This window comes from Rhododendron vialii, chromosome 11a (genome assembly GCF_030253575.1).
Source record: "Rhododendron vialii isolate Sample 1 chromosome 11a, ASM3025357v1".
Classification (NCBI taxonomy): Eukaryota; Viridiplantae; Streptophyta; class Magnoliopsida; order Ericales; family Ericaceae; genus Rhododendron; species Rhododendron vialii.
This window is the reverse complement of record NC_080567.1, coordinates 23245926-23306873: the sequence shown is the minus strand read 5'-3', so window position 1 is coordinate 23306873 and position 60948 is coordinate 23245926. Positions and strand designations below refer to the sequence as shown.

Genomic DNA, 60948 nt, shown 5'->3' with positions numbered 1-60948 from the left:
ATTCAATTTTCGGCTCCGTTCTATTGTCATTTTTAGAGCAGCAGTGGAATAAGCAAAACAAAAAATTGTTAAAGTTAGTAATGTTGGATCAAAAAAGTGCTCACATTGGAATAACCAAACCTAGAAACCTTTTAATAACTCATCAAATTTTGGCTCTTCAATAATCAAAACTAGCAATATTTTGTCAATAACCAAATTTTATCCCTCAATCAAATACACCAACATTACACAAAAACCTTCTCTCTTCCACTCTCTCTCTCTCTCTCTCAACAATGTTTTCAAAAAATAATTTTAAAAAACTGTAACTTTCAGATTTTTTTTTCTGTTTTTTTTCAGAAACTTTTTTTTTTCAAAAACCAATTTTTTTTAAAAACTATAATTAAATAAAGTGTGTTTTTCAAAAATCTGTTTTTGAAATTTCAAAACTCTTTTATAGGAAACTGTCTTTTACACAAAATCTGTTTTAAAAAAACGTATTTACAGTTTTTAAATTTTCAAAACTATTTGTGTAAATATAATTCTTTCAAAATTTCTCAAAATTATATTTACAGTTTTTAAGTGAATAAAGTGTGTTTTTTGGAAAACTATTTTTTTAACTGTTTCTAACATAAACTGTTTTTTTTCCCCTTCAAAAACCGTTTTTTCAAAAAATATGCGTGAAATGAAGGAAAAAAGTTTGGAAGGCCCATTGGTTTTGATTATGGATAAAAAATAATTAATGTGGAATTTGACATTGCTAACTTTAGCAACCTCTAAATAGATAATCAAAATCTGATGTGGCATGTTTTGATTATTCACATTTGCTTATTCCACTGCTGATGCTCTTAGCTCCTGTAAGACTGTTTTCTTTTGATGATTTTCATTTTTGATTATCGATGTCAATGAATTTCTTATTCCTGAAAACAAAAAGTGAAATGTACAGTGTAGCCAAAATTGATAAGTGGGAAAAAAAAAAAAAGAACTTCTAGCTCCTTGATATATATTGTTTGAATAAAATAAAATTCTAGCCCAACACCACAACCACCACTAAAATTTTCAATACCAACATGAAATTCATTTACTAAATTGTATTTTTAGCCGCATATAAAAGTAAAAAAAATGCCTTCAAGAATTAGTAACCAACATCATGTTCTTGAACTCATCAAAATCCAACAGCCCATCTGAATTCATATCATACACATTGATCATGCTCCTGCAATCCTTCCCACAATCCTCGCTCCAAAATCCTAATCTCGACAGAACGCTCTGAAGCTCATCGCATGAAATGTAGCCGTCGCCATTCAAGTCATACACTTCAAATGCCTTGGCAAGATCTCCCTCCACATCATCCTTTCCCTCATTCTCACCCTCTCCAATTTGATCATCACCATTAATGTTATGCTTTACAATGGTGTCATAGAAACATAAGAAGTCGATTAGGTCGAGCCTCGTTTTCCCTACCAGTGCTTGGAGCTCGTCGTGTGTGGAATGAGCCCCGATCCTCTCGAGAAGGGATTTGAGCTCGTCAAGGCTCACGAATCCATCGCCGTTCTGGTCTAGCTTCTCGAATATCCTGTGCAAGTCATTGGTGTTGAGAGGAGACATGGTGGTGCAAGTCATTTGTAACTTAATTAACTAGAAAACAAGAGCGACCAGAAATTTATGTTCATGGGAGATTTAAGATAATTAGCAGAGATATCGCAGTTTAAGAAATGGAACAAGCTTACGAAAGAAAATAAGGAATGGGTGTTTGAAATGTTAATTAATGTTAAGTTGCACATTCTATAGAGAGGCGGAATAAGGGTATTTATAGAGATCCAGAGAGAGAGAGAGAGAGAGAGAGAGAGAGAGAGAGAGAGAGAGAGTACCTTGTACGAAGGGAATTAAGTCAGAGCTTGACAAATTGATCAAACGTGTGTTGATTGTTTCATTTCGTTATTACGTGGAAAGACTATACGAAGTTTCCAGAAAAACACGTAGATTTTTCCTCAGAAGGTCTCTTTTTAGGAGCCTGCTCTTATTTAATTTTAATTTTTCGTGATTTGTGAGTTTTGTGTCGAATTTTTGTGGATTAGTGATTGAACTCGAGGAGAGGAATCAGAAAACCCAACATTTTTTACTTTTTTTTTTTGATCGGCAAAAGAATTTTATTAGAACTCGATAAGGGTACATCGAGAAGGATGGAGCGAGCATCATAGACAATCATATGCAAACCACCATCCAAAATTTTTTACTTTTACCCAAACAATTTTGGTAATATCCAAGATAAAGTTCTAAAAGCCGGATTCAGCCTCTCGTTGAGACGAATCAATAAACTAGAAAAGTTTGGCATAAAACTAATAAACGCGAAAAAAATTAAATAAGGACAAAACGCCAAAAAGCCCCTGAAGCCCTTAGGAGAACAAGGCCTCCATTCTTTTGCTTAGTGATTTTCGCCTCTGATGGTAAAACACAAGCGTCTTTTTATTGACAACATAATATGTTGTCAATAATAAGCTAAAGAAAGTGTCAGCCTATTTAGTGGCCTAGCTGTAGGATTGTTTTTCAGTTATCAAAAAAAAAAAGTGCCGGCCTACTGATAAAAAAAAAAAGCTAAAGAAAGCGCCACACACGCTCCAATTAATGCAGTTTTTACATTTTCTAATATACTTTCACACATTTTAATATGCTTTTCACATATTTCGATATATATATTTTTAACCTTAATGACAACTCAATGGACTGTTTTTAGCATTTTTAAGAAATTAATGATGACTTTTCCGAACGAGGAATCTAAATTTGAAGACTACTGATAATATTAAGAGAATATACAGACGGGGCAAAGGCAACTTCATGTTATTATTAGCCTATTCTTTTGCCTTTAGTAGACTTTTTAAAGTTTTTCGTCAATATAGCAAGGCTTCTGCTTTGCCAACCTCAAGGGTTTGGCTAAGTTCCGCTAAGGACTTTCGGAATTCTTGAGTTTTTTATTGTATTGTCTTTAGTCAATTTTGTTTTTTTTTGTATTTCTTAGCTTTGCGCCTAACTTTTGTGGATTATTGTATCGTCTCGCCAGACGAATTAGAAGAGTAAAAAATTATGATTTTTATCCAAATATTTTTACAAATATTCAAAATAAAGCTCAAAAAGACGGAAAAGTAGCTTGTTCCCCTAAACTCTTACGTCCGATTTACACCGTCAGTGAAAAAGCTCTTGGGTTCAATTTTTCAGGGTCTCAATATTAATCAAGGTGCTTATATACACGCGGTTATTAAGAAATACTACTCTCTTGACTTTTGGTAGAAGAAAAAAAAACCCAAGTCTATACTCATAATAGTCGGCATTCAAATTACTGAGTAAACGTGTGAAACGTGAAAGCAATTATCACCCAACTACCCAACTACTGATAGGTTCTCTCTTGCCTTTTTCCCTTTGCGTATTTAAGGCTCAACTGATAGAACCCTCTTAGACTCCGTTTGATAATGGGTTTGAAGGTTGGGATGGGACTACTAATTTTATGAGAATATTAATACTTTGTTTGATAACAAAAAAGGGTCTGGACTAGTAGTTCAATAGTCCATTGGAATGTCTAAGCCGGCCATTAGGGGTATTAGGAATACCCTTTTGGAGATGGTATTGGTAATCCCAACCCATCCTCTCCTCATTATCAACTCCTTTTCATTACCAATTTCTTCTATCAATCCAATTCCATCATCTAATCTCATCTCAAACAAGCATAATATTAATAATCTCATCCCAAACAAACATATTTATTATCAATCCCTTCTCATTACCAATCTCAATTCTAATCTCATCTCCTTACGAATCTCATTCATCTATCACTGTTATCAAACGAGGCTTTAAATTATACCTAATATCAGGCGTGAATTAGTTATAGCAATTTCGTTTGGCCAATAGAGCTGTGACAGCTACTCTTCAAGCAGAGCCATGTGGCGCTCCACAGGCCTTTTCCACCGCACATTTGTGTGTGAGCCACACATTCAGTGGTGGAGAGGCCCCTAGAGGCTGGAGCACCATGTGACGGTGCTCTAATAACAAGTAGTCATTTTCCCTATAGTCGGAAATCACTACAAAAAAATGAAGAGTGTTATTGAATTCATCAACTGCATGTCACATAATCGTCCACCTATCCTACTATAAGGCGAACGAGTTCCACCGTTTGTTTTTTTTTTTTCCGGCAAAAGATGAAATTTTATTAAAACACGGAGAAAGGGGAAGAGGGTCCAACAAAGAGTTGGAAAATACACCACATGAGCATAGCCCAAAACACCTAAAGGTCTACCAGGGATTAAACAAAATAAGACAATACAGTATAACCCAGCACCCAGATAAGTCAAATAAAGTCCAAACGCCTAAATCCGGCCCAAACCTGGGCCGGCCCACCCTAACCAAACCCAAAACTCTAACTACACCAGCAACCACCACCGCACAAATCACCGGAGCCCAGCCTCGCCGTTAAGCCAAGCCGGCCTCTCCCAGATGTAGAGGTCGGCGGCGGGAACTGGCCTACGGCAGTGAAGGGCGAAGCAGGTAATGCCTGGGGCCAACCACAACCAAACAACATCAAACCCAAAACAGTCCCCTGCAACACAAACATCATAAGAAAACACAATCTTCAACACCAACAATGCCACTCCTCCAGAGCAACGAGATACCAGCCCCTTGCCCGATTGAGAGCTCAGAGGGCCGCCGATCGGACTTCGGCACACAAAACGACCAAAGCAAACAACCATGGGAGCTGCATCCACCTCACCACCGCCGGACTGGACCACCACCGAACAAAGATTGCCATCTTTACCGATCGATTTTGGAAATAAGGACACCTGCAAAACAAGATTAGAAACAAAACTAGCTACACCTCCAAAGACCCAAACTGCCACCCTCCACCACCATCCACCTCGGATTAATCTATACCACCAATCCACCACCACCAACCGCGGCACAAGACATGCCACCCAACGCCGTTAGGCATCTGGAGGAGACCAGGGAGACCTCCGGTCAGAGGCGACAGCAGTCGCCCCACCCTCCACGCAGAGGAGAGCGTAGGCCCAGAACGCAGAAACGGGGAGGGGAGTGGAGATCAATGCTGGAAGAAGAGGAGGAGGGAGAGAGAGGTAGAAAGGAGAATAGGAGGAAAGGGGAGCCCGGGGGAGGAGGGATGGCAGCGCCCCCCACCACCCGCGGCGGCTAAAAGGGTTACCTTAGTTTCCAGAGAGAGCAAGAGAAAAGATATACAAGATTTTTAAAGGGGTAGAGGGTGTTCCACTCTCAAAAAAAAGTACTTTTTGGAAAAAAAGAAGAAAATTTTAAGTTCAAAAATTATTTGCTTAATGTGTTTACGCAAATAATTTTCCTACCAATATGAATCTTATTTGATAGATCTCATTAAAATCTTTTAAATGGTGTAAAAAAAATTGAAAAAATATTTTTCATTTTCATTATATTTGAGTCTGAAATTACATTCTTTTTTCAAAAAGTACTTTTTTTGAAAAGTGGAACACCTCCTAAAAAACTTAGTTCCACCGTTTGTTCAAAGTAGAAACTATGAAACACGGAAACCTCGGCCGAAGGAAAGAGAGCTCAACCACCCCGCCATTCCTGAACAATTTTCCTTCTCCCTCTCATCAAATATCCTGTGAATTTGTGGTTGGAAAGTTTAGGGTCCACAGGCTTGGGGTCCATTAATGGAGGTTGCATGTGGATGTCCCTTCGTCATTGTGCTGAGGTCAGTGGCAGTAAGTCCGTTTGGACACCGCCACACCGACTTCTTTAGCTTCTAGTTCCCCTTTCAAACAAAAAAAATTGGTCGAGAAATTGAAAAGGTAAAAAATTACGGTACTAATCATAATTTAGAAAAGAAACGTTAAGGGAAATTTACACAATGAAGAGAGCGAAAAAATCACAACATGAAGAAGAAGCCTGAAATGGAAGAGGCGTCATCCATGCAATCCTAGACCAATGTAAAGAAACATTCCCAAGAAAAGAATATAATACTCCCTCCGTCCCTTTTTAAGTGTCCTGCTTCGTAATTCCAACTTATTAAAAAGACATCATCATTATACCTTTCACGTCAACTTTTTCCTCCACTTTCCCTACTTACCCATCATCATTACACTTTTACTCACTCACTTTTTAAAAAGAAATCTACTTTTAGGGGTAAAATAGACAATGCACCAACTTTTACCCACTAACTTTACAAAATGGACACTTATTAAGGGATAGCCCAAAATGGAATACTGGACTCTAAAAAAGGGACGGAGGGAGTAATAATAATAATAATAATAATAATAATAATAATAATAATAACAGCACAGAGAGAGAGAGAGAGAGAGAGAGAGAGAGAGAGAGAGAGAGAGAGAGAGATTTGCCAAACCAGATTTCATTTTTGCAAAATCAAGTGTGATTTCTTCGTGAATCTTAAACCAAAGCCGAGTGGGATAGTGACCTCATCTTCACAGATGAAATTTTCGCAACCACTTTTATGAAAGAAAATACAAAGAGAGAATGGAAGTCTTATTTTCCGACTGCTACACTAATTACATTGATGGAATGCGACTAAGAGTGACAGAAGCAACTCATTAGCACCAAATAACACTTTCCGGAAGTAAATATCGAAGAATGAATAACATGTCATCTCCTTCAAGCCTTCAAGCAAAATTTCCCAGGCTCATTGTATGTCTTTTCCAACTGCTCAACCTTGTTTATTCTGAAACCCCTGATCCTTACTTCCTCGGGCGCTAAAGTGTCTTTGTAATCAACATTTTCAAGGATCCACCCTTTGTTTTGCACCGAACCTCCCACTTTTACCTGTCATTGTGTCAAAAGGAGGAGAGATTTCCTTACTGTTGATCCTTTGAAAAAAAATCCCACTAAAAAGTTTGACAAACAGGAAAATTTGCTGTCTAAATGGACCGATTCCAATGAGCAACTATATGGTGCTTGGTTAACTAACTTGGAACATACAGTGAAATGGAACTTAGAAGGAAAATACAGTAAACTTCTCACTAATAATTCCTCCCAAAAAAGCAAAAAATCTGAGTTGATAATATGAGTATAAAAAGCATGTCTTGGTAAATTCCTGTGTGCAGAACCATCAAAGACTCAGAGGTATGAGAACCATCTTAATTCCTTATTACAGTCGGCAAAAATGGTTTTCACGGACATGATAGAGAAAGGGCTAGATGCTTTTACGAAAGCTTGGAGGACTACTCAAATTTGAAATTTATACCATGTTAACTCCTCACTTAAGTCACTGCATACCTCAGCATCTTTGAAGGAGTTGATGACAAGAGCCCCATCCAAGGAGAGATCCTCAAGAAAGATGTTACTGCCATTGATAACCAAAGTAGATTTCTGAGAAATGGAACAGCTTCCACTGACTTTGCTTGTAACATCCGCGAAAGTCAGCGCCCATTTGGGCTTCCAGGTGACACGGGGCCACACTTCCACCTCTTGTCCATTGAACACCTGAAGGACTGGATCATCTACCTTAACACCAGCCTGATGCCAAACAAGGAGTAACATATCCTTACACTTAGACGTTCTGAAGCACTAGTAATCCACAAACATAGATTTTCTCAAACACACACGCACAAACATATATACAAGTGCACTGCATGAAAACTTTAGCTTAAGTGAACAGTATAAAGATAAAGAAAGTAGGTTAATTTCCTGCAAAACCTGAGGACTTATTTTATAAGGTCAACCTGCCAACATAAGAGCCGTAGAGTTCTTCTGACTGATGGAATCAAACCCAAACTTCCCATTATAATATCGCTAATTTTCACAGAAGATGGATTCGCAAGAATGACAAGGAAATGGTTCAGGCACTTGATCTATTCTAGCATGTACTATGTGCAATAACAGTGAAAACCCTAAAACAAGAAGCCAATTTAGGACTTTCGGGCAAACACTTTGACACAGGATCTGGTTCTACCAGTAAAAAGTAACAAGGCACCAAGAAATACAAAAGAAACTTCATTGAGCATCATAAGATGAAATAGTTTCTCTGTGTAACATATATATCAGGAGAGTGAAATGACTACCTTTTTAAGGATGAGGCTGTTTGCCCTATAGACCGCCATTTCTCCAGAGGTAGCGCTGTGATACGGATTACCCTTTGGCACCTTCAGTCGAGTGCAAACAGAAATAAATACACAAATATGTTCAGTATTCAAAAACATAGGCAGCACAAAATATATATATTCTTTGTGCAGAATAGGCTCCAAAAAGCCTCTGGAAAGGGAAAGGTAATGCTATTAAGATCCGAATGTGAAATCATCACCAGCAAGTTTGAATACTTGACATAAATAAGGTGACTGCAAGAAAGTGAGAACAAAAACACTTAAATTTACTGGTTCTGTGACACCAGCCTCCTAATCAACAGTACCAATTCAGAACGTTTCATCAGAACTTTACGAAGTCCAAACCATACCATCGCATTACATGATTACAAAAGTGTGAGTAAAAATATAGGGCTAATTTGGATAATTGTATACCTTAGCAGCATCCTCAGGATTGTTCTTCACGGGTGCATACGCAAGCCAAATATCCATCACCTAAGTATAACAGGATTACAAGTTCACAGAAGAAACTGTGTGTGAATTTGTTGAAGCACCATAAAGAGACAAAAGTGAAATACATTCAATAGAATAGCCTTTTGACATCATAAAGAGTCAACAAACGTACTGTAAATCCAACCCTTGCTGTTGGAGGCAATGTTTTAGGGTAGTCTTGCATCATACATTCTAATCGTGTAGAGGACTTAAATGATGTTTTGGAAGCATCTTTGTATCTGCCAAAAAAAGGAAAACAAATGAGTTGTTCAAGGAATAGACAACTTTGACCATCTTGCAAGGATCAAAAGACTATTTCCGATTGAAAATTTTACTCATTTATCATCATAAGAAGCAGCATACCTTCACTTAGTTTGATCCACCACATAATAATTCCTTGGAGCCCGTGGGCATACTACAGTTGTCCGATTAAATGCATTTTCATAGATAGCTTCGCAAAGCAAATATATGATACAGTATTAACACATGAAACAAATTAATGACACATCCTTCAGGCTTAAGCAAGCCTGTGGGATCTTTGGATTAAAAGAACAAGAGATGCATCCAGAAGAAAGCATTGTGTTGTGCTTGCTTGACTTTTTTTGAGTAGCTAAGTTTACATCCATATATATTCTTACCAATTCCTGTGGAAATTATCTCATGGTTCAAGCAAGCAAAACTTATTGCTCAATTATTATGACAAAAATGATGACTTTTTTAGAGTAGCTAAGTTTACATCCATATATATTCTTACAAATTCCTTCGGAAATTATCTCATGGTTCAAGCAAGCAAAACTTCATCCTATTTGGTTATTCCTCAATTATTATGACAAAAAGGATGCAACTAAATTATGTAGCGCTAGACTGTAATGGACTAAAACATGTACTTCGCTTACACAGAGGAAAAAAAAAGATGGCCAATTTGAAGAAGAGGCGCTTTCAAAATTTCGCACACAAATAAATACTGATGATCCCAATTTCCAGGAATTTAAAATATGAAAGGGGCTGAACTGCAGAAAGTTTACAATCTCTAGTCGACTAATCTTTTAAATAAAAGAAACGCCCCTTGTAACTTATGAAATCTCTGATCAAACCATATGCAATATGGTCATTATTTGATATAAGACCGATTCCAGCCACATCGCAACTGTTTCCTACTAGACAGCATCATAATAAAGAGCATAAAGTTCTATTAACCAGGATAAAGGTAATAAAAGAGACGGAATTTAGATAATCCAAAACAAAGTCACAAACCCAAGAAAATAGAGGATAACACCATACAAAGTTACACTCTAAACTTGGGCAGACTAAGGGTGGAAAGAATTAAAAAGAGAAGTTACTTGGGGTTAACAAACTCCTGTATAGCACCCCCAGTTTTTGTAAGCTCCTCAATGTAGGGGCCAAGTTCAAGTATCAACTGCAAAAAAAAAAAAAGTTATCATTACTACAAGTCGTGCCCAATCAATTGAATAATTCACCAGGAGAAAAAAAAAACAGAAGCTCAGCAATCAGCAACATAAATTAATCCAAAGCTGATTGCAGTCATTTTCCCCCCCTTTTGATGTGATTACAATACAACAATCATAAAAGAAAGCCCTTGATAAGCCAGTTTCGAAGTTTATGACACCATGCATCCATTCTTCTACAAAAAGAAGGCAGTCTACGCTTGTTGAACTTATAGCTAAGTCAAATTCACCTTACATGTGGATGCCATGAATTTGTACGCAATCTGATGTTCCAGACATCCCATGAATCATTTCGCAAATGGACAAAGCCTTGAGTGCAAAGCCGGTATGCTTTTCTTCTAAACTAAAATATCACATCGCAGTTTGTTCATGGATTAATGTTCTTGGATGTCCATTAACACTTTGAATGACAATGGCTCAGTCCCAACTTAACCAAGCTCTCCAATAAGCAGTAAAGTGAACTCTTCAAATTAACAAACAGAAATATTATGAAGGAAGCAGCTTTGATAAGAGAAAATACCAAAACTATGCAGGAAAAAACCAGTAAAAAAGAACGCCTTGCGACATGATATAAAGAGGAGAAAACAACACACATTCTTTAGAAATGCAGATTTAGAAATAAGATGTATATGGAAATCATACTTGGTTAATGTTGCCTGGAAAAGGAGAATAGCCTGTCTCGCAGTTGACATCACCATCAGGATATCCAGTTGCTCTAAGCAAAGGATCAAGCTGATTGTATTCCACATTAATCACCATTGTCCTACCTAAAGTCAATTTTCACCTAATTAGAAAAAAGATATACAATACAAATTATGTTCCCTCATGAAGTATAAAAGTTTACTTGCTTACTGTTTTTTATGTAAATAATTGGAAACCATCTAGAGATGTGATGCAACAGTCAATATAGGATATAACAAACAGAACAAAATGTTGCACCAGTGTTTATTTAGAAGCTCATGTGTACAATAATAGCTAATTGTTGCATTAGTACTTGTTTAGAAGCTCATCTGTACACAAATAGCACACTGTTGAGTACATTCCCATTCGCGACTAAGGCTCTACATTATAAGCTGTGGAAGTCAGAACTACATGATAGAGAATCTTAGGTACAGATATTATTCTAAACCGTATGCTGGAATATCAAGGGCACAAGAATCTGCAAAGACTAAGAAAATGAGTTCTCTCTCTATTCCATTTATGATTTACCCTATGATAATTAAGGCAAGAAAAGGCTGGATCATATTTTCCCACCAGGCATAATCTTTTTTCTTTCCTCTTTGTACAAACTGCAAACCATGCTAGTATATGTCAAACTATGGTAATGAGTGAAGGTCTCTAGAAACTCCAACACAAATCCATTGAACAAGTAGACCAAGTAATACATACTAGTGGATCTTAAAGCAGCAAGACAATACAATGTGATAAGGTAAATGAGCATGACCTACAAAATACAGGGAAAATCTCAATTACACTTCATTTTTCGTGGAATACTTACAAGTTGTGGGAGGTAGGATGTGGGAAGAGTACCTGAGGTCGCCCTCCAGGTATATGGCGGTTGCTACGATGGTGCTCGGGAACCACCGGAGGTGGAGGAGGAGAGAGCTCGGGGCGGACTTAGAGAGAGAGAGGGATGGCAGTGGAGAGTAGGTGCGTATTGAATGCCTTGAAGAAATGGTTGTTGATCAGTATTGAATGCTTGTCTTTTATATGAGCCTTGGAGATGAGGGAGAGCCAGGTGTAGGGCTCCTCCCCATTGGTGGACAGAGTGGAGGTTGACCTCTTTTCCTCTCTTAGTCCCAAGTCAGGCCTTGGGGCTTGTAACCAAGGAGCCAACAGAGACTATTTCGGTGATGCATGGAGACCCGTATCATCTGCCGAGTCAGGCGAGGAATGATACGAGCTTCGAGGTGCCAGGCGGTAGGTATGATACTTCTTCCGAGATGTCAGATGGCGGTCAATGCCCCCCTCTCTCTCTAGGACTGGTCAAGTTATAGCTTGCCGGAGGCAAGCTCGTCCTCCTTGACAAACCCCTTGCTCTAGCCTCCAAGCCACATTCCTCCCTAGGTCCCGAGCGGGGTACCTAGGCCCTGCTCCCGGCCTAGGATGGTGTATAGAGTCGCCTTTAAGAGTTCGTGAAGTCTTCGAAGTGTCGAGTAGGAGGTGAGGTGCCCGGAGGTGACCTCACCCCTCCGCGGGTGGAGAATTCTTGGAGAAAGCCTTGCTCCTCCGGAGACGCAGTTTGTGGAGGAAGCTTTGCTCCTCCCGGAGGTGAACATTGTGGAGGAGGCATGCTCCTCCTGGAGGTGAACATTGTGGGGGAAGCATGTTCCTCCGGGAGGTGAATCTTGTGGAGGAGGCATGCTCCTCCGGGAGGTGAAACTTGTGGAGGAAGCATGGTCCTCCTGGAGGTGAACTTTGTGGAGGAGCCATGGTCCTCCTGGAGGTGAACTTTGTGGAGGAAGCATGCCTCCTCCTGGAGGTGAATCTTGTGGAAGAAGCATGCTCTTTCTGGAGGTGAACTTTGTGGAGGAGGCATGCTCCTCCTGGAGGTGAACTTTGTGGAGGAAGCATGCCTCCTCCCGGAGGTGAATCTTGTGGAGGAAGCATGCTCCTCCTGGAGGTGAACTTTGTGGAGGAAACATGTTCCTCCTGGAGGTGAATCTTGTGGAGGAAGCATGCTCCTCCTGGAGGTGAACTTTGTGCTCCTCCTGGAGGTGAACTTTGTGGAGGAAGCATGCCTCCTCCTGGAGGTGAACTTTGTGGAGGAGGCATGCCCCTCTTGGAGGTGAACCTTGTGGAGGAGGCATGCTCCTCCTGGAGGTGAGCTTTGTGGAGGAAGTACGTTCCTCTTGGGGACGAATCTTGTGGAGGAGGCGTGCTCCTCCTGGGGACGAATCCAGTGGAGGAGGCCTTGCTCCTCCAGGAGATGGTCACCGGCAGAGTTCTTGGAAAAGGTGCATCCGGTTGCAAGATATATCATATACCCACACAAGTTAAAGCATCTTAGTTGGCAATTAGCATGCCTATAAATGTTGAAGCAGATTCCGAGTAGACCATGGTGATGGCCATGCTACGTCCTCACCATACACTAAACTCCCCATCCTTGCAGTTATTTTTGTTACCATGCCATGAGTGTTAAATGTGATCAAGTTATTTAATGGGACTAACAGAAGAGTTGAAAAACTTAACTATTTCAGGAATTATGGTCCCTCTATGTTCCTTTAAACGAAGAACAAAGGCACAATAGTTTCACTAAGTGATATCTAGATGCATAGGAGGTTTGGGATAACAGAGAGATTCGATTAGCAAGAAAGTTAATTCTACTTGACAATACTATTACCATCGGTGTGAGTAAGTTTGGCAATTCCTCCAATAGCTTCCTTAGCTTTGCGGGGCACAGCAAGAGAATTAACATGGTATTGTTTGGTGGCGCTTACGCCCAAGGCAGCCGGAATTGCCTAAACACATAACATAAGGTAAGGAGATAAATGCATCCATTTTCCCCGAAAACAAACAATGAACTCATCAAAAAACGTCAACTGAACCTTGAATAGAAGACCATTTGTATCTTGGAAAAACAGAACCCATCTCAAACCAGCTTGACGCCTGATAAACCAATGGACAAAGTGAATAGTGTGATATATAGATGGGAAAGCGAAAAACATGAATTGCAAACAAAATCACTGAAGTTATGCTCTCCCCATCCTTCATGACTAATTAACTCCTGAACCTTCAACGGACCATATGTTTACCATCAAGTAAAGGAGAATTGGACAGGAATATCAACTTTTTAAGATACTGAAGTGGTAAGTCAGGGACTCAGGGTACAAAAATCTGTGTAAATAGAAAACAAGGTAACCTAGATAAAAGGAGAACAAAATTCAGCAATATGGACATACTAACTTACCATAGATTTAGAAGGCCACTAGAATAAAGGAGTGAATGAACATCACCATGACCATGAGGTTTTGTCTACATTCACAGGATGGAGGAGAATAACAGAAAAAAAAAGTTAACAGAATAAAGGAAGGCTTGCATTCCTAAAAAAACATGTTTATTTGCAATTTTTGATATAGTATCTGCGGAAAATAACTTCATATAGTTCACAAACAAATAAAAATTACCTGAATTACATATTTATTATGTGGGTCCACAGCAAGTCTTGCATCATTACCATCCAAGCAAGCAACTTTTTCCTGAAGTTAAAGAAGAAGCAACATCTCTGATCATCAATTGCCAGAACAGTGAGCTGTGTCAAATAACCGCATTTAAGACCAGCTGCTTACCTGCTTTAGAAGTTTTACTTGTGTAGGATTCACTCCAAAGTAAGAATTTGATTCCAATAGCTCTAATGTGCGTGCATGTGTGTCATCAGATGTCATTATAACGAAAGGAATCTGTTTTGGGGATCCACCTACAAGTTCAAAGCAACTGTAATGGTTGGCAAGACAAGGAGCTCTTAAATTTGTTTAATGCATACATTACTTCTCGTTATACATCTTTGACAATGGAACCCAAAAGGCTATTTTTAGCATGAATCGGCCTTCGCAAGACTACATCATCTTTTATCGTTGACACTTCTTAACTTGAGAATCTACACTGGCAACCCAAGTCTTTAATCTCTTTACCCCAAACAAGTACAGAAATCTCTTTACCCCAAGACCAGTCAAGCACACTGCAATGTGGCACAATTTGGCTGGAAAAGTAAATGGACAACTATTTCTCCTGTTCTTGCAATTTTTAAGTTAAAGAGGTAACAACAACCAAGATTCATTAGGTCCAACGGCATCTAGAGGTAGAACAAAGAACCTCGTCAGAAGAGGAAAGGAGTTTCAGTCCACCAGATTGCTACTTAGTGTATGTGTGTATTATGCACTCATGTTTTTAATGTCCTTAAACAATATGAACAAAAGGAAAAAGAAAGTGAAACGAATGCTCACAAAACAAAACAAACAGAGAGAGAGAGAGAGAGAGAGAGAGAGAGAGAGAGAGAGAGAGAGAGAGAGAGAGAGAGAGAGAGAATTATGAGGCTTCGAGTACTCTTATGGTTCCCCTAGAAATCAATTTGATGTTCAGAAATATATGAAATGTCCACTAAAAACTCTGATGGCATGACTCATGGCACAAGGCTATCAAATGGTTCGAGTTGTTTCAAAGAATCTGTTATGTGACAGAAATACTCTTACTTCTTGTGTTCTGGACCTCATCAAATAACCTTGTAATGATGTCCACATTTATGAAACGATAGCTCAGACATTTCCTTATTTCTTACTTCCTATGGTAGCATTCAGAATCATCATAAATAAATATGTTTTGCCACTTCTAGCATAAATAAAAGCCTCAGAGAAGAGTTTATAACTTCATTAACCGACAGCGATGAAGCTACTAATGTATTGAGTCCTGCTACGGAAGTTATTTTAAATTGCAAAGAAGGGGCACAAAATGCTATGAAATACACTTAAAAACCAGGTAGAGTCAACTTCTGCCGAAAAATAACTGACAGCTTGTCATTATACCATGGACGGAGCAATGGTAATAGGCCATGAGTGAAAAACAAACCTTCCACTAGTCTACTGCTAGCATCTTGTAAAGCTAGAATTGACTCAATGTAATGCTGTAAGTAACATGTTCCACTGGAAGACTCTCGAGGAAGAGCCACCTGCAAGAGGTAGGCAGAAGTGCTTAAAATTTTAGAATTGACCTGAAAGGAAATTAAATTACATTGATGGAAAATTAGCCGCTCATTTCTCAGTTCCATACGTAGGCACCAAGATCACCCAATGCACACGTGTTATATTGGAACACAAAATATGAATAGAATCGCCGCAACAAACACGAATTTGGTCCAGCTAAGGAAAAAATCCCAGAACATTCACCTATAATCTACCTTGATTCCATTGTAACCAAGACGTTCACCAAGCCCCCCTGCAACAAGAACAAATGCAGCATTCTGCATTTCCCTGACACCAGTCTCCTCAAATTGAACAAAGTTATCGTCACCAAAAGTCAGAGACTCTCCTGATGGGACCTGCAATGACAAATCAATGTTGTGCTCATGCTCACACACAATAAAGTTCGACCCATTTTCGCTGGAGAAGGAATAACAAAGTATGATTGCATTCAAGACGGATGATATCTGGCCAAACATAATGAAACAGATGTCCACTTTTGGATTATCAGAAGGTATGTTACATGGAAGTTATGTACAAGATACAGCATATGCCTTCCCTATTTTTCCTATCTCAAGTTCTACTTAAGATAAAATATTGGAGCAGCCGATATTTGGATTTATTCGTATCATAAGCAGCAGAATATCGACGGCAGATTTACAATGCCAGAATAGAGTTAATGAATAACATACATAATTTGAGCATAAAATCAAAAGGATAAGACGTTTTTGTGAAACCCCTCAAGGAAAATTAGAGAATGCTTTATCTCCTTTAAATATGACAAGGAAACATCCTATAAGATCCAAGGTAACAAAACTGGAGTATATTGCTTACAGAGGGTGTAAAGCCATCAAACGGATTCTTCCCAGCTTTGGAATCTGCTAAGAGTTCTCTAGCAGTGTTGATATAGGAAGCCAACCCCCCTGGATAGCTTGAATTGAGTCTAGCCACCTGAAACGCAGTAAGTCATCAAGCACATAAGAACAGAGCCACCTGAACGCAGTAAGTCATCAAGCACATAAGAACAGAATTGCATTTTTTAGATACACAAAACCAGTAGTCCAGTACCAGTACTTCTAACATGAACCCAACGAGAAGGTATCATGACTTAAATTAGTTTCAGAGAGCTGACACGAAAACATATCCCCCAGAAGAAATTACTCAAAAAAAAAAGGGCTCAACACAACTACCAGCAATACTACCATTGTTTATTCGTAACATTTAAAACATTGGCATTATCTCAGGCTTACATCAGACTGTAAAGTGACAGTGTCTTTTGCAGCTAAATTGAGTCCAACAAAATCTAACAAAAATTATCATACGCCAAATGCGGATACTCAAATGTTCATTAAACTATGCAAACTAACCTATAACCTGAACAATGTATTAAATTTTCTGCCTAAATTTTTCAAGAAAATATTGAATTTACAGCCGAAGTCATTGATCTAAATCTGATAGAAACTCAATTCCAAATCAGCTCACATGTGGCATATCATACCAATTAACACTCCTCTGATTGTGATCCCAACTAACTCAAGTGGCATTGTTATTGTACAGCAAATCAAGTACAGAACTTTGCAAGTATACACCGCACTGAGGGACTGTTTGATTGGTCAAATCAGACATTGAATTGACTACAAATCCTCTAAAGTATTTTCGATGTTTGAGTACAAGAACTGGTAGGAGAACTACATAACCAATACCACAGAACATCAAAATGTACAAGGCCTTATTGGTCAGGTGAGATCACTTATCATACTGGACTATGGCTGTGTTTCCATGTCTAAAAAGCCAAAATTTTCTTCTGAACTCTTTTCAGCTTTAGTGTATCTCTTCCAGCTTTGAGTAAATATTTCTTAGTTTTTCTTAGTTGTCTCAATTGGACAAATAAAAAAATTTGTTAAAAATAAAACATGAGGAGCTTAGGAGGGGGGAAAAAAAGTAAGCACAAATTGAAAAGCCATAGCTAAAAAAAAGCCAAAACAATCTGAAATTTTGTATCTTTACTTCTGAAATGAACTTATCCAGAGAATTTTAGTTATTATTTAGAAAAACAAAGAATATTACCAAAAAAAAACTCCATTTTTTAGACACATTGTATGTCTTGTAATCCACCCAATCAAACATGTTCTTTTTTGGTAATCAACTGACTATACCGCAACCTTCAAGTCACATGGCCACACCGTAAAACAGAGTCTCCTCCAGCTATTTCGCACAAGTTTTCGCTAACTGGGAGGGTGACCCAAAAAACTTTTCCCGAAGTTCCGCTCTTATTGCTCGTCAAACTAAAGGCTTTATACCTGATCGAAGAAAGCACGCTTCTGTTCATCATCAACACCGGACTCAGGCCAATGCTCGAACAAATGACTCTGTCCCATCTCCAACAACATCTTCCCCAACTCAATCTGCCAATAATTCACTCCAACCCAAAATCAGAAAACCATCCAATTACATAAAACAAGTACACATCCAATTTATACATACATCTGTTACCACTATAAAGGAACGACCTTTTTGGTGTTAACCTCAATTCTGAGGCAGCCTCTTTCTTCTCCCCACTTTTTTTACTTTCACATCCCAGGTTTTACAACAGGTTCATCTCAATTCAATGTTTTTCTCTTTCCAACTTTTATATATATTAGGATTTGCGGACGCATGGAATGTGTCCGGGCGTCATATGTATGCAGACATGTCGTAATTGTGAGTGTACCTGGTCGGGAGAGAGGAGGGAGAGATTATTGCGGAGATTTGGAGCGGAGGCGGCCCAGTCGCCGTTGATATCAAGCTTCGAGAGGCTGTCCGCGGGCGATTCAACTGTGGACGCCATTCGGTTTACGCAAATCTAACACCGGACTGGTCCAGGGTATTTGGCGTTGTTCCGAGGAAGCGCCAGCGGAGGCAGAGTTATACAAAAACAGGGGAGAGAGAGAGATCTGGGAGGTGAGAGAAGGCAAAGGAGAGGGTGGCAGTTGCGACAGGTGCTGAGGTATATTCGTAGCATTAATGTATTCGTCGTCGCGAAAATCGACTAAAATAAATACTGATTTGTCGATTCGGTGACCTGGCTTTTACGTGATTGTGACCTCCCCTCTCTCGTGGGTATCGGATTCGAGAACTTTTTGGGTGTCAGTCCGCAATCCGGATCGTCTAACGTATTTTGAAAGTCTGAGAAGAAGAGAGAGGGGTGAGGCTGTGAGGGGAGAGTCAGGGAATAAATCTGGACCCACTCCGGGTCTCAATTCGTGCGAGACTTGATGTGGATTTCGCATGTTCGTTGGTACTCCATCGGCAGGGAAATTGTCCGTTAATTTTTTTGGTAATAGTAATTTGCAATAAGATAATATTTTTTTTAATAATTATTTATTTTGCAACTTTGGAAGGAGAAATAAAAACTATTGTTCCACCAAGAGTTCTTAAGAAACAAATATTTATTCGGTATGCCATTTTTAATTGCTAAAATTTTTTAATATGAATTTCAAAAAATATGCAATATAACTCTTGTTTGATATGTTAGTTTTATTATACAAAGTTCGCAAAATCATGAAATTCATTATAAATTGTAAGACAAAAGCGATCAAAAAATTACATAAGTTTTAGAACGTAGAAATAAGAAGATAAAAAATTAGTGAAATATGAGTTTTTATTAGGTAATAAATTTATCAAAAAATGATACTCACACAATAATCCAAACACAACATTAAATACAACCTCTCACATACATGTGAACTCCACACACATTACTATGTATAGGCCCAACATGCATGTGGGAGTTATGTAAGTTGTGTTTGAGTGAGTAACATTGTTATAAATTTATGAGCTGGAAGCCTGTAATAATATTACTTCTATTTGCTCTGCATTCTTTTGGCCTTAACTTATTTTTTTAATTCAATTCATTCTTCTAATTTAACTTATTTATTATTTGTAAACTTAACTTATATTGTAATTGTGTGTTAGACAATTAAATTTAAGTTTAGAAGAGGCTTAACAAGCATACTACTCCATACTATTGGAGCAGCTGAGTCTTATATGGCTTTTATATATATATATATATATATATATATATATATACACACACACACAGAGAAGTTTATGGGTCGTTGCTAATGTACGAGTCAATGTGACTTCAAACTGGAAAAGGTACAATTAAGCGGGAGTAATTTCTTTGCCACAAGGTTTCAGTTTCTAGGGTTTTCTTTGTTCTCGTCGGTACATATATCCAATGTCTACTCGATCAGAACCAGCACAAAGTCGAGCAGGTACCTCTCTCTCTGCGTGTGTATATACATATACATATATATATATATTTATCTCTCTGTTTGCTGGCTTTTATGGCATTAGCAGTAGCACTATTCAAATTTTTTACTCAAAACCAAAATTTGGGTCAGCCCTAATAAAACCCACTTCGGTCTTTAAATCAAACCCATATCAAGATGGATTTTGTCCAAATTTTACTCAAATCAAGAAAGCTCGAACTTTTACTCAAATTTTTACAAAACCATTTACTTCCTCTCAGATTGACAACATGGTGAAACATTCGCTCAAATTTATGCTTGGCTTTGGATTTGCTTGTTTCATATCACTGAAGCTTTTACTCACAACTCAAAATTTGAGTAAAAGCAGGGTAAAGCTGAAGATGCTATAAAAGAATCGAAAATCCTATATGTACCGACCAAAAATGTAGGGAAATCGTACCGACGGCCGCGCGCGGCCGTCCCCGGCCAATCTGAGCCGTTCAAAATTTAAAAAAAAAAAAACCGAGGGGCCCAACGCGGGAATCAACGGCATCCGATGTGTGTAGGGTGCTTGATCTAAACACCCTATTTTTCGTGTATATCCGTTGATTCCCGCGTTGGGCCCCTCAGTTTTTTTCTCGGATCGGCCGTCCGGTGGCCGGAGACGGCCACGCGCGGCCGTCGGTATGGAATGGTCGGTGCAAATAGCACCACTAAAAAAATTTGGGTTAAGGGCTGGAGAAGCTCTTTGGGGACCTTCTTCATAGCATTTTTTTGGGTGGCCCAGGCTTCTACCCAAGGCCGACCCTGTTGTTTAGGTTTGCAAATTATGTGACATTTTGGTCTTTTGTTGCCTCATTCTTCCAGACCACGACTCTGCGTCAAATCTGTACCAGGACTAGCTAGTTGATTTACCTAGGGAAAAAGTAGAGAGAGAAGGGGGTTCCTTAGCTGAGGGGACTGATTTGTCTTGGTGGGTTACTCTAGACTCTAAAATGGAAAGCTTCAATTGGGAGTATTTTGACTTCATGGATGATGATAGATTGGCGAGGCGGTGGAAGAGAAATTGTGTCCGTAACAAGGAGTTGAAGGTTAATTGCTTTAGTCAATCACTGAAGAGAGCTTTAGAAGATCAGAAATTGGGTGGTGGAATGGTGGACGAGGATTACCTAAGTTTTTTAAATCAGGTGGTGAAGGATACGGAATCGAGGAACTCAATGGTAAAAGATGGTGATGAGAGTGGTGAAGATGACCCTCATTATAAGATGTTCTTGGAGAAACTAAAAGAGGATGGAAAATCTTATGTGCTTCAGGTGGCTGGGAAAAATGAAGTCTCTTTGTATATAAAGTATGAAGCAGAGGATAGTTCAGATGACGAGCTCGAGCTACCCGGGATAAGGAAATCGAGGAGTGTTATGGATACAGAGAGCTTGGAAGCTGCAAAAGATCTGAGGTTGGAAACCCAAAAGAATTGGACAAATACAGGGAGAGTATATATGATGGATTGTGTAGGAAGTGAAACGACATATTCGGTGGTGGAAAGAGACATGACACCCGAGCCTGTAAATCATGTTTTTGGCATGGAAAATGGATTTTCCAGTGATAACCCTTGTCCAAAGGATAGTCATTCGTTCAAGGTTGGCAGCGAGCACGAAACGGAAGTCGAAATGGTAGATGAATGCTACCAAATCTACCTAAATGGGATCAAAGGGAAAGCTGATAGTATAGTTCCCACAATTGAAGATGCTGAACTGGTGAAAGATGAAACGGAAGTCGAAATGGCAGATGAATGCTACCAAATCTTCCTAAATGGGATCAAAGGGAAAGCTGATAGTATAGTTCCCACAATTGAAGATGCTGAACTGGTGAAAGATGAAACGGAAGTTGAAATGGTAGATGAATGCTACCAAATCTACCTGAATGGGATCAAAGGGAAAGCTGATAGTATAGTTCCCACAATTGAAGATGCTGAACTGGTGAAAGATGAAAAAATGGATGATAGAAGTTCTTCTGAGTCAGAAGTATTGGTGGCACTTAATGCTTCTGATTTTGGTGATGGAAACTATTCCCCCTTTGAGACTTCAAAACTGAATGTCACATGGGTAAGTAATGTTGTTGATTGTAAGTTTGCTTTCTTTTCTAAAATTTGTCAAATTACACCTGATGTTTAAGAAGTTTGTCTTCTTCTGGATATACATGTTGATATTGTTGTGCACTTGTGAAGGTGGAGGAAGATGGCCTACAATGCCTTGGAAATCCCAATACAAGCTTTCATTCCAGGTATAGGGAGAAGCTCATGGAGAAGCTCAGCGAATCATATGACCATGAGGAATATAACAAACTTTGGCGAGATATAACTGAAGAAAGACCGAAGGAGCGTCATTTTCACCTCCGCTCTGGAGTAGTAAAATCAGGGAAGAAATATGGTGTACCCGGCCCGTCTTATCTTGAACAATACCCTGGTAAGTTGAATACCACACTTAAACCAGTCTTACAACTTTTTCTTCAGTTGACTTCTGATCTTTTCCACTAACCAATCTGGTGTTTGGGCTTGTTTTTAGGATAGTACATAATATATTGGTATGGAAGTCTTTCTTTGCTCTACAACTTCATGCTGTTTGCTTTAAAATTTGCTTTTCTACCTCATGTTTTGATAAGTTCTGTGCATAATCTTCTAATGATATACTCATATGACATCTCAATGCCATTTTGTGATCATTATTCTTCTAATGATTTTAAGCAGTTACAGGATGTTGAAGTGTGAAAATTAAGTTCCAGGCATGCCAATGGAGTTAACATTAAGCACTGAACTACTTTGTTGTGAGATGGCTGGCTGAATTAGCACATATTAATGATTAACTTACCTGTCCTTTCAGGATCTTTAAATTCATTTTCTTATGAATAAGAAAGTTAAGCAAGCAAGGTGCACGACGAATGTAAACAGTGTACACATGCGAGCGTGGGGGCCTGCAATGGAAATGCTGGGAACTTTCTATTTATAAATGACATATGTTGGTAGCTTTAAAATTAGCAAAATACATCCATTGAGTGAAGGCTTTCTTTTGGTTCCAAGCCACCCCTATAAAAAAGTGGAGCTCACTTTCCAATGCTGTATCAGCCTCGTGAATTGGGCTCTGAACTAGGTTTCTGCTAGGCTTTCTGCCCAGCGGATATCCCCCCAAAAGTCATTCCAGCTATCCTTCTTCTTAGGTTATCTGTGATAACTGAAGGTTTCTGTTGACGTTGCGTCATTGATACAAACAAGCTCCTTTCTGTTGTAGGTTAGCCTAGATTGCCATCTTATGCACTTGTCAAAGGACAATTGAGCCAGACTGTTTCCCTATTCAGAAGTTTCCTGCAACATTGGAGAGGAGAGCCAAGTTGTCAGTGAAGTCTGTTAAATTTCCAAGCCACCTTCCTGTTTGGCTGAAGGTGTCCCTCACCTGGCCATGCTTCAGTAACATGGATGCAAAAGTACTGATTACAGGGGTCCATTTTAAACTATAAACTGTTGGTTATGTGTCCTGTAGTTATACATGATTGTGTTTGTGATATGGATATATTGTTGTGTCCTCTGGAGATCTAATCCGTTAATGATATTACCTTAATCAACAAACTCTATTTCAACGCGACTTACTGAGTAAACTTATGTTTGATCTTTCGCTTATATCTTATCTACTGTCAATTGAGTTTGCTATTACAGTTCAACTGAAGTTTTGGCTTTTTGCATTACGTTTTGTTTTTGCATTATCAGATTATCTACATACTACATGTCAACTACCCTGACTTCTTTCAGATTCAAGTTAGACATTAAACGATTTCATCTCCATTGCGAGGATTGGATATCGTGATAGACAAAGTTGGACACATTCTTTAGTACCTTAAGTTTTTGGGAGAGTGGTGACTCGACATGAATCTGAGCTTTCGTTTCTGTGAGTTCTTGGGTTTAAGTCACTCCATCTTGATACTCTGCTTGCATTATGCTTCTCTTAAAACGCGATTGAGTGAATTTTGTGTTTGAGCCTTAGTAGCAGGATCCTTCTAAATTGGGTGTGCTCCCTAGATGGGAGCTGAAATCGGCGCTCCCAAGATGGGAGCTTGATGGAAGCTTGCTCCCTTCAAGACGGGAGCTCGCTCCTTACTAAGATGGGAGCTTATCGGGCTATTAAGGCAGTTATTCTTTTACTTTTAGGGGAGTTATGCCATTGTGGAAATAAGAATATGAGAATCATAGTAGTCAAGAAGTTTTGCAAATTGAGAATATATAAATTCCAATAATTACACGTTAAGACTGGAAAATTTTCAGTAAGTATCACTTTTTCTTAAATGGTGAAGTATTTATAGATAATTTACCCTATTTTATATACATATTTTTATATAATCTATATACGCTCCTTAGGCACTCCCAACCTTAGGAGCTTCTAGGTGCCTCCGCTCCCGCTCCTGCCCCCGCCTCGTGCTACTAAAGTTTGAGCTTTAGCTTATATCTAATCTACTGTCAATTGAGTACCCTTGACTTTGCACATGAGGGAGGGTGTTGGATAACTTGGTATGTTTTGTTGGGCTCAATTCTCAAATGCCATTTTATATGCATTTTCAGCTATTTCTCTTTGTTATTGTTCTTGTTTTTTGTGTAAGTCTACATACACTAATTTGTACTATCTTGATGGTCAATTACGATTCCAAAATTTGTTGATGGCAGTTCTTGATAAGAAGATTTCTGCAGTATTCTTAGACAAATTCAAAGTATTGAATCTCTTACGAGGATTTTTCTTTTGGTTGCAGGTGAGTTTGTTTTCATATTTTATCTTGTTTCGCTGTTTTGGCGTTATTTCGTGGTCAAACTAAGGGGACAGAGAGCTTTTTCTTTCTTGAACTTTAATAAGAGCTTTTTCATATTTTATCTTGTTTCACTATTTTGTTGTTTTGGCGTTATTTTGTGGTCAATTAACTATTGACAGGGAGATCTTTTTCTTTCTTGAATGGTATATTTTTAAAAGTTCTGTACATCAAAAAGACCAAATCCTTATTCTTTAAGTGCAGTTCCCTTCCCTTTTCTTGTGGCTTAGATGCATTTCGGGTATCTAACACAATGGAGAATTCTTTTTGACCATATCAAGACATGATGAATTACCCAGGTAATTATTTTGGGCAATTAATTTTAAGAGTGCATTAATTAGTGCTCTAGGGTAAGCTTCTTCGTTGGTTGGGAAAAGTGTGATATAACACTTTGCATCATGTGCAGTATATATTGGTTGATGGCTTGATGCCAAGACTTTTTAGGGTTGGTAGTGGACTTTGATTTTTCTGTAAACATGTGGTTGGTAAGGGTCTGGTAAGGGGTTGCTGATCCCGTAACTTCGTAAGTATCTCAACACAATGGAACCAAAGTTGAGAGATTAGAAATATTGATAGCTTTTGTTATTTACTTTCTGACTGGGCTCGACCTTGACCTAGTTAGAAACCCACTTGCTTACATGCCAACACATTAGGTTGTGGTTTGATAGATTTCCTAGTAAAAAACCAAATTACTCCTTGCCAAGTGAAACCTACTTGCCAAAATTTGCTTTATGTAGTCCTGTTGGACAGAGGCGGTTGTCTTTACGCACTCTCATAGAGAAACATGCACACAAAAAAGTTTCATTAGCCGGTTGTAACTGAACCAGTTGAGATGGAGAAGTGGATTGCTTCCAGTCCTTTCTTGGAAACTAAAACAGTTTTGATGGTGGAGTTGTTTGATGTGAGATTGAGGGTGGAAGAGGCAGAATTTGTCCTACAGTGATTGAGTAAAACTCCCAGAGCACTCCCCGTCAATGAGATCAGGAAAATTGTAGGGGGATTTGTTGTGGAGAGTATTGGCCGGGGAGTTTATTTTTCATTTGGTTTATGCGACCACTCACTTGTATCCCTTCGAGGACAGGAGGCTTGGGCATTAGAAGACGCATTATCTGTCATCGAGCGTAGTTCGGAAATAACTAGAGTGATATGCGGTGGAATGAGGCAAATTCTCACTGAAAGCCCTATCTTGGAAATATGGATGTTTTGACTGAAACTGGATGACCACGGAGGTCTGTAATACTTATGTCGTTTGTTTATTGAAGAGTATACAGAGACAATGGGCTTAAAATCTCGTGCACTAGCTTGATGAGAGCTGCTGATATTGTTTGTTTCGACTATGAAATTTGGTGCAGGGATTTTGTGCTGGTAGGGTTGTCTCAAGCTTATGTAGTAGTATTGGTGGACAAATACGTGAAGTTGGTGGATTGTGTTAACCATTCAGTGCAGGAGTAATCTCTGATCACAATTCTCTTGGAGCTTATGTGGGATAACAATTTGGAGTAGCAATATGAGTTGAAATATAGTGTGGGAGAACGAAAGTGAAACAGTGTTTTGACACACGTGTTCCACTTCAGGTGGCTTTCTTTCCTTGGTCAGTAGCTCGTGGGACTTTACTGAGGACTTTGATTTTACTCAGTCAAAGTGGGGAGATGCTGTTGATGTGGGTTGGCGGCCTCAAGAATTCAAAGTTATTGTTCTTGGGTTGCTTTCACGTGTCTTCACTTTCAAATATAGCAGTACAGCTGATCACGACTGTGGGGTGTGTGTGTGGTGGGGGGAGTTGGAGTCAGGTACATCTTTTGTCGCAGTTGTAGAGACCTTAATGCATGACATTTCCAAAATGTAGTGGTACTTGGCTCGAAGAGTAGATTTTGAGTCATAGTAGCGGTTCATGCTTTGAGGAACTTCGTTTTGCATGCCTTGTGTGTACTTCTTTTCTGCCCCTTTTGTGGTGTCTCTGAATGTTTGCTTTCCTTGTATACAACTTAAATGGGATCTTATCTCTTTTAGCTCCCAAGTCCAAATTTCCTATTCTAGTGTAATCAGAAATCCCAAAAAGGGAGAGCGAAATTTTGGTTTTTTATATTTTTGCTAGAGTTGTGTTGAGTTGGATGGTGCCTAAAATCTCTTGAAGTACTTTTCCTATTGAATAGGTTGACATTTATTGTTGGATCAACTTTGTAAGAACTTAAGCTTTTGGGAAGATTGATGATCTGACATGGTATCAGAGTTGTGGTTCTAAGAAGTCCAGGGAGAAAAGCAAAAATACCTATTTTGAAATCTACAATAAAACATCTCGTTGTGAGGCGTTTTTCTTCTTGGCTAGCATATGCCACATCTTACTACTGCTGGTTTTTGAATCTTGATTTGAAAGAAGTTTTCAAAAGGGATTGTTTGGTTTGGTGAGGCATTGTTTGACGAAGCAAATGAAAAGGAGAGAAAACAGGTTCACTTGCTCCCATTGCACTTTGCCGCTTCAAGTGTGAATCTTTTAGTTCTTTTCCTTTTAACTAGAAATGTAATGGAGATTTAAGGGGTTCAGCTACCATGTTTTAGGCCACAGAATTGGTCGGTGTATTGGTCGCAGTCGCGAGTAACGGATGTCGGGTGTAATGGTCAATGTATAACGTGAATAGAACACTGCTTCGTGAAATTTTTCCAAGCGTTAGTAAATGCTAAAAACCCATAAATGTACATATTCTCGTCTTATATATAACAAATTAAATGTTTTTAGATTCTTTTAATTATTATTTTACTCTTACAAGTAGTTTTGTAAGTAAGATTGAGTCTTGAGTCGCAAGTCAGTGTTTTAAGACAGGAAATATTGATATTTTCAAAAGGAAAGAGAATCTCACCATCTAACAAATTAGAAATGGTAAGAATATATATTAAAAACAATAAATAAAGTGAATAGTGATGTCCATTAACTACATCGAAGGTTGTTTGTGTACACAGTGAAGAAATCAAAGGTATTTGGTTCGCATATTTTTTTGTTTGAATAGTGATGGTTTGGGTCTGAGAATCTGAAGCTATTTCACATGTAGAAGAGGAATAACCTTACAAAGATACATAAGACGTACTGTAGAAGCAGAAAAGCTGTTTTTTTTGGGGTTAATCAGGCATCATAAGATGTAGTGTAGAAGCAGAAAAGCTGTTTTTTTTGGGGTTAATCAGGCATGTGGAAATTGAGTTGTTGAGAACCCATTGTGAACCACTTATTAGTTATCCTTGCATGAACGGTTTGTTGAAGAAGCATGCTAGGTCGAGTTTGACGTGCATTTAAATTCTGTGAGATGTTGATGTGCTTAGAGAATCTCACATTTTCAGCTTGAGTAGAACAACAGTTTGTGGTACGATTTCTGGACCTGTTTAATCACAGGATTTGGTAAGAGACCAGAATCTATATCCTGTGTGACTGCAGTTCTGGAGTTTGAATGTTATAGTTGATGGAGGCATTCTCATCAGACAATCCAATCCTTGAGTATGGAATTTGTAGTACCTTGGGGGTGTGGTACTGTATTCCCACGCTATTAGTCTGACCAGGCCACTCACCCTAAAGGAATCTATATGCTCTCAGATGTTTCTTTCCTGACAAATTTTAGATGAGGTTACTATGGATTTCTCATGTCTTACTATTTGCATAAGAACCATGACCGTTATAAGTTTATAACAGAAATCCCATGCTACACTAGCATTTCTGATGCTCTCTTTGTTGGTGTATATCTTTTCAGAATTTGGTTCAGAACGATGCATTCATTCCATGGTTAGACCCCCTGTGTTTGGAAGTGATGCCAAGAAATTCAGCGCAAGACACTGCATCTGCTGAGCCATCTGATATGCAAGTTTGTGTCTGACAACTTCATCCCGTTATGAAGCACGCCTCGGCCACAGATGAATTCTATGGCGGTTGGTGTTTTTCTGCCCCTGAAACCCTTCCCAATCACTTGCTTAGACATTCCTTTTGGGTATGTATCTATCATGACTGAAAACTTTCCCCGGTCTGTTTGGGGCCATTCTTTTGTTCCAGATATTCTCTTTTGTAATGTCCAGTTGGGTATGTATTTTGCATCTCCTGTCCCCAATCTTTTTCTTCCCCGTTTTTAGTAGAGTCCATGTTAAGCATATTGGATCATGTGGAATTTGTGTCAAGCATCTGACAATCTTTCTGGGCTTTTCTTCTTGTTTTCTCCTATGAAGATTTAGGTGTTGAAAGACTACTGCAAGATGACACAAACCCAATAGGAGCAGTTCTGAATGAACCACAGGGATCCTGGTTTACCATAGTTTTGAATGAAGGCTTGTCAACACCACCTGTACTCAGTAGTAGCTTGTCTTTGAAACGCCATGATGCTAATGGTATTAAGTTTTTTTGCTCGGTGATGCCAGCGGTATTAAGTTACCAAGTGTCTCAAAACTTAAGCCGTTAGGAAATGGGCTGAACAATGTATATGACACTATACAACTAACTGAAGTACTACATTTAAAAACTTTCATTCCTGCTCAGCCAAAAAGTTAAAAGTTTATATGCATTGCCTACCATCAAAGTATTGCAAGCATAGAACCATGTTTGTAATAGCTATGGACATCTCAAAGCATTCTCTTTCCCCTCTTGGATGGGTATAAACAGTCGTTCCCAGGAAAATCCAGAACGACCAAAAGATTGGCAAAACAGATTGACTAGCTTTGGTACACATTTTATAAGGCTCCCACTTGCAGCACGGCCTGAGAGAGGTAATAAGTAGGCAGTCTTAATGATCAGTGAATTCTAAATTTATCCTAAAATTACACGTTTTGCAGTGAATTAAAAGTTTTTGGACTGAGGAAGTATAATGATTAATGATCGGTTGTAATGATTTGAGGGACAATGCAAATCTAGTTGCTATAATGTTTAAGAGATACTATAATGATTGTGATCATAACCTGAAATCTATGGAGGATATAGAGATGTAGGTGCATTTGCTTGCAGTGGAGTGGAGATTGGTCAACTTGCTTAAATGGTCTAAATAAACCATCAGCACTACTATAGTTATTTGGAATTTGGAAATCTTGTAGTGCAGCTCGCATTACAGGAGTTGTAAGGGCTAATTCGGCCATCTATTTTGACCAAATTAAATTCGAACTTCTATTAATCCGAGCCGTTCATTACAAAAATGAATGATCAAATTGGCCGCCGTAGCTTGTAGGGCAGCCCACCCTGATGCAGTTTTTGTGCTGTTAAGATTCCCTGATGGTTTTCCTAGGATAAAGTTTCAGCATAAAGTGAGGTTTCAACTTTCCTTTTTAAAAGCTAGTAAAAGGAATATTATTACTAGTAATAAGAATTCAAGAATGTGGGAAAAGGGAGACTTGATTTGTAATCAGCTCGATGAAAGTTCAATTAAGATCCACTTACTTGGTAAATCAATGAAATTTAAACATATTTTTAAAGCTCGTTTAGTTTTTCCAATCAATTTAAACAATTAATTCACTCTCGGCTCATTTATCAGTCCTATTTTATCTCAATGAACTAGGAAACCAATACAAGACTCAAACACATTACAAATTTTACACACATTCAAGGTAACAGATATATCCACTGAGGTTAGAGATGTGATAGAGGGGATAAAAAGGAATCCAAAAACCAGTGGTTTCAAGCAAGAAAACAGTGAGTTCTGGAAGACAAAACTAAGTCAATTGTTACAGTTGTTGCTGATGAGTTACAAACTTTGTAGGCAAAATATCAAGACATCGTTTGATTGCCATTCCAAAGCAAAATATTGTCATTCGTTAATCTTACTTACTTTATTCTAGGGGACTTGGGGAGAGGAATGAGTGCTTACGGGAATCGAACCGTGCCCATGTGCATGAAAATATAAGGGAGACACCAACTGCACTGCACTCCATTTGCCTTTGTTTTCTATTTGCGGGTTAACTTTTCTGGCTACCTAACATTGCTCTCTCCCGTTTTCTTACGCACAGTTACATAGCTCAGTCATTTCCAATGCTTTCCCTACGGAATTCGCACCCCTTGGTTCAGCTCGTGGAGTTTATTTAGTATATATAACAATTATTAGTTTCAACATGTTAAAGAAAATAAAAATAACATGAGAACCTATAAGTAATTAATTGTCAAACAACTTTGTTCACTTTACAAGTTTTCAGAAATTTTTTTTAGCCTCTGCACGATCCTTAGTAAGTTTCTCTATCTATTTTTCTTCACCCATTATGTCAAAAAAAAATTTCAAAACTCAAACCAAACAAAACTGATGTCAACAATAGTCTTTGAAAGTCTTTAAGTCATCTGGGTGGTCTAGTCGGTTATCATGCTAGTCTCACACACGGTCCCCGGTTTGAACCCGGGCTCAGACACAAGCATCCTTTTTCCCAAGAAAAGGTTAGCTTACCTGGAACGGCGTCGTGGCCGTATTCACTATTTTGGGCCTTCGCTTCATCAATCAGTAGACTGGGTCACTGGGGGATTCTTACAGTGGTCGTCTTCAACCGTCACATCCTCCTACTCCTAGTACTACGGAGTATTTTTTTTGTGACAAACACATTCTCCTAGTATGATTTTCAATGAAAAACCTGTTTTTTTGATTCATTCCTTACTCATTCGTTCAATAATCACTCGGTAATTCTAATTGGGTTTCACCCAATCTCCAAGAAAATGTATATCCAAATACCCCCAGTCTCAAGATACAGCCTGGGCCCATCAAACTCCAACCTTGTTCCGTTTCCAATTTCGAGATCCGGGTTATCGATTTCGATCAAAAGGGTGTGCAAATCCGTGACCAGTGGGAGAAGACATGGTGGTTTTGTTGGCATCAGGTGTCAAGGAAAAGATGATGGGTTTTACATGAGGAGGTGTGTGGAGATTGCTAGGAAGGGTATTGGGTGTACCAGTCCTAATCCAATGGTGGGGTGTGTTGTTGTCAAGGATGGGAAAATTGTTGGTGAAGGGTTTCACCCCAAAGCTGGGCAGCCCCATGCTGAGGTAATACTCCTGCTCTATCTTTTCCAGTATTTCTGATTATATAGAATAGAATCATGAGAACATACGAGGAAGAGCTGTTTTTTCATGATATGGGAAACGTTTTTTTTTGAAATATCGGTACATTTCTCGCTAATAGTTTCGAGAGAAGGTTTTTCCGGTGATAGCTAGCATTGTGTCAACTCTAAGTCTCTAACATAGTCCAAAAGTATTATCAGCTTATGAATCCTAAAATTACTTGTTATGCTCATATGGCATGTGAGCGTTGAATTTGTGGGTTTTGGTTGAAGGGCTAAAAAGAAGGGAAACATGTTGTACTACAAGAATCCAAACACAGCCTTTGGGTGCTGTGGTTGTTTAGCAATTTTACGGGTGTGTGTGTTGGTGGAAACAAGGACAAGAAAATGGTGGCAAAGTGAACGAGCCCTTATAATTTTCTCATCAACCGTTGATTCTATTTCGTGTAAGGTATGTAGGATAACTGGTAGTAGGAATGATACTTTTCTTTCATTTTCAGTTGGGGTGTTGCGTTGGAAGTTGGAACTGTTGTTCTTCATGGTTGCAATCTTCAGAATGATTTGAGGTAGGAGCTGGAATTTGCAGGTTTTTGCTCTGAGAGATGCTGGGGATTTGGCTGAGAATTCAACAGCTTATGTGAGCTTGGAACCATGCAACCACTATGGAAGAACTCCACCCTGTACGGAAGCACTAATTAACAGAAATCCTATTGGTACCGACGGGTACCATAGGGAAAATGTACCGACGGCCGCCGGACGGCCGTCTCCGGCCACCGGACGGCCGATCCGAGCCGTCCAAAAATTTTAAAAAATAAAATCGAGTGGGCCTACGCGAGAATCAATGGCATCCGAGGTGTGTAGGGTACTTGATCCGAGCACCCATTTTTCGTGTATATTTGTATATACGTGTATATACACGAAAAATGGGTGCTCGGATCAAGTACTCTACACACCTCGGATGCCATTGATTCCCGCGTAGGCCCACTCGGTTTTATTTTTTAAAATTTTTGGACGGCTCGGATCGGCCGTCCGGTGGCCGGAGACGGCCGTCCGGTGGCCGTCGGTACATTTTCCCTATGGTACCGTCGGTACCAATAGCACTACTCCACTAATTAAAGCCAAAGTCAAAAAGGTGGTGGTGGGGATGGTGGAGCCAAACCCAATTGTGGCTTCAAGGGGTGTGGACAGACTTCGTGATGCAGGAATCGATGTGACAGTGGGTGTTGAGGAAGAATTGTGCAAGAAACTGATTGAGGCCTTTACACATCTAATGCTAACGGGGAAGCCCTTTGTTACTCTAAGGTGCACTTCATCTTCCTAGTTATTACAAGGGGAAAATTTCAAAAAAGCCCCTGAACTTTCTGACAACTTGCAAAAAAACACCTGGACTTTCACTATTAACAAAAAAACACCTAAACTTAGCATTCCTTTAGCAATTAAACCCCTGCCGTCCAATTCCGTCAATTTGTAACGGATGGAGCTAATGGAAAGTGTTAACTTTTTATTTATATTTACTTTTTACATTCAAAAATTACTTTTAACTCTTTCTTTTTTTATTAGTAAATACATATGCAATAAATTTTTTTTTTCTTACTATTTATCAAAAATTACTTTAACTCTATTTTTTACTATTTACAAAAATAACTTTAACCACCATCTTTTTTGTTACTTTCAAATTTTACCTTTCCCCTTCTCTCTCTCTCTCTCTCTCCCTCTTTTTTTTCTGGAAAATTCTAAAATCAGCCCAGTAGGCTGACAATAGTGAGTGTGTGAATGTGTATTAAAGGGTATAAAAAGTACACATAAATACGTGTTTTTTTGTCTTATAGTGTGTTTATCGTCAGCCCATTGGGCTGATAATAGCAAGACAGTTTTTTTTAAAACTTTAAACCCACTCCACCAATCAACTGCCAAAGCTCTAGCTCTAATTTCAGAAATTCGAAATTACTCTTTTTTTTAGCATTCTTGTTTTTTATATTTTTTACTTCCAAAATTACTTTTAACTCTTTATTTTTAGTAGTAAATAAATATGAAATAAAGTTTTTTTTCTTACTATTTATCAAAAATTACTTTAACTCTAATCTTTACTATTTATAATAATAACTTTAACCCATTTTTACTATTTATTGCATATTTATTTATGACTAAAAAAAGAATGAGTTAAAAGTAATTTTTGGAAGTAAAAGTAGTAAAAAAAAGAAAAGGTTACAAAGAGGAGGTTAAAAGAACTTTTGAATTTTTGAAATTGTGGCCAAGGCTTTGGCGGTTGATTGTGGAGTTAATTGGTGGTGTGGAGTCGATTATAATAAGAAAAAAAGGGAGAGAGAGAGAGGGGGGGGGGGGGGGGGGGAAGATAAAATTTGAAAATAAAAAATAGGGTTAAAGTAATTTTCGATAAATAATAAGAAAAAAAAGAACTTAATTGCATATTTATTTACCAATAAAAAAAGAAAGAGTTAAAAGTAATTTTTGAATGTAAAAAGTAAAAAAATAAAAAGTTAACACCTTCCGTTAGCTCCATCCGTTAAAAATTGACGGAATTAGACGGCAGGGGTTTAATTGCTAACGGAATGCTAAGTTTAGGTGTTTTTTTGTTAATAGTGAAAATTCAGGTGTTTTTTTGCAAGTTGTCAGAAAGTTCAGGGGCTTTTTTTGAAATTTTCCCTATTACAAGATAATATTTCCCATGTTGAAGGAACTCGGCAAAATGACCCCATAACTTTGGGAGAAGGGATGCTCTCCTATCTTTTGATTGGGAAAGCAGCACATACCGGGGGGTAGCGACTGTTTATTAAAAACACACGACTCTGCTAAGTGGTTACCTATGAAGCACCAACACTTCAAAAGGGTGCCGTGTCCATGTATTGGACACGAGGATACGACAGGGACATGTATCCAATAATTTTTATTATTTTTTGATAGGGGACACGCCAGGGACACAGCTGGGGTCAAAATGTAATATTTTTAATTTTGGGGGTTAATATAAAATTATTCAAAACACTTCGGTTAAACTGTAATCATGCCTTTGAAAGAAAATTATGCAATTTGTGAAATTATTCATATACAATGGTTCATAAAAAAAATTATATTTATTTATTTTTTATTGATTTATACACGTGGTGTGTCCCCTGCCGTGTCCGTATCCCTATTTTTTTAGAATTGTCGTGTCCCGTGTCCGTGTCCGTATCCGTATCCGTGTCCATGCTACATAGATGGTAACACGATGTATAGAGTCTAACACCTGCCTGGTGCTGGAGGGTCGTAAGGAGAAGTGTTAAGCTATTATGAATGGAAGCCCCTAGTGAATGGCGGCAGTAACTCTAACTGTTCTAAGGTAGCGAAATTCCTCGTTTGTGATGGTGTTTTCATGTAGTCTAGTTGTCTTTTATAATCCCTAGAGCTTATGCGCATGCTATGATGAGTATCACACAACTCGCAACCTTAGTTGTTCACTAGTTGTTCACTACTAAAAATTAAAGTTTTGGGAGGAGATGAGGAGGGCAGTTAATAAAAAATGAAGGAGTTGAGATAATATGAGAAAACCAAAAAGCAGATTTTTAGAGCAGATTGTGACATGGAGAATACCGATACTCTGGACTATCAATGAAGGAAGCATGGTAATGTGCACATAAATTGATTTGGGTCTCTAGGCCTGCCCTCTCTGATGCCATTTGGCTTTGATTTGGGGGCATGGTTCTACAACAAAACGTCCTTGTAGCTCCTCGGTTCTTGGAGGTTTAGGGGGGCCACTGTTTCAGTGGTATTCTGAGAGCAGCCACATTGTGCATATATTGTCAAAGGTTAGGTTTGTCTCTAATCATGTCCCGCCCATACCCCCAATGATTGGGAACTAGATGGGTTATGTTATGTTGTTGTTGTTGGTTCACTTCCCAAGAATGCTAAGAAACTTCTATGGTTTAGTGTTAATTAATTGGATGGCATTCATTAAACATGAAGAAGGAATCATTTTGATGTTTTCTCTGTGATTTGTAGATACTCCCTCTCCATTGATGGCCACTTCTCAGACCAGCTTGGAGAAGAAGTCACAAAGCCGGGTGGATACTACTCGCAGTTGTTACAAGAATATGATGCAATTATACGCTCCTCCACCTTATTAAGAGAGAATTTTTCACTCCCAGTATCCGAAGAACCTGGAGCTAATCAACCTCTTCAGATAATATTAGCAAGAAACCCTAGCTCCCCAATTCAAGTCCCTATAATGACTACAGAAGCGAGTTCTAAGGTGGTGATCTTCACGGACAAAGAGACAACTGTGGAACCAGAAACAGCTCAAAAGGGTATTGAAACTGTTGTTTTGGATGGAATGAATTTGCTAAAAATTCTGGAATATTGCAAACAACACGGGTTGTGCAGTGTTTTGCTGGATATAAGGGGCAATATTGGAGATTTTGAAGAGATGCTCAGGGAAGGTTTTGAGGGGAATCTGTTGCAGAAGGTTGTGGTGGAAATGCTGCCAATTTGGAAAGGAAGCAAAGAAGAGAGGTTTCCTGTTGCCTTCACTAGTCTGGGGCAAAGACTAAGGCTGAGAAATTTATCACCAAAAAACTCATGCCGAAGTGTTTTGTTGGAGGGATATTTTTGATTGCGATGATTGGACCGATGGATAAGAGTACAAAAGACCGCAGAACTTAATGGGGTTTGATCTGAATAATTCTTTCAGTGCTACTAGGAATCCTGTCACCCACGATGTGGAAGAGAAGGGACGACGGCTCAAAGATACACAAGAAAGCCCCGTTGAGAACCAAAATCCTTCAACCCTATTGCCGTGTGTCAATAACTCAAGTAAGCCTTTGTAGTGTAAGAGGACATACAAATCTTGATTTGCCATTTTCTGAATGAAATGTGTGGTGACATGTTGCAAAGCCGTCTCTTGGCAATGTTGGTTTCACTTTTTAGTTGGTACTCAGCCAATACTGCTTCATTAATGCCAAAAAGCATCTCCCCCAGCTTCGTGGAATATATTTTTTCCCTGCTTACTGTAGTCATTTTTGTGAATGTCGTAAAACCAACTAAAAACTAAAAGCATCCTATCACCAAACGGGCCTGTAGGAGTTTCAAGCTGAACATCCAAGTCAAGAAAAGTAGTGGTGCATTTTTATTTAGCAAGATTCTTACATATACATACAGATAAGCAACGGGTGTGGAATCCCCTCAAGAGTAAACCAGTTCTTTTTGGGATTTTGGATTTGGGATTCTCTCTCTGTGCACGGTCTGCAATCTCCAATAAATTTTCTCTCAATTATTAATCTCATTTCTATATCTATCTCTCTCCACTCATTACCCAAAATACCAAAACCAACTTAGATCTAAGTTTCTAACTAATATCCCTACTGATTACATCCGGGGATGGAAACTTCTAGGGGTAAAATACTAGGACTTTTTCAACAGTGAATGTGGGAAGATCCTAAAGTTGAGTTTTCTATCCCCCTAAGAAGTGCTCAGTCGTAGGACTCTTTCTTTAACCGAACACGATCTGAGCTCAAGTAGTTTGGATTTTTATACACAAGCCAAACAAAAACAAGTCGAGGAGTACGTAGTTTGCTTGGGCTTCGTTTGAAAGCTTAATGAGCATTAAAAATGTTAATGCTTTGTTTGTTTTTGTATAAACTGATCTTAAATGAAGTTTTAACAATCGAGCAAGTGCTCAAACACAAGTAGATTGGATAATTTTGAGTACCTCGAAAAGAAAAATCAATGGTTTATATTCAAATTCAAGTGAATCTGAATCACTGATTCTCTTTTCGAGGTACCTTTTCAGGTATGTAGCATTTAAATGTACTATCAATCCAGTGCACCAAGTACTGACCACTTGGGCCTGAGGGCCAATTCAGGTGAAGCTATATATCCAATGACAATGAGGAACTCTATTACACTTTCAAATTATTCCAATAGCTTATGGATCTATATTCACATTGATCAACAGTCCAAAGAAAGCCAATAACTTTGGATATCTACCATGGACAAAGATATTTGCTCCTCCTGTGCTATTCCTGTGACTGATTGTGACAAGTCACAAAGCCATGCAAAACTGAGTATTCTTCAAAGGATTCAAATTGATTAGCAATGAAGGGGAAAACAAAGCAGATTACCACAGAGAGAGAGAGAGAGAGAGAGAGAGAGAGAGAGAGAGAGAGAGAACCATCAATGGTGTGGGGAGAGATAAGGAGAAGGAACAAAGAGGGAAAAAGAAAGGAGTTCTCCAAGGACTCGAACCCGAGTTTTTATTGAGTTAAGTTCTCTAACACTGTAGCGAAAGATTTTGGCAGCCGGTTTTTCGTTTTCCAAAAAAGTGAAATTAACGTTTTGATGCTTTCTCAAATTGCAAAATAGTGGAAGCTATTACCATTATTTGGAAATGGAAGTAGCGCACCAAAGATATTTTGCATTCCTATTTTTTGAAAATTTTGAAAATAAAAATATAAGTGCTACCAAACATAGCTAGTATTTCAATTATAAGTTTCAAAATGTTATAGAAAATAAAAAATGAAATACTCCCTCTGTCCCTTTTTTAGAGTCTTGTATTTTATTTTGGGTTGTTCTTGAATAAATGTTCATTTTGTAAAGTTAGTGAGTAAAAATTGATGCATTTTTCATTTTGGCCTTAAAAGTATATTTCATTTTGAAAAGTTAATGAGTAAAAGTGTAATAATGATACTTCTATAGACAGTAAGTAGGAAAGGTAGAGGTAAAAGTTGATGTGAAATATGTAATGATGATGTTTTTTTGATACTAAATTGGAGTGACGAGCTAGACACTTAAAAATAGACGAAAGAAGTAAGAATCTATAAGTAATTAACTTCATGGTATAGTCGGTTATCACGATTCACGCTAGTCTCACACAGAGGGACGAGACTTGAGGGGACCTGTGGTGACCCAAGTCACCACAGGGTTGTAGTGGCTAAAAATAGTGACGTTTTGCGGCAAGAAGAAGTGGGAAAAAAAGGGCTGCAAGGCCCTGTTTGGTGAAAAGGAGAGGAAAAAAATTAAATGTTCTAATTTTCAATTTGATTGAATAAGTGCAAAGATCTTATTTTTCTTATTCCCTTCGTCCCTTTTTAAGTGTTCTGCTTCGTAATTTCAACTTATTAAAAAGACATTATCATTATACCTTTCACATCAATTTTTTCCTCTACTTTCTCTACTTACCCATAATCATTACACTTTTACTCACTTTTTCAAAAAGAAATCTACTGTAGGGGTAAAATAGATAATGCACCAACTTTTACCCACTAACTTTACAAAATGGACACTTATTAAGGGACAGCCCAAAATGGAATACTGAACTCTAAAAAAGGGACGGAGGGAGTATCATTTTATCTTAAAATGTCATAATTAATTTTTGACTCTAGGGCTCTCTCGTTAGTTAGTCCTAAGAGATACTCATTTGGTTCTACGACTTTCTTAGTGCTAACCAACGAGAGCCCTAGAGTCAAAAATTATTTATGACCCCTTAGAATAAAATGATCATAAAAATAAGATCTTTACACCGGTTCAAACGGATTGAAAATTGGAACACTTAACTTTTTAACCCTAATTTTTAATATATAAATGGACTAAAGATTGTTGAAAAATTAAGTGCTCTAATTTTTAATCCGTTTGAACCGGTGCGAAGATCTTATTTTTATGATCATTTTATTCTAAGGGGTCATAAATAATTTTTGACTGTAGGGCTCTCGTTGGTTAGCACTAAGAAAGTCGTAGAACCAAATGAGTATCTCTTAGGACTAACTAACAAAAGCCCCAAAGTCAAAAATTATTTATGACGCTTTAGGATAAAATGATCAAAAAATAAGATCTTCATACCAGTTCAAACGGATTGAAAATTATACTAGCACTTAATTTTTCAACATATCTCTTAGGACTAACTAACGAGAGTCTTAGAGTCAAAAATTAATTATGACCCTTTAAGATAAAATGAAAAGAAAAACAAGATCTTTGCACTAATTCAAATAAATTGAAAATTAGAGCACTTAATTTTTTTCCTCTCCTTTTCACCAAACAGGGCCTTGCAGCCCTTTTTTCCCCACTTCTTCTTGCCGCAAAACGTCACCGTTTTTAGCCATTACAACCCTGTGGTGACTTAGGTTATCACAAGCCTCCAGAGTCCAGGGCCGTGTATACAAGTGAGGTCACTTGACCCAATTGGGGTGGCAATTTCCCCATTAAATAGTGTAACTTTTTTGGGAATCTTATGAACTTGCCCATGTATATGATTTCATATATTATTGCCCCAGAGTTGGCAAAAATTAACTCTTACCCTTTACAACTCACGGTTGTTTCGTCTCTCTCTCTCTCCCAAAAAAAAAAAAAAATAGTTGGCAATACCTTGTTTGCTTCTTCCGATACTGGAATGGAACTCCTCTCTCTCTCTCTCTCTTGTCCAACGAAAAATAAATGACGATGGTTGATGAAAACAAGAAAAAAGCAGCAAAATAAACAATTTTGTGATACACTCTGTTTTTTGTAGCGTTACAATTGAGGTTATCGTACCACAATTCCAGAATATGAAAACTTGTCGGGGTCAAATGTAAACACAACTATGTGTTGTGAATACATATCTACTGTATAAGTTAACTTTGGCATTTCAGTGTATATCTTATGAATTGATATCTAGCTAATTTACTCCTTTTTGTTTTGCATTTTAGTGTATTGTTTTCTTAGGCTATCAAGTACAGATTCTTTTTAATATGCTGTAGCCTTTAGGTTATTGACCGCACTCCTAATAAATCTTGGCTTCGCACCAGCTCCTTAAGCCATTCAAATGAAGTTCTTGCTTTTTAAAAGTTCTAAATAAAAGATAACTAGGGTTTAATTTGTTGCAATAATGTAGCTTTTGGAGTTTTTCAAGCTTATTATTTGCAACTTCCTACCCATTCAAAAAATTTCCAACGAAAAGCAACTACTTTGACGCTAAAGATTTGCATTAGTACAATAAAATCAGTAACATTGCACACAATGTAGAAGTCACAAGTAAATAGCTTCACATAACCATTCTGAGACTCTTTTACGACTCACATGTTCAGGCTAGCTTACGCGTACCCCAACTAGTTTTTGAAAGACTAATTATCCTGTCCAGCACTAGCCATTTAAGGTCGGGACAAAGTCTCATATGCACTGGTGACACTGGTCCATCAAGTTTGATAGCACCTACGAGGTTTCAAAATGGGCTCATGACGGTGGTGACAAAATGAAAAACTAGATTGTTTTTTTTTTAGGGCCCGCGTCATATGGTTGCCATGTTAACAATTCAAGCAGACAATATTTATTTGTCCCCGTACCCGTAGATCCATTGGTGACAGAGACATGGGAATCTGCTGCGAAGAGTGGAGATTAAATTGACTTGAAAATAAAATAGGGCCTACATAAATAAATATTTTATTATTATTATTTTGCTGTACTATAGTTTATATGTGGTGGCGAGGTGTTGAGGCTCCATGTATGATGGCTTTCATTGGACAAAGATACAGGCATAAAGAGAGGGTGCAAATCAAAGATGCTGAAGCAGGGTCCAAGGGAATCATAGAAATAGTGGGATTCAATCAAGAAAACAGATAGTGGAGGACAAAGCTTAAAAATGAGAAAGCTACATCAACGAGCCGAGACGAGTTGAGCTGAGCTTTGTTATGTTTGAGCTCGGGTCGTTTACTGAACGAGCCTAAAACTCGACCTCAAGCTTGACTCATTTGTAAATGAACCGAGCCCTTAACGAGCCTCTAAAAAGGAGCCGAGCTTAATCAAGCCGAGCCGAATCGAGTCGAGCTTTAGGGTGTTAAGCTTGAATCATTGACTAAATGAGACTTAAACTCGAGCTCGATTTGTTTGCAGCCCTAACCACGGTAGAAACATTTTTGTTATAAATGGACGGGACTTGAAAAAGCTTAAATTGACATAGATGTCGTGGTAAGGAAAGAATAGACGAATTTATGAAATTTGAACCTTGACACGGCCAAATGATGAAGCATACTTTGTGTAGCCGACACCAATTGACAGGGGACGTCTTGATTTGGTTATCTTATTTGGTCATCATCAAATTAGAAATCTTTCGAATTGCTTGAAGTCTGAACCAGATGAAGGCGCACAATGTCAGTGCAAAGAAACAAAAGAGACAGCCAGACAGGAGAAAATAGGCATATCATATTCAGAATCACCTCAAGAGCAAAACAAAAAAGAAAAAGAAAAAGAAATCAAAATCACCTTTTATTAGCCTTATTGAGGTTTACATGCAGCAGCACTTGCTTGCAACACCCCCTTAAACAAAAACCAAAAAAAATCCATGAGTCCAACAAATTCAGCTCTCAGCCCATATTTGAGGAGGAGAACCAAGAACATTTTCCAGAAAAATGGAAAATGTTACTACATCAATTGGAGAGTCTATAGTATGACTGCGAAAGGGAAGGAGGAGGGCACCCCGGCAAACAACCTCTCATCCACAACCCATGACGAAGAAACCAAGAAAATGGGAGAAGCCAACTTTAACAAAAAATAGAACTAGATGAGATGGATGTACAGAAGAATCAAACGAAAAGGAAGCGCAATGTTTCCAAGCATCACGTAGTTAGTCAAAGCTTGAGGAGCGGCTCCACCGGCCTCGCAAATAGTCTTCAAACGAGACAGTTTGCTCGATACTGCTCATGGAGAGAGAATCTTCGTGCACGTCAAGCAATGCAAGGTTAAGATGGGACTGGAGATTTGAGCGTGGAAACGCCTCATCATCCAGCATATCAGTCCCATCTGAAGAATCAATTTGTTGCCTTGCCCATTTGGTTACCTCCGAGTCACCCTGGAGGAGCTTCAAGACCTGTCAAAGACCAAAAAAAAGAAAAAAAGATTGGCTTTCTGTTGGTAAAAGTTGGAAATGTGCATCATAGGCAGCGGGGAAATAGTTCGTTTGATAATAGGAGCTCTAGTTGCACAAAGGGTTAGTAGTATTTTCTTGGACGCTTAAACATTGTCTAAATCATTGACCCCTATTTTCCTGCTTCCTTTGTTCAAAAAGGGCACATCATTTTGGTGTGGGTATTTCATGAACCTGTAGAATGGCCTAGACGAAATGCTATTATCTAAAATCAGCCTAAACGAAATGCTATTATCTAAAATCAGGTTCTGAGAGAAGAAACTTGTCCCATTTTAACTCAATACTCACCACATTTATGAGCGGCAAATCAAGTTGTTTATGATATATGAGTCTTATGACGTAATACCAAGATTTCGTAGGGTGGGGCAAAATTGAACTTGTATTTTGGAAGCATCTATTTCGTGTATCCCCTTGTGAGAGATGATAATGTAACAATGATTAATTCAAAGGGATAAACATGAAGCTATTTGAAACTGAAAGGTGAGAATGATTAGATCTAGATAAAAGTCACAAAAAACAGCAGTTGGAACAAAAAGACCGACTATTCATACATGAAACTAGAGGGAGCAGTAAAATAATTCAGCTCAACTTTTTACATAGTAGTGGATACCAGATTTAGACACTTTGGAAAATAAAACTACAGTAATGTCTTAGTTTAGATTCCTTTTTCCTAAGAAGGTAATAGAGATGACTTACAATGCTCATTTGGGGTCGAGCTCGTGGCGCACGTCTGATACAGAGAGTAGCAGCTAAAACCATCCTCTCCATCTGGTCACTATTGTAGTTTCTAGCCAGGCTAGGGTCTAGTAACTGGGCAACCTTTCCACCATTTAGAATCGGTTTTGCCTATAAGGGAGGATTTGCGTTCTTAAAACCGAAACAATCAAGATGAAAATTCTGAATAAGAGTAAACCAGTGAGTATAGAGGACATACCCACATAACCAGGCTCTCTTGGCCCTTTGGATGGTCGTTACTTATAGGCTTTCTTCCGGAAAGAAGCTCAAGAAGTACAACGCCGAATGCATAGACATCTATCTTGTCATTCACTTTGCCAAACATGAAATATTCAGGAGCCAAGTAACTGCAGCAGATAATAACATGTTTCCGACATGTTAGTGACTGCATACCAAAATCAAGAAAATCCATGACGGCATATTTGAGAAACAACTTCCCCAGTTAGTTAGAACATTTAAGTTTTTTTATTCAGCATAATGCAATCAAAATTCCAGCAAAATCAACTATTTATCTATTGTTTTTGGCAATAACCCGAACAGGATTTAGAAGTTGGAGAAAGTACGAACCCAAAGGTCCCTGCAACATCGGTGCATGTGATGTGTGACGAGGTTGTAGATGCCCACTTAGCTAGTCCAAAATCCGATAGCTGAAAACCAACCGAATCAACCAAAACTGTAAGAATATCAAGCAAGAAAGAACAAGAAAAATGTAAACGCCAATACGTTGGAAGGTCAATATAAATTACCTGTGGCTCAAAATCCTCAGAAAGTAGTATATTCGATGATTTTACGTCCCTGTGGATCACAGGTTTAGCACTTTCAGTGTGCAGATATTGCAGTGCCTCAGCTACACCGACAGCCACCTTATATCTCTCACTCCACCCAAACGTACAAGGATCCTTCTTATTACCTGCTTTATACGACACCCAAAAGTATAGTAAATATTGAATTATGCACACGGCAATCTTCAAGTACCATACACTTTTTTAATGATTAAGCAGATTCTCATGCTACAGCATACCATGAAGGTTATCTTCCACGCTTCCTCTTGATAGAAAATCATAAACCAAGAGAAGATTTCCATCCTCAAAACAGAAACCAAAAAGTGAAATGACGTTCTTGTGAAGTAAGGCAGTAATAATCTCAATCTCCAATACAAACTCTTTCAATACATCTTCAGATGGCTTCAAGATTTTCACAGCAATTTCCTTGCCATCAGGAAGGCGACCTTGATAAACTTGACTGCTTCCTCCTTTTCCAATCAAATTCGCTGGAATAACATAAATTTTTGGGTCAACTAAATATTGAAAATAACAATCACTCACAAACTCTACTCCTCGAAAAGTTGAAACTTGTTTGGTTGACAGTTTTTGAAACTTGTTTATAAGGAATTTCTGGACAACCACCCGTTTTCAGAAAACACAAAACATATGTTTCCAAATTGTCTGAAAACCATTTTTGCTCAAAAATAAGCACAATACAACAATGATGAGCTTTTGCTTTTCTAAAACGTCTTCTAAACTGTTGAGGATTAGTCATCTTTTTCTCGAAATCGAGTGAATCGGGCGCATAAATACGCAAGGAAGCTAGTTAAAAAAGAAAGATATGTTCTTCTTTAGTCACAATATTGAATCAATCTCCAAAGCAAATCTAATGAAGAAATCAAACCGGGAGTGAAATTGGATGTTGCCCGCAGAAGTTCCAGATACTTGAACAGTCTGCAAGTTGAAGAGTATTTCTCATGAAGTCCCTCTAATTCTTCCAGTATGCTTCTTGAACTACTAGGGGAGGACGGAGCAGAAAGAGTATCAGCACCAACAAGTACAATTGCACCACTTTCCCCATCTAGTTCAGAAGATTGATCTTCCTGTTGATTACAAGTACTTTGGTTTGAATACACACTTGAGAAACAGTTTCTGCTTGGCAACTGCATTGCCCACTGAACCACAGAAATCTGACGATCTGGTAAGAAAGCACGGCGAAGAAGTGGCCAACCAAATTTCCGTTCTGGCATCTCAGTTATCAACAAGGAGATTGAACTCGGTTCATCCTCTACCTTCTGTACTGTCACTAGAGCCATAGAGTTGTCTTGTTCACCATCACCATCACCATCACCAGAAGTTGATGACTCTGTTGATTGGACACATGAATCTTCCAGCAAAATGCGATATTCCGGGGAACAAATGGAACAGTTCTGTTTCAAGGCACTCTCTCCACAATGAGAGTCTGCTTTCACCAAGGCTAGTTCCGAATTTCTACAAGCACCCTGATTGCTTGTTCCAGGAGGGTTTTCATCCTCACTAGCAACATGTAGTATGTTGGAATTCTTACTCAGAACTGACCGTTGAATTGCGCAGAGCAAATTATGTTGTTGATCAACGATTCCTGCCAAACAATAGGAAAGAGAATTTTATTTTAAAACAGGCATGTTCAATTGTTGTTTTAGGATCAGTTCTCCCGTACACTTCTCAGAAAAATTCATTTGCTTAACAGGTTTAGAAACTTGTTTTTGAGGAATGTTTTTAACCCATTTTTAAGCAACATCAAAAGGGTTTTTTTTTCACATTCTCAACAACTACATAAACAAGGAAATACGATAAGAGAACTATGAGTACTTATGTTCTTTCGAAAATAGTTTCTGAAAAGTGAGCTGGAAAACTGTTTTTCAAGTCCCTACAAGTTTCAATCAGACTCCTATTTTAGACAATTGCAAAAGCAACAGCTACCTTTTCTACAGCCATTAGTGATCGGAGATGCTTCTCTATGAAACACAATCTTCCCATTATCAACCGCGAGTACTGAGCAATCTTTTGGCAGTTTCCTTCCACAATACTTGGCAACAGAGGCCGATGATCGAATTGTATGGTGTTTTCGAGCAGTTCCCACTATAACTTCATTAGCAAAATAAGACTTCGCTTCCCTCACCAGAACTTTTCGGACAGAAGAACCCCTGCATACCTTAAGCTTGAGATCCACCTGAAAATTTTGAACATCATCCAAACTCATTAGTTTTAACTTTTAAATACTTGAGAACATATTGTTTGAGATGGAATTAGTTGCATTATTCAGGACGGTGCTTGAACTTTTCAAACAATTTAGCCAAACAAAGTTTCTATTCTTATTTTATCAGCAACCAAACAAAGGCGATTGTAGAAGAACAACTAGATTGTCTGGAAGCCAGGATCCACCGACAACATTTCGCAACCCGACTGGTTGTTCAGAAAATCCACGAAAAGAAACGGAATCAGCACATCGATCTTTGGATTTTTCAACATTATGCACCCATGAAAGCATAACCCTCGTGCTACGAAGATCAACGCAAGTACTGGACTTAGTGAAGAAGAGTATTTGATCTTGTACGAAGTGCAGCAATTAACAAAGAACTAAGTACTAATTTTGATATACTGGCCTTAGGATTGATGAAAATTTGATCTTTGGGAAGTGCAGCAACTAACAAACACCAGAAAGTACTTCTTTTTCTTTTTTCCTTCGTTTTCTCAGAAACCAAACAGAGGCTAGTCTAGTTGAAAGAATTCAACACGGAACGAAAAACCCAGATCAAATTTATAGTTTGAAGTATGAAAAGTTTGTGAAATCCAAACCTGCTTCAAGTTGCAGAAACCTTCATACACAGCAAGAACAGAATCAAATGCTTTAACAAGCGAGAGAAGTGAAGATTTGCCTTCTGGATCCACAATTTCTGCACAAACCCGTAACACCAAATCAATCCTTTTTCTTTTTTTCTTTTTTTCCTTCCAATCAATCATTTAATACCTCAGTCAACCAAAGCCGCTCAAAATTCATAAAAAGCACAACGAAGTTTTAATTCTCTCTTTCTCTCTCTCTCTCTCTCTGCACGATTTCACACAATCCCTTTCCACAAAAACAATCAATTAGCACTTCAATACGAAAATTGCAAAAAAAAAAAAAAAACCCAAAAAGAAGAAGAGAAGCAAAATGAGCATTTTGACACACACACACACACACACACACACACACTCTCTCTCTCTCTCTCTCTCTCTCTCTCTCTCTCTCTCTCTCTCTCTCTCCACACAACCCATTCCAGAAAAAAATAAATTAGCATTTCAATTACCAATAAAAAGGCAAAAACCCAGAGAAAAAAAAAACCAAAATGAATAATTTTACGTCTCTCTCTCTCTCTCACGAATTCTACACAAACCCCTCCCACCAAACCAATCAATTATCACTTCACTTAACAAAAAACCTATAAAACCCAAAAACGAAAAAGAAACAAAATGAGTAATTTTAACTCTCTCCACGATTTTTACACAAACCCATTCCAATTAGCACTTCAATCAGCAAAAATCAAGAAAACCCGAGAAAAAAGAGAGGAGCAAAATGAGTAAGTTTAACTCTCTCTCTCTCTCTCTCTCTCTCTCTCTCTCTCTCTCTCTCTCTCTCTCTCTCTCTCTCTCTCTCCACGATTTTTACACAAACCCATTCCAACAAGCACTCCAATTACCAAAAAATCACACAAACCCACAAAAAACGAGAACCGAAACGATTAATTTTCACACACTCTCCACAAAAGCGTACCATTGTCACCGAGAACATGGAGGGCAATCACACGATCACCACTCTGCGCAACCTTAACCAGAGCCCAAGTCAGCAACTCCCTGCTCGGAGAATCCAACTTCACCCCCACCACCACCGTCTTCCCGCCGCCGGAAACCTCCACTTCTCCGGCAACCCCAGCCCGAGTCATTATTTCCGCTGGTTCCAACTCGTGGGTCGGATCCCTATCACTCTGTCTTTCTCTTTTACGGGCGCGATCAATTAAGCCTCATCTTTTGGGACCATATGAAAAGGAGGGAGTTATGGGTATAATAAAGCGTAAACCGCCGTCGTGTTCGTTCCGGCTTTATGGGTAGTACTCGTAGTAATTTTTGGTTTGCTGCTTTTTCATCATGCTATAAAGCCACCACCAGAGCAGAAAGAGAGACTTGAACCAAAAAAGAAAGAAAAGTAAAAAAGAAAAAAAAGAGTGAAAAGAGGAGAGAGAACAGCGCCGTGTGTTACTTGTTCTACGCTATTATGATGCGTTTGGCAACTTTGGTCAACATAGAGTCATTGGCCACCCCACTTGCTATTAACAAGGTAGTAGTAATAAGCTACCAAGGAAGAAATTATCTGCTTGTACATACAATCAAATTTTCTTTTCCCAATAAACAGATCCGGGTCGATTTACACACACCTTAATTAATTTTGGATTCTTGGGGGACTAATTTCACCGCTCAATATATTTGTTTTTAAGATGAAATGAGTTGCAAATATTGGGTTTGATTGTTATGTGATTTATATGTCTTCTAGCGTAATTTAGAACACACCATCCCACATTGAAAGTCTACATGGATGATCCTGGGCATATAACAAATCTTGTGGGCTACTACTATTAGTACCTTGGGTTTAAACTTTTAGACCATGTGGCGTTACTTGTGAATTAAAATCAAGGTACTAGCTAGGCCAATGATCTGCTTGGGTTGGGGTGTTACATAATGGAAAAATGATGGCCCAGAACGTGTTTTGAGAAATATGTGATTTCGATCACGAAAATAACCTTGAAAAAAGTCCATTTGGTATACAAACGGTCCATTAGGTTTCTTTTTCTTCTTTTCTAACAGCAAAAATAAAATAAAATGGAACAATGGAAATATTTTTAGGCCTAACTTAGAAATTGTCGTCCTCTTGATAAGACATGGTATATTTGTCTCACGATAAAATGTAGGGCAAGGTTCAAGTACGTACATATAAATTTCAACTACTTATTCAACCTTTTTGGTTAATGATATAGTAATATGCTCGATCATTAAAATTGTGAAGATTTGGCTTCGGAATCAAATGTGTGATCATTTGATCAACGGTAGTTTTACTACGTACGTATATATTTCAAACGTGACTATTGTACAAATTTCGAAAATATAAAAAAATATTCAGGGTTAGATATTTGTATCATTAGCTTATAGTTATTGGGAAGTGCTACAATACACACCCCTTATTTGGGTGTGTATCATATGCATCCTCATTGAAATACACTAAAATGTTATGATTCCCAAAATGTTATGAATGTATTACTCAAAAGTTACGAATCATATGATGAAAAGTTACGAATTTTTAGTATAAAAGTTACGATACGAAATAAAAAGTTATGAATGATCGGTCCTACAAGTAATTTTTTTATGAGGTGGCACAATATGAACCACACAATAGGTGCATATGGTACACACCTTAAAGGGGTGTGCATTGAAGACTTTCCCATAGTTATTTCTTTTGTTTGTTAAGCTGAAAAAAAATTTACGTTTGCTTCGTAAAATTATATCCACCTTGACATAAATTCTGGATTTCGTCACTCCACAAATATGCCCGACCCTGTCTAATTTCCTTTTCAAATGTTCTCTTCCCCTAATAGCAATACCATCTAATAAAGAACATTGTTATGCTAATTAACCTTCTGATTTTATCTTTTACATTTATCATCTCTCGTGACGCACGTTTTTTTTTTTTTTTTAACAACAAAGAAAGTAATATTTTATTAATAATTACAAAATATTATAAGAGGAGAAGAAGAAAATAGATAAAACAACCCAAATAATTCAAACTGTAGTTGGCTTGTGAGTTGTGCCGAACGTTATGACTATTGAGACAGTGACTTAATACTTCTTTTTTTTCTCGGTAATGACTCTTACATAGAATGGCCAATATCCAATAGTTTTGAGGAGTGCAACATCAAATGGTAAAATGTAAAAAACAAAAGACAAAAAAAGTCAAGTATTGTTATTATTGCATAAAAACTAAACGTATAAATAAAATAGAACTATTTCTCTCTCACCAATCCAAATCGTTTTAGTTACGATGTCGCTACTATTTTCTTTTATTAATTCATGGCATCGTCAATAGGTGTAGGATTGATGGCTGACCACGGCCATAACTCGGACCTTCCCAAGCCGGCAACAATAAATAGAGTAATTTGGTAACCAGTCCACCGTGCCAAGGGACTCCCATACGTGGGAGGACCGATTTAATATTCTGATTCCCTATGGAATCCATATCTACTGATCCTATGTCTCACAAGACTACCAACCACTCCTAAAGAGAGGGAGACGGCTAGGTCTATTTCACTATATTTGCCATGCATAGATGGTGGAGACCGAATCACGTGTATTCGTATATTAATAACAAAATATCATCCTCATATGTCAATATCACAATTTTGAGAGGATCTTTCTTCATAATTTTTTCATACAAAACTTAAAATATAATAAAAATATTGCAATAATTTGGGGGTTCGCGTGGACCCGGACTCTGCTTGCCCCCCAGTGTCCGCCTTTGACTTGATCAGCATCCTTTAATCTATGATAACCAAAGATATCTACACCTCCATTGATCACCAAAGATGGTATGGTAGTATGGATTCTGAAACTCTGTATTGTAGAGATGCACTACAGGGCTGTAGGGCATCATTCAAGCCGTTTGACAGTGTTTTTAATCTGGATTGTTAATCGCTGAGATGGACGGCTGGCATGACACTTTACAACCCTATAGGACAGCTCGCCCTACAGAATCTCCGGATAATACTCTAGCTAATACGTTGCTTGACTGCGTTCTGCATATCAGATGAGTGTTTGTTGACAACACACTAGTATATATTCTTGGTTCTTATTGCAGGTCAGACGATAGATGGTGTCCAAAAGCACTTCATCAGTTGCCATTGCTAGAGAAAATAATATTTCATTTATTACTTGGGTATAAAATTATAAGGGATCAGTACGTACTTATAAGTATGCACGCGATATCTCTCCATCGAATTAAATAATAATTCAAGCATTTTGGTTGGAATCAAAGTTACCGTATGGCACCAGAGCAACTCGTTCCGCCCACATATATATAGTCCACATCGCACGATATATAATAGACTCAAAAAAATGACTGCACACGATGACAAATTCAAAAAATATATAAACGCCTCAAAGGCTTAAAATAAACCGACCACATTAAACAACATATACTACGTACATCATGCTTTGGTACAAAGCATGTGACCCCTTTAATAATTACTGTACCGTGAAAGGCCTGTCCCAAGTATTAGGCCAAAAAATCTGAATTTTTGTTGGAAATTCACGTGATATAGCATGTGTATCCAATAAATAGCTTGTCTCCAAACGTATCACAACAATTTTAATCAAGTAGGGCCATACTTGAAAAAAATGGAGTCAACATCAGCGCAAACAATCCCATGATCCTGTGGCTCCGAAGAGTGGGGCAACACACAAGCCTCAAGTGAGTGCACTTATTTATGTTGTGTTACGAGGATTACGACCGTTTACTCTTTTTTTTCCTAATTTCTTGTTGGTACTTTGAGGCCCGTCCCACTAAGGAAAATAAACACTTTTTTTTTTGAATTAAAAGTGATGTATTGTAAGAGAATGATCTATCTTGTGAACGGAAAATAAGTACTTAAAAAATAAAAACCTTAGCGGGACAGGGCCTAAGTAATTATATTCATTTTATTTATAGATTGTAGTTCAATTGAGGTATAAGCGAATATAGCATCCGTGACATTTTTGTCTTAACGTTTTATGTTTGATCACCAAAATTGGAATTTTTTATATTCATACTCCTATGTATTTTTACATCTTCTCGTAATTGATATCGTGAAATATAGTTGGGATCGGGCGCTTTCTTTGCATGGAATTTATTGGACAAATAATTGTTCGATCACGAATGATTGGATTTCTACTTAAGCCATAGATTTAATAAAACTTTGAGAAAAACTCATAGAAATAAGGGAAATTTTTAAAAATGGTTCCTCTAGTTTGTACGAGTTCTCATTTTCGTCCTTCTACTATTAATTGTATCAATTTTAACCCTATAATTTTCATTCCATCTCAATTTCGTCCTTCTCCCTGACGCCGTCCATGAAACAAACAGAATTGAAGGGCAAAATTGTCATTTTCTCTCACAGAGAGACCAAATTGAAATTTTATGCAAACCAGAGGGATTATTTTTAAAATTTTACATTTTACTTTTGTTTTTTGCAAATAAAATAAAAAAGACCATAAGTAATGTATTTGACAACAGAATTATTTTTTATTGGGTAATCAAACTATATTGAAAAATTTATATTTCATTACACATTACAAAAATATTAGAAAATGCACAAATCAACCCCTTAGCTAATGTCTTTGTATCATATTCTTATAATCTTCTTATTTTTTCACCCAATAAAAAAAATTTTAAAATCCGTGTTTATTTATTATATGAGTGATCTTATGAGTAAGTCCCAAAATAAATACACTTATACCCATATTTTAATGTATTTGATCTCTTAATATTTAATAGTATTTTATTGCTTAATTAAACACAATTACAAGATTTCTAAATACCACTGAACAACTTTTTCTTTTTAATCATGTGATAAAACAAATAACGATAGTGACAATTCAATTGAAAAAAAAATACAAGACCAAGACAATTAACATAAGGGTTGTTTTTTGAATTTTCTCATATTTTTTGTGATGTATATAATAAAAACTTTAAAAAATTTCAACATATTTTTTATTATTCAATATAAAATGAGATGAGAAATATATTATATATGATGTATTTTAAATTTATTTACAAAAATAAAAGTAAAAAACAAAATTATAGAAATAGTCCCTCTAGTTTGCATGAAATTTCAATTTAGTCCTTCTGTGAGGAGAAATGACAATTTTGTCCTCCAATTCCCTTTGTTTCATTAACGCCATAAGCGAGAGGGACGAAATTGAGACAGAATGCAAATTATAGGACTAAAAGTAACACAATTGATACTAGAGGGACGAAAATAAAAATTCATGCAAACTAGAGGGACCATTTATAAAAATTTCCCTAGAAATAAATAAGATTCATTCTAGTTTTAAATTAACTTGATAGAGAATCAAAATTGCCTTCCGATAAATTTGAAACGTCGACCTTCTTTAATTTCAAAACAAGATACATGAACTGGATGCCCGATATAAAATAAATAAATTTGAAATTTTATTGCTTAATATCGTGCATTGGGAGAGCTAATGGCAGCGGCCGTCAAGATTTAAATTCAAGCAACCATATTCGTAAAAAATACACTCCTATTTTATACTAAAAAAACAAGAAAAAGATAAGGCAAAATATCTCGATAACACCGTTGGTGGTTGCTTTAGGTTTGAATTGGAATTGCTAATTCCAGACGCCCACGTCCTTGAAAAACAGTCACTTGATTTTGACACATTCCTGAACTTAATTTTTTGAACATCGTATAAGCGTACGTAATGGGCTCCTAATTCCGGTCAATTTGCTACCTCTCCTAAGTAACCTCCTTGAGGCCCTCATGTCCACTACCCTTTGATCCTTCTTTTTCAAGAAAAGGAAGCTAGTACAATTAATTAAGAAATTGATGTTGCTTATTGGAAAGGGGTTAGAAGTTGATGTTGCTTATTGGAAAGGGGGTTAGAAATTGATGTTATCACGAATGAGTGGATTTCCCTTGATTTTGGCTCAGTCTGTTGGGCCTAAATTAGTTCTTCCATGTGGTTAGGAGATGAGGGTCTTGGATGGTCAGACCGGTGTATCCAAGACCCTATTAGCTCTGTACTCCTTGTTATGAGTTGATGAATTTATCTTTTTGCCATTTCAAAAAAAAAGGGATTAGAGATCTGAATGAAGATCCTCTCACGTGATAGTCTCTCATGTGATGCAAACGAGACTCCTCACGGTCCTAATTCATGATCCGAACCGTTCATTTAGTAGGTCTCAGGTTGTTTAACGTCTATGCAAAAATCGAGGTGATCAGATATAGGTACGTAGAAGCTTGGTTGAATGATATTTGTTTTACTTTTTACAAATATGATTCGTTCAACTGGATATTGGTGTCCATTGAAATTGAATTTTGACAAGGACAGGACGTCAAGGCTTAAGAAGTGAATTGTTCAGATCTTCAAATGGACATATGATCGTCTCTATTTTGCGCCACATGAAGAATGATCCCATGAGAGAATCTCAACTCAAGACAAGGATGGAACTAGAATTGCATATGGGAGGGGGTTAGCCACAACATGAATACTAGATTTTCAAATTTCAAGGTTCAAGAATATAAAACATTTAAATGACCAAATAATACCCAGTACAAAATAAAATATCTAGGTGCTTTTAATTAACAAAACACAACTAAAAGATGAAAAAATAAAAGTTTCCCAATACTTTATACTTCAAGCATGTATCAAAATAGAATTCAAAGATAGTTAGATCTGAAAGTCATCTATGATTGTGTTGGAACTAATTTTTGTAGCAATTTCCTTCTAAATAAATACAATCACAGCCTTTGCGAGAAACTCATCTGCCATTCCAAGCCTGGTTCTGATATATTTATGGTTGAAAATGCCCTTTTTGGTCCACCATATTTTATTCGGTAAGGGGCCACCATGTATAGATTTGATATATTTTTAAAAAAAAATACTTAGATAATCACAAAAATTCTAAACCACGGGGAGGGCCTAGCCAAGCCACCTTTGGTTCTGTCTATGACTCGAGAGTTCTTCTTCGCCTGATTTTCTGTACATCCAGTTATTGCAACCGCAAAATCATGATCAGAAAATCTATAAACGTAACACAATCAATCGGCTACAAATCACTTAGTACATCAGTACACTGAAAATGAGTCGAGAGGACCTTAATAAAGCCATTGGAAAGTGATTATCACAAAAAAGGAATTCTAGTTAGAAAAGCCACCATATTTATTGAGGAGGAAGAAAACAATACATTTGGCAACCGCATCTTATTGGCAGTGAAAACCTCATTTTTTAGGTAAAAAAAATATGGCGCAATGAACTTCTTCAATCACCTCGCGATTTAACTCAAGTGTATTAAAAATTATTTTTTATCGATAAAAAAGATTTTATTAATCTTTGAGAAAGAATACGAAGAATAAACGAATCTTGGGCACACTGTCAAAAAACCTATCCGAGAATCAAACCAAGTCTATTAAAAATTACTACCTTTGGGAGATAATAGTACTAAACTTTTTAAAATTTTGAAGAGGTTCACGTGCAAAATTAATTATTTTGAGATGCCAATTGCTATAGTTATGGAATCCTACTAAAAAAATTAATTAAAAGTACTTGTGAGTTCGATGGTCCTCGTCTACACCATAGTCCCTTTGTGCTCGATCGCCACTACACTGATCCACACCTTATTGTGCACAATGCCTCTATTGTAGTCATAGGGAGGCAATGGGGTGCGACCGTGTGACCGCACCATTTTTTATTTTATCATAATTAGGTATTTAGATCAGCTAACGGGCACCTCGATTGATCTTGAGGATCAATTTCACCATCCACTAGCAAGGAACAAGATGGATAAATCGCTTAAAGCTTACTCGCATTATCTCTGCAGAGAGTGACTCTTGCAATTGGAACTCAAATTTATGTGCCCGTGATTGTGCCGATACTTTCTCTTACTTATTACTAGGCTATCTAATAGATAATATGTAGAAATAAACCAAGGAAATAGATAGTAGAAATTAACTGCAAAGAAAACTGAAAAGTTAATTTGATGTGTGGTCAAAGTCTAATCTGGTGCAATTAAGACCACATCCACAATTTATAACTTGAGCCACTAATTATTTTCTTTTTTCTTTTTTGCATGTAACAAAGAACAAAAGTACGTTCACTCGAGATCGGATGATTTGATCGTATCTACTCATTTCTTGAACTCATTATGTAAGAACGTAACCCATGCAAGAAAAGTTCTAGCCATTTGGATGGTGATACCTACATGATGATCTGTGTACATTCAATCTCGTCATAATTTTGTTTCTTATTTTTTTTCTTTTTTGCATGTAACAAAGAGCAAAAGTGCGTTCACTCAAGATCCGATGATTTGATCGTATCTACTCATTTCTTGAACTCATTATGTAAGTACGTAACTCATGCAAGAAAAGTTCTAGCCATTTGGATGGTGATACCTACGTGATGAACTGTGTACATTCAATCTCGTCGTAACTTTGTTTCTTAATTTTTTTTTTCTTTTTTGCATGTAACAAAGAACAAAAGTACGTTCACTCGAGATCCGATGATTTGATCGTATCTACTCATTTCTTGAACTCATTATGTAAGTACGTAACTCGTGCAAGAAAAGTTCTAACTATTTGGATGGTGATACCTACATGATGATCTGTGTACATTCGATCTCGTCATAATTTTATATTTATTTCTCAAACTCATGCTATTAGCTCGTTCAATATTTCGAACGCAAATACGGTACTCGATCATGTGACTATCAATGCCCGGTCGAATCATTTAAGTCTAGAACGTTCCCTGTGTAACCTCACCGCAGAGTGCTTTGTGCTTCGCCATCTTCTCTTTATTGCTTGTGCTGTCAATGTCAACCGCACCCCCATCCCCCCAGTCGGTTTTAGTCCTGCTCATCTCTTTAATTTAACACCCACTCCTATTTTTGTGGCCGTGAAACCGTATTGTCGGTGGATTTTATTAAATGCCAGTCCCCTTCACGAGCTACGACTCTAATGTCCTTATCGTAATTACTCGTGTAGTACTACGACATCACATGCATATCCAAAACTAAACAAAACGGAGACATGATCACATACCTACAATTCAGAGAAGCCCCCTTTTGGCCTTATTTGCCCTATATTTTACTATTCGTGTCAGCTTGTGCATATCTTGTCCACTTACGATGATTGACCTCATTCTTTCTCAAAGCGAGCTCAGGATGAGTTTTCAATAAAAGGTTTCGGCTCTAGCCCAGTTGGCATCGCTTGATCCTCCCTGTGTAGCTAGGAGGCAAGGGTTTGAGCCCCATTGTGGGCGTTTGGGGTTGAGAGCTATAGATAACCTCTGAAACCCCATGCGGACTACTAACTCCCACTAATGTACACAATCTTGGCAAAAAAAATACTAATGGCGATAGTCAAGTTGTTTCTGGTAAATATATATAAGGAGAATGACATGCCTAAAATTCCGTAGAAACATGGGGTTTAGTCCATTTAATTTAAAGAAAACTAACCCTCAAGTAAACCTATCCAGTAGTGGGAGCCCGATGATGGCCGTGAGAAAATTTCATATGACCTGACCCCATAAGAGTTATTCCAATACCTCCAAGAAAGTTTTGAACATGAGACATAAAGAGAGAATGAATAAGTTTCATACTTTGAGCACTAGACCAAATACTTGGGGTTCAATATATTTCAATAGTGGATGAATTAAGCTCCTCCCGTATTTGACTTATCGGCCATCCAATTGGGAGAATATTGTTTTTTTTTTTTCCTGATCAGGGAGAATATACTTTATTAAGAAAATTTCAACATATATAGCACTTCACCAGTTTTGTTTTCTCGATCTGATAGCACTTCAACAGTTTTTTATTTATTTATCTGATAGCACTTCACCAGTTTTGAGTTGTTCAAAATTGTCCTTAAATTCAGGTTAAACTTATCACATCTCTCAATCCAAAAGAGAAGGACAAAAGGGTAATCTCAGGAGGTTTTCCGCTTGATTATTTCAAAATGGCCAAACTATTTAGGACATAATACAAAATTATAAAAATAGCCAACCAAAATGAGATAGAAAAAGGAAAAAATAAAAACCAAAAGGGAGTGATTTTCGCAATCCCCAAGTTGTTAACCGTACTTTCAAAGAGAGCGTGAAGCTGAAACAGGGAAAATTATGGCCCTGATCTCCTATCTCATATAGGGTTGCTCGATCACTCGGCTCCAATTTATTGATGAGGAGTGGGGCGTGACCAGTAACAAAAAACAAGTAAACGAGTTCCCGGGATTTCGATTACCACTGGTTATTAATGACATATATTTTTATTAATTCTCAACTGACTCTAGTCATCTAGGAAAGGTCAAATTATTAAAGTGCACTTGTATAGGAGTACGAGGAGTGGCGAATTCAATATTTTGGTCAAGTTGGGATATGACTCTACCAATTGGAGATGATGTTATGCAGTGGTGTGTGCAGCACCGTGCTGCGTATTTTCGAGCCGTCGAATAGTGCATCCGACGGCTAGGATCTCATCTCAGCAATGAACGGCTCTGGATCGTTGGTTGCTGAGATGAGATCCGAGCTATCGGATGCACGATCCGACGGTTTGGAGGTGCAACGGTTTGAAGGTGCGCAACACGGACCTCACTGCATAACATGCACCCGAAATCCCAATTCTACATTTCTGCTAACACAAAATCTAATTTTTCATCTTTGATTAGTACCAATTTTATATTGAAGCCGAGTCTTCACAATCACAATGAGTAGTTGTTGATTTTTTTCGTTGAAATGGTAGGATTATAAGTCAAATAAAGGCACGAGTTCAACCTTATATTTCGTTGTGCGATCATATACGTATACTTTGTGTCAAGGGCGGCTCCACGTGGAGTTGAAGGGGCGAACCCTCTTGGACTCGAAAAATACACTTAAATTTCGTATTTTTTACATATAATTTTGATTTTTCTTTCATATTTTTTTCATATTGTCGGCGCTGAATTATTCATGAGTAGTTAAAGTAAAAAAAAAAAAACTTGACTTAAATTTGTGAGTATTTAAATAATATAACTCAACAAAATAAAATAAATTAAGCATAATTCATTTTCAATCATAATACAATTTATTTTATTTTATATAGACCGTTGTATACAAAGAAATTCTTTATGTTATTGTCATCGCTGAACTAAGATCCTCGTCGCTGCTTTGTGTTGACGATATTTACATCTAGACTAGGCTTGAAGTATTTATGTAGAAATTGGAGTCTTAAGATATTGTCATTCCGGGGGTAAAAAAAGAAAAAATAGTCTTTTAGAAACCCCAACTGTACATCCGCCCTTGAGTACGAGCACCTTTTTTTTTTTTTTGAATCGCCTATAGTTATCGTTTTCCATTTCTATTCAAGTGGAACTAATGTAAAGTAAGGACCCCTACACCATATCCGGCCCCATGCCCTAACTGTCTTTTATTTTAATAACTCAAGTATTCGAGCAAGTTTACGTGCAACTGGACTGATCGTGGCAAATCAATTCTGTCGTCCACCCGCGGGGTCCTAGTTAAATCCAAATAAAGCTCTATTATGAATTGCCCTCCCAAAAGTTGAAGTTTTGAATCTGAGATCTTAGGAGAGATCAAATAAATTTCTTAGTCTCTTTTTTTTCACGAAAAAAGTATATCCATTCAATTCATTCAAATAAGCTATACGGCGTCTACAAAAATCACTCAAATACAGATCAAGTCATACCGCAGCTACTGATAACCACCCGAAAATAGAGATATACTGTAGAAAAATAGCTAGATCCTAAAAGAGACGAAACTAATGCCGAACTCCTAAGCAGGAACCATTACTCATCCACACTGTAATCTTGAACGGCAAATGTGGAGCTAGTATCCAGACACCGGGCGCTTCGCGATGACGGAGATCCATATCAAAAACAACATCAAACATGAAGAAAATTAGTCAAACAGCCACCGGACAGAACCGAACTAACTCCTAAGTCTCAGACCTTGCGTTTTGAATCCGAGATCTTATTTTGTTGGAATTCCATGCCCTAAATTGATTATACTAGTATCCGGATAAAAAGCAAAAATGTTCTCCATATCTTAACTGTACCTCGCATAATATGCGCTTAATTTCGTACGTAAAAGGCGGGAATGGTAGGCCGAATAGTCCTAGTTAAATCCAAATAAAGCTCAATTATAAATTGCCCTCCCAAAAGTTGAAGTTTTGAATTTGAGATCTTAGGAGAGATCAAATAAAAACTACTTAGTCTTTTTTTTCACGAAAAAAGCATATCCATTCAATTCATTCAAACAAGCCATACGACATCTATAAAAAATCACTCATATACAAATCAAGTCATACCGCAGCTACTGATAACCTCCCGAAAATAGGGATATACTGTAGAAAAACAGCTAGATCCTAAAATAGACGAAACTAATGTCGAACTCTTAAGCAGGAACCATTACAAATCTACACTGTAATCTTGAACGGCAAATGTGGAGCTAGTATCCAGACACCGGACGCTTCGGGATGACGGAGCTCTATATCAAAGACAACATCAAACATGTAGAAAATCAATCAAACAACCACCGGACATAACCGGACTAACTCCTAAGTCTCAGACCTTGGGTTTTGAATCCGAGATCTTATTTTGTTGGAATTCCATGCCCTAAATTAGTTATAGTATCCGGATAAAAAGCAAAAATGTTCTCCATATCTTAACCGTACCTCGCATAATATGCGCTTAATTTCGTACGTAAAAGGCGGGAATGGTAGGCCGAATACCTCACCTCATTTAATTTATTTATTTCGGATGACCGATGCTAAAGAATAAATTGTGATGCCAAATAGCTAATAATTAAATACTAAAATTTAGGATTTGCATAAGGCCTGTCATACAATTTTTATCCTCTCCATTCATGTTTTTCAGTAGAATTCAAAGAGTTGGACGGTTCAATTGAGTCATTCTCAAGCCCATTTTGATTATCAAAATTAATTGTTCTTCTTTTAAAGCTTGTCAAGAACATCAACCTTGAGAAAATCTATACTGATGGATAATACATTTATTTTGAG

At 37.8% G+C, this 60948-nt stretch overlaps 5 protein-coding genes, 1 long non-coding RNA gene and 1 other non-coding gene across 11 annotated transcripts; 3 read left to right on the top strand and 4 right to left on the bottom strand.

Moving 5' to 3' along the window:
* Positions 1-953: 953 nt before the first annotated feature.
* LOC131307324 (probable calcium-binding protein CML44) lies at positions 954-1625 on the bottom strand. The gene has a single exon (XM_058333772.1). It carries the CDS (start codon positions 1597-1599, stop codon positions 1105-1107), a length of 495 nt encoding a protein of 164 aa, XP_058189755.1. The 5' UTR covers positions 1600-1625; the 3' UTR covers positions 954-1104.
* A 4717-nt stretch (positions 1626-6342) lies between these two features.
* On the bottom strand, positions 6343-18897 carry LOC131307323 (UDP-sugar pyrophosphorylase). 2 transcript variants are annotated; one of them, XM_058333770.1, is made up of 17 exons: positions 18383-18897; positions 17973-18077; positions 16507-16623; positions 15891-16031; positions 15563-15662; positions 14290-14417; positions 14128-14199; positions 13911-13975; positions 13549-13609; positions 13344-13461; positions 10643-10767; positions 9875-9951; positions 8668-8773; positions 8478-8537; positions 8025-8105; positions 7240-7479; positions 6343-6786 (listed from the first exon to the last, which is right to left on the bottom strand). In XM_058333770.1, exons 1-17 carry the CDS (start codon positions 18497-18499, stop codon positions 6619-6621), a joined length of 1881 nt encoding a protein of 626 aa, XP_058189753.1. In that variant the 5' UTR covers positions 18500-18897; the 3' UTR covers positions 6343-6618. The 2 variants fall into 2 exon arrangements, with proteins under 2 accessions (XP_058189753.1, XP_058189754.1); XM_058333771.1 differs by having other exon boundaries at positions 8025-8110; positions 8483-8537; positions 18383-18646.
* An 824-nt stretch (positions 18898-19721) lies between these two features.
* On the top strand, positions 19722-28917 carry LOC131307322 (uncharacterized). 4 transcript variants are annotated; one of them, XM_058333767.1, is made up of 5 exons: positions 19722-19928; positions 20772-22006; positions 22129-22366; positions 24607-24689; positions 28475-28917. In XM_058333767.1, the coding sequence occupies exons 2-5, from the start codon at positions 20900-20902 to the stop codon at positions 28595-28597; spliced, it is 1551 nt and encodes a 516-aa protein (XP_058189750.1). In that variant the 5' UTR covers positions 19722-19928; positions 20772-20899; the 3' UTR covers positions 28598-28917. The 4 variants fall into 4 exon arrangements, with proteins under 4 accessions (XP_058189750.1, XP_058189749.1, XP_058189751.1 ...); XM_058333766.1 differs by lacking the exon at positions 28475-28917 and adding an exon at positions 26318-27333; XM_058333768.1 differs by lacking the exon at positions 24607-24689 and having other exon boundaries at positions 19756-19928.
* A 2294-nt stretch (positions 28918-31211) lies between these two features.
* LOC131307321 (riboflavin biosynthesis protein PYRD, chloroplastic-like) lies at positions 31212-36653 on the top strand. Its single transcript, XM_058333765.1, has 4 exons — positions 31212-31716; positions 32317-32443; positions 32849-33032; positions 35724-36653. Exons 1-4 carry the CDS (start codon positions 31390-31392, stop codon positions 36331-36333), a joined length of 1248 nt encoding a protein of 415 aa, XP_058189748.1. The 5' UTR covers positions 31212-31389; the 3' UTR covers positions 36334-36653.
* Positions 35332-35439, top strand: LOC131309023 (small nucleolar RNA snoR100). The gene has a single exon (XR_009194696.1). It is a non-coding gene; the product is annotated as a small nucleolar RNA snoR100 (small nucleolar RNA).
* Positions 36654-41925: 5272 nt separating the features above from the next.
* On the bottom strand, positions 41926-48439 carry LOC131307319 (protein kinase STUNTED). Its single transcript, XM_058333764.1, has 10 exons — positions 47899-48439; positions 46944-47041; positions 46068-46317; positions 45010-45726; positions 44363-44611; positions 44088-44251; positions 43909-43988; positions 43541-43688; positions 43303-43452; positions 41926-42549 (listed from the first exon to the last, which is right to left on the bottom strand). Exons 1-10 carry the CDS (start codon positions 48065-48067, stop codon positions 42307-42309), a joined length of 2268 nt encoding a protein of 755 aa, XP_058189747.1. The 5' UTR covers positions 48068-48439; the 3' UTR covers positions 41926-42306.
* LOC131307320 (uncharacterized) lies at positions 47071-47899 on the bottom strand. The gene is made up of 2 exons (XR_009194090.1): positions 47785-47899; positions 47071-47730 (listed from the first exon to the last, which is right to left on the bottom strand). It is a non-coding gene; the product is annotated as an uncharacterized LOC131307320 (long non-coding RNA).
* Positions 48440-60948: the final 12509 nt, after the last annotated feature.

What these genes read in the sequence shown, in the direction of transcription:
- LOC131307319 (XM_058333764.1), bottom strand. Translation starts at nt 48,067, where the DNA reads ATGACTCGGGCTGGGGTTGCCGGAGAAGTGGAGGTTTCCGGCGGCGGG. An exon ending in CCATGTTCTCGGTGACAATG is followed by an intron (nt 47,042 to 47,898) that starts GTACGCTTTTGT and finishes GGGTTTGTGCAG; the next exon opens with AAATTGTGGATCCAGAAGGC. An exon ending in CTGAGGATTTTGAGCCACAG is followed by an intron (nt 43,989 to 44,087) that starts GTAATTTATATT and finishes GTTGGTTTTCAG; the next exon opens with CTATCGGATTTTGGACTAGC.
- LOC131307324 (XM_058333772.1), bottom strand. Translation starts at nt 1,599, where the DNA reads ATGACTTGCACCACCATGTCTCCTCTCAACACCAATGACTTGCACAGG.
- LOC131307322 (XM_058333766.1), top strand. Translation starts at nt 20,900, where the DNA reads ATGGAAAGCTTCAATTGGGAGTATTTTGACTTCATGGATGATGATAGA. An exon ending in CAAAACTGAATGTCACATGG is followed by an intron (nt 22,007 to 22,128) that starts GTAAGTAATGTT and finishes GCACTTGTGAAG; the next exon opens with GTGGAGGAAGATGGCCTACA. An exon ending in GATTTTTCTTTTGGTTGCAG is followed by an intron (nt 24,690 to 26,317) that starts GTGAGTTTGTTT and finishes GTTCCACTTCAG; the next exon opens with GTGGCTTTCTTTCCTTGGTC.
- LOC131307321 (XM_058333765.1), top strand. Translation starts at nt 31,390, where the DNA reads ATGTATATCCAAATACCCCCAGTCTCAAGATACAGCCTGGGCCCATCA. An exon ending in CTGGGCAGCCCCATGCTGAG is followed by an intron (nt 31,717 to 32,316) that starts GTAATACTCCTG and finishes TGGAATTTGCAG; the next exon opens with GTTTTTGCTCTGAGAGATGC. An exon ending in AATTAACAGAAATCCTATTG is followed by an intron (nt 32,444 to 32,848) that starts GTACCGACGGGT and finishes CACTAATTAAAG; the next exon opens with CCAAAGTCAAAAAGGTGGTG.
- LOC131307323 (XM_058333770.1), bottom strand. Translation starts at nt 18,499, where the DNA reads ATGGCGTCCACAGTTGAATCGCCCGCGGACAGCCTCTCGAAGCTTGAT. An exon ending in AGTGGCCTTCTAAATCTATG is followed by an intron (nt 13,610 to 13,910) that starts GTAAGTTAGTAT and finishes TTGGTTTATCAG; the next exon opens with GCGTCAAGCTGGTTTGAGAT. An exon ending in TTCCAGGCAACATTAACCAA is followed by an intron (nt 9,952 to 10,642) that starts GTATGATTTCCA and finishes TTTTTTTTGCAG; the next exon opens with TTGATACTTGAACTTGGCCC.